Source organism: Lathamus discolor, chromosome W (assembly GCF_037157495.1).
Source record: "Lathamus discolor isolate bLatDis1 chromosome W, bLatDis1.hap1, whole genome shotgun sequence".
In the NCBI taxonomy this organism is placed as follows: domain Eukaryota; kingdom Metazoa; phylum Chordata; class Aves; order Psittaciformes; family Psittacidae; genus Lathamus; species Lathamus discolor.
The window spans coordinates 2,015,395-2,075,546 of record NC_088908.1 but is presented as its reverse complement, the minus strand read 5'-3'; the positions used below and the strand labels follow the sequence as shown (position 1 = coordinate 2,075,546).

Here is a 60,152-nt window from a genome sequence, read left to right as displayed (position 1 = left end):
GGCATTTGCTCTGCTTTGCTGCTTCCTTTAGCCCCAGTCTTGCCAGCCAGCCATACCGTCCGCCCATTGGAAGTCCTGTGTGACTATTAACTGACAGCAGTTCCATTAAGACACAAGTGACACATGCTCACGGCTTAGCCCTGTGCCTGTGGAACTGCATTTCTGGATAGCACTACCACAGAGTGTGAGTAGCAGAAAGCAGCTGCTGGGGCTCCCAAGCAGGTGCAAGAGGTTGTCCCAGCACTGCCTCATGTTTGCTGGTGTGATAAACACATAAATGTATTGGCTTTCACAAGTCATAGGTGTGGTTATGTGGATATAACTACGAGTTTACAATAACAGAAACAAAGCTCACTAAAGACACAAGATTAGACAACAAGTTAAAAAGGGCCAGAACTCTTGAGCAAAATGGAGTCACATAGCAAAAGAATCTGTAACGGTAAAAGAAAGAAGGGGGGGGGGGAGGGGGGGCTTGATATAAGAAAAAAGCTAGTGCCTGGAAAACAGAGTTAAAGTACTTTTTAGCTTAACTTAGGTTGTAGAAAGAGAACAATGTTTATGTTGTAAGTCTGTGGAATGTAGTGGCCCCACTAAACATGAGTTAATTGTTTCACACTAGTCTTCTAAAGTACCTTTAGCTTTAAAGAACAATGTTTGTTTTAGCCTTCTATGAGGAAGTGACTAGGTGGAGGGATGATGGTAGAGCGGTAGATGTAGTTTTTCTTGATTTCAGTAAGGCATTTGATACTGTCTCCCACAGCATCCTCATAGATAAGCTAAAGAAGTGTGGGCTTGACGATCAAGTAGTGAGGTGGATCGAGAACTGGTTGAAAGGAAGAAGGCAGAGAGTTGTGGTCAATGGCGCAGAATCTAGCTGGAGGTCTGTGACTAGTGGAGTTCCTCAGGGGTCGGTGCTGGGACCGGTGCTGTTTAATATTTTCATCAATGACCTGGATGAGGGAACTGAGTGTACCCTCAGCAAGTTTGCTGATGACACAAAACTGGGAGGAGTGGCTGACACACCAGAGGACTGTGCTGCCATTCAGCGAGACCTGGACAGGCTGGAGAGTTGGGCGGGGAGAAACTTGATGAAATTTAACAAGGGCAAGTGTAGAGTCTTGCATCTGGGGAAGAACAACCCCATGTACCAGTACAGGTTGGGGGTTGACCTGCTGGAAAGTAGCGAAGGGGAAAGGGACCTGGGGGTCCTAGTGGATAGGAGGATGACCATGAGCCAGCAATGTGCTCTTGTGGCCAAGAAGGCAAATGGCATCTTAGGGTGCATTAGAAAGGGAGTGGTTAGTAGGTCAAGAGAGGTTCTCCTCCCCCTCTACTCAGCCTTAGTGAGGCCGTATCTGGAATATTGCGTCCAGTTCTGGGCCCCTCTGTTCAAGAAGGACAGGGAATTGCTAGAAGGAGTCCAGCGCAGAGCCACAAAGATGATTAAGGGAGTGGAACATCTCCCTTATGAGGAGAGGCTGAGGGAGCTGGGTCTCTTTAGCTTGGAGAAGAGGAGACTGAGGGGTGACCTCATCAATGTTTACAAATATGTAAAGGGTAGGTGTCAGGATGATGGAGCTAGGCTTTTTTCAGTGATATCCAGTGATAGGACAAGGGGCAATGGGTGTAAACTGGAGCATAGGAAGTTCCACGTTAACATCAGGAAGAACTTCTTTACTGTAAGAGTGACAGAGCACTGGAACAGGTTGCCCAGGGGGGTTGTGGAGTCTCCTACACTGGAGATATTCAAGGCCCGCCTGGACAAGTTCCTGTGTGATGTACTGTAGGTTACCCTGCTCTTGCAGGGGGGTTGGACTAGATGATCTTTTGAGGTCCCTTCCAACCCTTGGGATTCTGTGATTCTGTGATTCTGTGATTTGTGTTGTAAGTCTGTGGTGAGATAACAGGATTTAGTGGCCCCACTAAACATGAATGAGTTATTTCACACCACCCTTCTACTTATCAGTTAGTTCAGAGACAGTGCCTCCCCAGCATCTGCTAGCTTTGAATACTCCTTGTCTGCCCATCCTGCAATAAATTTTGCAGGAAGGTCACACTGTTTTAAATCTTTGCTAGGTATCAAAAGAATTACAGATATGGCTGGTTTCAGCTAGTTGTGTGATTACTGGGGCATCCAACTGTGCCAAAGGTGAAAAGTACACTGTGAGGAAGACTGCTTACTTCATCTTGAAGACCCCTACTCACAAGAGGAAGACTGCTTACTTCATCCTCAAGACCCCTGCCCACAATCACCAGAGATCAGTGCGCAGACACCAAGAGGAGGAGACTTATGATAATAAGTTACTGGAGCTAGTTATAATATTCCCCACCTATATGCAGGAATTATGAATATGTACGTAACTAATGTAATAGTGAAAGTATATAAACCTGTAACAAATACTAATCACTTGCACCTCTGGCTACAGTCATGTGCCCAGCGCTGTTGCTTTTGCTTTATTGACTTTGTCCCTCAATAAAACCTTGTTATCTTGTTTAGAGGAGTGAGTTCGTATTTCACACTGGCACAATGGTGTTTCCTCAGCATTTCAGAACTGCTCCTGGGCTGCACCCCAGAGTGTGAACAGCAGGTCGAGGGAGGGGATTCTCCCCCTCTGCTGTGCTCTGGGAAGATCCCCCCTGCAGTCCTGATCCAGCTCTGGGGCAGCAACACAAGAGGGACATGGAGCTGTTGGAGTGAGTCCAGAGGAGGCCACGGAGATGCTGCGAGGGCTGGAGCAGCTCTGCTCTGGAGCCAGGCTGAGAGAGCTGGGCTGGGTCAGCCTGGAGAAGAGAAGGCTCCTGAAGGGGAGACCTGAGAGCAGCTCCAGTGCCTAAAGGGGCTGCAGGGAACCTGGAGAGGGGCTTGGGACAAGGGCCTGAGGGCCTTTAGACAACCTGCCAGAGGGGAGACTGAGATTAGATCTTACAATTTCTTCCCTGTGAGGGTGCTGAGGCGCTGGCACAGGGTGCCCAGAGAAGCTGTGGCTGCCCCATCCCTAGCAGTGTTCAAGGCCAGGTTGGGCACAGGGGCTTGGAGCAACCTGCTCTAGTGGAAGGTGTCCCTGCCTGTGGCAGGGGGCTGGAACTGAATGAGCTTTGAGGTACCTTCCAACCCAAACCAGTCTGGGATTCTGTGATCCTTTCTCTGGGTGTAATGTACAAGGACAGTGTTGGCAAATTCCCACCTGCACCACTTACGGGCTTCGTGGGAGGACTCACACTGCCAGGGCTGTGTGTGACCAGCACCGAGTGGTTCTGTGCCAGCAGGAGCACATGGCTCCTCTCACCCAAGCTCCCCTCCCTGGGATCAACAGCAGGGATCTCTTTGCCAGTCAAGAGGCTTGTCTCAGGGGTACCTTTAGCCTGGGCAGCTTCAGTGTAGGGGAAAACACACAAGCAGTGAAGGAGTGGGACAGGGGAAGAGAAATGACCATGTATAGTCATACAGAGTCCAGCTGGAGGTTTTAGATCAGAGTTTCATTAACATCTAAGAGCAGAGCACAGCTTGGACAGCCACCAGGATTGCAGCCAGGCTCTCCCAGAGCTGCTGGTGAAGCACCATGTCTGTGGGGGAGCTCCTGTGATGCAGAGGCCCATGAGCAGGAGCTCCAGGCTCAGTGCTTTGCAGTGATGGTGCTATGAAGGAGGAGGAGGTTAGTCTCAGCCCAGAAAGAGGAAGAGATGGGAGCTACTGGGGTGCAAACAGGCTGGGTAAAGCAGGCACCAGCATTAGCACTCAGGCACCTCCAGAAGAGTGTGGGGGCCTAAGGAGGGACACCCCAAAAGTGGCAAGTGGCTCCTTTGCCCATGGTGATCTTGTGTACAACTAGTTCCTCCTGCTCTCCTCACCCAGACTGTCCTAGCAGGGCCCGGCATTCCCCAGTGTGGCTGGTCCTGCCCCACAGCTCCCACCCCACTGAATGCTCCTCCTCATGTGCTTCTTTTAAAACTTTTATTGCACAATATAAAATTCTTTTAATTATAATCTAGGGGTGTGTCCATTGTGACACTACAGCCTCTGCCACCTCTGTGCCCTGGCAGGGACAGGAGCAACCTAGCTGACTGTGGTCCACCAGAGGTTGGGGGGAACAGACAGAATGGAGAAAGGAACAACTAACTGAAAACTGCTTTGCACACCCTTCATTCGCATTTCCACGCTTTCTAGGTCAGAAGAGCTCAACAAGGAACCACAGGCAGAACCTCTAGCATCACAGGGAGGGGCTGTGGTCAGAGGTGGGTGCCCGCTCTCAGCCCTGCCCACACTGTGCAGTCCACCCACCATCACTCTACGCACACTGACAGGACCTTTGGTTTGTTTCTCATTCTGCTATGGAAAACTGGGAAAAACAGCAGCAGACCTGAGGAGAGACGGGAGGAGGGAAGTGTGAGCATCTGGGGCACCACCAGCTTGACAAAGCTCCTCCAGCACTAGGGGATGAGGAGATGGCTGGGCACGCTGCCCCACATCCTGCCACCTGGCCACCCTTTGCATGTCCCTGTGGATGTGGTGACCATGAGGGATCCTTAGTTGCTTTGGAAGGGGTGATGGGGTAGAAGGGAAGGCAGGGCAAGGGGGAGACACAGTCCAGCAAAGCAGCACTTTCACAGGCAGACACATTTTTCTTCCCAACCTTCTGTGTTGTCTCCTGCTGCTGCCACAACCATCTCCTCTAGTCCCACTAAAAGCTTCCATTGTGCCATAGAACACTTGCAACAGGCACAGACAAGCTGGGGAAGGCATGGTCTTCTCCAGCTCCCAGCTGTCCCTTCAGGCAGGACAACACTTTGCTGAGGTCCAGAGGACAGCAGGGTTTCCTGCTCCAAGTGCTGGGTGTGAAGAGGAACCAGCCTGAACTGCAATCAAGTGTCCATACTGCCCTTGGGGTCCTCAGTCCCAGGCTACACCTGCTCAGCTCCTGTGTCTCCCTCCAGGATGGATCTGTTGAAGCTCATCCTACCCTAGAGCTGAGGTAGGATGTGGGGAGATATGGGGCAGGTTGTTCCAGCCTCTTTGGTTACTGCAACCAGGGAAAGCCATTTACCCATTCCACTGGCTGGAAAGAGCATCTCTTCCTCTGCTTGAGGGCACCATGAAAGATTTGCTTACTCAAGTTTACAGAACTGAGACTTCTTGAAGCACCACCACAAAACTCCACCATCAGGTTTGGACACTGTCAAGCACCTGTATACAATAATAAATGTTTTTCACCTATTCATAATTCCCACACTGAATCCCATGCCTCTTTTGCCTTGATTCTCCAGAAGCTGGGAATGCCAACACACAAGAACTGGAAAACAAGTTTTCCCCGCAGCAACTTGGACAGGCCATGAGAAACACCTGATCTTGCCTCTCTTCAATGGAGCAATTCAATACACATTTAAAATCAGTTCAGAAATTAATGTTAAAACCCCAAACCAACCCTGCTAGCATTAGTACAGCTTAAGGGCACTCCATGCCCTCAGGCCTAGTACCCTGTAAGGAGTGGGAGATGGAAGGACAGGGCTGGAAGCACCAAAGCCTCCAGCAGCATCTGCAGAATTCACATCAGTGAGGGTCCTGTAGGATGGCAGCACCAGAGCTGTTCCTCAGTCCAGACACTGACAACTGACTGAGCTCCTGCACCAGTCACAACCTGAGATGGAAGGAAAGAGCTACTCCCTGCTCACCACTTCTTCAGAAAGAGCCATCCACCCGGGCTGAGAGGAGACAAGCATGAGGCTCTGCACATGGAGAGGCCCCCAGCTTCCAGCCATGTGCCAGTGACTTCTCATCTGAGCAGCCATGGAACAGAGACCGAGAATGGGACCTCAGGCACTGGCTGCTGCAGTCCAACGTACCACAAGAGCTGACCCCAAACCCTTGCACCTCCTCTGTGGCCCCATACAAGGAGAGACAACCTGACAAAGTGAAAGCCTCAGAGCTGACAGCATGAAAAACTGCAACCAAAGACTAAGCGATCCCAAAATAGTCAGACAAGAGGGCCTGGAAGAGCCAACCTGACCTTCTCGAGGAGGCCATGCCTTCAGCTCTCACTCCTTCTGGCTATCCCATAGACTGGAGACTGCAGATGTTCAGACATATAGATATTTATTTGTTTTGGTGAATTATACAAATGGATTGACCTGCTATCGATGCCAATAGAACTTTATTGAAATATGGAATGTAAACAGTTGTGTGAAATAGAAACATTGCAACCTTATAGAAAAATCAACTCTTTCACCAATGCTGCAGAAGGAAATTCTGTGTTTAGGTGCTGGTAGGAAAACACTCTCCAGCTTCTAGGTTTGAGTGTCACCAGAACCACTTGATGAAGTCACAGAACAAGTAGAGGAGGCAACTGTGAACTGTGGAGCTGTAAAGCCATCGAGGGATCTGATTAAAGAACCCACAAGATGAACCCCCCACCCCCCGCAACAGGATTGGCACCCCAGAATTCAACAAATGGTTGGCTTGGTTAAAACAGGAGGTGGGATCCCAAGTCCTGGATCAGTAGCTGCACAACCCCCTCCCCAACAGACCATGCTGCTGCTTGCTGATCCTTCCCCCTCCCTGGCCTCCTCTCTCCACTCCTCCATCCTACAGCGCTGAACTGCTCCAGAACTGTGCTCTGGCATGAATTTTCATGGCAGCCACGTCATGAGGTACATGGTTGCACACCTAGCACAAGAAATCTTGCAACACTGATTTTCCTGAGCTCAGTGGGAATGTCTGGACAGTCCCTCCTCTCTCTGGCCTCAAGAGTAGCCCTCACATTCACAAGTTTCCAAAGCAGGTCTATTGAGTTTCCTCTCAGAGAGAGCCCTTGTCAAACATACCTGGAGAGGGGAATCTCATCTCTTCCCAGAAACATGGATCAGCACCTTTGTTTTAATGCTCCAAACCAATCCTGAGATGCTGCTGGGTTTGTGAGGCTGGTTTTTGTTGAACCTCTCCCCAACCACCCCAGTATTCAACAACTGAAACTGGAATTCAAGGGCCAAATTCAAGCCCAGAGTGAGCAGTAGGACTTGGACCACCAAACAAGAGTTGCACCTGCTGACCCCCAGCCTGAATTTGGTTCCAGTCTACAAGTCAGAAAGGCATGTTAAGAAAGAGGCATGTTAAGGGCTGATGGTGGAAGGACCAATTTGTCCCCACCAGTGTGCTAGGGAAGGCTGGACTGAGAAGGAGGAGAAGGATCCGTAGAGATGTGAACCAGAATCAGTTGTGTTGAGCCCTGGGGATATCACTACATGTTTAGCTCTTGCAAGACCATCTGCCCAGGGCTTTGGTACCACATGTTTAGAGTTACATTAGCCACAACCACCAGAGAGGAACTGAGGTTTATGACACCCCCCCCCCAGGTTAGATTTCTGCCAAGTATAAAGGGGAGGGGAAGGGGGGGGGGTGTCCTTGGTTCTTTTCCCTTCACTGTGTGACCGAAGGTTTTGCTTTTATTTGTAAACACCTTGAATTAAATGTTGTTTTCTAGACTTCATCGTGTTGTTGTCAGGCCACTGGAGAGCACAGCATTTTCTGAGCTGGGCTGGGACTGCTCCTTCACCACTGGATCTGCAGGAGACCAGGACCGGGCAGGAAGGGGAAACAGCATTTAATAAAGCGGAAGCTCCACCCTGGCAAACCCTTCCAGAGAACTGCCCTCAAAACCCACAGAGCTGCCAAGGCTTTCACAGAGCAGGGAGCTGGAATTTGCCCCACAGAGACCCCTCTCCATCCTGGCTTCTCCACACTCACAGAAATAGGGGTGGTCCATCGCCTCCTTGGCGGTCAGCCTCTGTTGATGGTCATATCTCAGGAGCTTGTCCAGGAGGTCTAGAACTTCAGGACTGATCAGGTGTCTGTTCTCACTGTGAATGAAGTTCTCCCAGCGCTTCCGGGAATGCCTACAAAGGGACCAGCAGTCACTGCCCAGATCCCACCAGCACAGCCCTGCCACTATCCACCTCTGAGAAGACAGGGCTACAACAGACTCTGCTACAGCTCTTCCCTGCACAAGCTACTGCTCAGCAAGCACTTGCCAAAGGGGGGGAGCCCTCTTCTTTATGTATACTGTTGTGTGGATGTCCTACACCTGGGAAAGGCCCAATATTGCATATTCCCTTCTGCCTACAGGGCCTAGACAACAGGATGCAGCAGGCAGGATGATACCCTTGGGAGCAGAAGTGCTCTGGCTTCCCAGCCAGCTTGCCGGGAGCTGTCCTTGCTATGCCACCCACCTCTTGTCCTTTCCAGAAACCTCATCTGGGAGATGTTTAGCCCCTCAGCCCGCACTCAACTCCAGTGTCTACATCTCCACTTCTAGAATGTCAATGAGCAAGAGAAGAAAGAAACGGGATAGCTCGTGGATCATGGGAGAGGCAAGAGCAAAAAGTCTGCATTTCAGTGACCTCCTAAGATGACATGAGCAGCCAGACAGAGGCCTGCAAACAGCACTATGACCCTGAAGATCAAAGCAGGCCTTTTCTGAGAGTCCTTCAAGGGGATGGACATCTGTTTACCTCTGTGTTACAAAGAAAAAAGGCAGCATTTTGCTTCTCCACTTACTGGCCCAGGATATCATTGAAGTGTGGGTCCAGTTCTATGTGGTATTTCTTGAGATACCCATACAGCTCATCTGTGCCCAGGACCTTTGCGATGCGAACCAGCTGGAACAAAAGGCATGTTGAGAGGGAGCAGGACAGGCCACCACTCTTTTGCAGAGGCAGAGCTACCCAAATCTAAGGAGCTCTCCTTCTGGAAACATCCCAGATGGAAGGAATATCTTCCTTGAAACTTGTTTTTGCAACACGTGCAGAAAACAAGTCTCCTACAGAAGCCAGTGAAGCATAATCCCAGATGGCTTAACTAAGCACATAGCAACATCCTCCCAGCCTGGTGGTCTGATCCCCAGAACCTCCCCACTGTACACACAGAGATGAGGTGGTGACAAACATCTCATGGAATAAGCCAGGTAGCAAAGTCTTTACTTGGTCATAATTGTCCTGGCCGTGGAAGAAAGGCTCCTTTCGGAAGATCATGCTTGCCAGCATACAACCTAAACTCCACATGTCTAAGCTGTAGTCATACATCTGAGGGAAAAAAGGAGAAGCTGTGAGAAGAGGCATGCTCACCACAGCCCGGTTCCCCAGCTGCACAGGCAACCTCAGCCTTTTCACTTCACAGCCAGCCTCTTTACAACCCAGGTAATGCCCTGGCAGACACAACCAGACACCCCAAATGTGGCCAAAGTGCAGCTGCAAGTGGTATCACTGGCTAGGAAGGAGGAGGCAGACTCTTACTTGGTAGTCCACAAGCAGCTCTGGTCCTTTGAAGTACCTAGAGGCCACACGGACATTGTATTCCTGAGCTGGGTGGTAGAATTCGGCCAAACCCCAGTCTATGAGCCGCAGCTGAACATGCAATAAAGAGACACAGAGTCAGGAGCCCCAGGACGAGCCTGTTAGGTGAAGCCGCACTGGCCAACCCTCTCAATGCTGTGATGCTCGTGTGGAGCCTGGGATGCAGGGAGGTGCTCTGAGGACAGGAGATGCTCTTAGAGCTCTGGTCAGTCTCTTCCCCCATCACCAGCTGCTGGGGCAAAGCCCAGCTTTGAGAGCTCCTCTGCCTGAGTCCAAGCACACTGGTACTGCCAGGCAACTGGATCCTCACCAGCACCAGCAGCCACAGCAGACAGGTCCTTGTGCACCAGGGAACAGGCAAAAGCCTATTCACAGTCTTATCCTGCTGTTGAGAGGCACTGGCCCAAAGGCAGAGTTGATCTTAACTGGGGACTGAAAGCAAGAAACAAGGTAGGAGGGGGCTCACTACATCCTGCAAGCCAGACCATCTCCTTCACAGTCCAGGGATGAACAACCTGCTGCATTACTGAAGGACAGCAGGTCTAGGAAGAGATTTCCCCCTCATAAACCTCACCTTGCCTGTACAGCCACCACAGTACTATAGGATGAGCTTATGTTCCCTAAGGAAAAACATTCACATGTATTTCAGACAAGGCCACCCTCCTTCTGCCCAGGGTCTCTGCAGCCTCCCCAGCTGGAGACTGATGGCCCAGACCTACTCCTCTCAGCAAAGAAACCCAGCGTGCTTGGCTGGGGTGAAGAACAACTTCTAAACTATGGACTCCCACTGTGGTGCCCCCCAGTGGGCCTTTGGCCATCTCCTGCAGCGGAACAGTGGAGGGGAGGTGGTAAAGAAAGGTTACAAGGGTAAGTCCAGCTGCCCAGGCTATAGGTACAGAGGTGGCAGAGTTTCCAGTTTCCCTGGAAACCCCCTGCTTGTAAGCCCTGGTGCCACAGTACCTTTTTCTGCTGGTGGTCTATCATGACGTTGTGGGGTTTGACGTCCCTGTGCATGATCCCCATGCTGTGACAGTAATCCAGGGCCTGGCACACACAAGCATATACATTAGACAAGTCTGTAACCATGGGCACAGCAGTAGAACGTTCAGTTCTCAGCCAGGGGCACGACTGCCCTGTGCACAGCAAGTGCTGCAACCTTGGCATGAGAAACTGGCATCTTCACCTCTTATGCTGTACATGAGTAATTGACAAGCTGGCAACAAGATGTGTCCTACTGCAGTCCCAGATCCTGGAACTGTGCTCCCTGCATAGTCTTTGAAGAACACGATGCAGAGAGGCATCACAGTGCTCCAGCCTGGTGAGCACTGTGCTTCCTAGGTTCCGCTCTATTCCCCAGGAAAGGATGATTCTTACATACATAGACTTTATGGCCTTCAAGTGCTGCTTTCCACCCATGTCCCAAAACACACTTAAGCTAGAAAATCACCTCTGCCCTGCTCATTTAAGCCAAACCTGCACTTACAAAAGGCAAGTGATGGCATGTGAGGGCGAGCAAAGCTACCTAAAGCTTGAAGGCAGGAGTATGCAAGCTCTCCAGCTCTATGACTTTGCACCATTCACCCTCCTTCAGCTGTTACATTGAGCAAAGGGGTGAGAATGTTGTTTTCCCATCTCCAAGGGGGAGGGACACTCATCCATCAACATCTATCAGATGCTCTGAGACCTCCAGCAGCACAGAAGGAGGGTACAGCCTGCAGTCATTCAATATCCAAGACATCAGTGCCAGGGATGTAATGTTGTCCTTGGGCCCCAGCTGCAGCAGGAAGCAGAGGAGGCAGCAGCTTCCATCACAGCAAGGCCTCAGGGATATCCCTGCACTGACACGTGGCCTCACAGCCAACAGGAGTCACAGCAAATGGCAGTCCTGGGATCTCCAGTACAGGAAATCTGTAACAGGTCAGACAGACTGTTTTCAGGGATGAAGCTGTTCTAGTGTCTTGCTTGTCTCAAGGCTGGATCATCTAAACCTCACCACCCTTCCCACTCTAATCCAGGGCTGCCCTCAGTAGGAAGGTCTTCCCCTTGCAGGCAGGTGCAGCAAGCTTAAGACTGCAGAGAAGAAAGCCTTCCTCAAGGCCACTAGATGTACTGCAGGAAATCTGCAGTCATGAAGCCCTGAAGCACAAAGGGCTTTCCCTAGCCTGTCCTACACATTTCCAGAGGCAGGGTGCCTGCAAAGTGCCAGCCCAAAGTCCTGAGGCCCTACTGGGACCTGACACAACCCAGCTGCTGCTCCAGCAGGTCAGCACAGAAGAGCCCTGGGATTAGCCAAAACCTGTAAGCTCTCCCTATATCCTGCTGTCTCCCATGGCCTGTGGCTGCAGACCCCAGAGGGGCAGTGCATCAGATCTCAGATCTGCCGTGTGACTCCATGAGCATTTCCATGGGGAGGTGCAAACCAGGCTAGTCAAGAGGAAGTATTTAGGGCACCCTAAATTCCTGCCCCCTTCATCAGAGGGGCAGGGAAAGCCTTGGCTGGGAGGCCTCAAAGGAAAAACACCAGTGTTATATCAACACATAACAGCTAGCAGAAACAGAAGCTTCATTCCCCAAGACCACATTCATGGGGGTTCTGTGACCACAACTTGGGCTTGAAGTGTCCTAGATCCCTTACCCAGAGATGTAGGGGTCTAAAGACCAAGTGGGCAGAAGACACCTATTTGAATACTGCAGCAGAAGCAAGCCTGGAGGTGGCAATCCCTCCTGCTCTCCTCAGCATGCTGAAGAGTCCCCAGTTCCCCAGCCCTGCAAATACCTCCCAATGTTTGTACTGGGTCTGGCTGGGAGGGAATTGATTTTCCTCATAGCAGCCCAACAGTGCTAGAAACACAGGGACCAAGCACAGCTCTACCTGGTATCTAATAATTACAAATGCTCCACAGGGAAAAAACAGACCCCAGAGAATCGGACACTTTTGGAAATGACCAAAGGTTCCCAGTTCAGCTGCAATACCTCATAGCAACAAGCTAGATAACCAGATCTCTTCCCAAACCTTCCCAGGTTATGAGACATGGATTCTGCACTGAACATGAGAGGCAACTGTTTAGTAGCAGTGCCCCATGTGCCCTGCTACTACCTCTCTCATTCCTGGTGTCCCCGTCCAGACTTCCACATGCAATGCCACTCACCTTCAGCAGCTCATACATATAAAACCGAATATCATAGTCTGTCAGGATCTGGTACAGTTGCTAAAACAAATTTGGGGAGGGAGGAAGAAAAAAAGGAGAAACAAAAATAAATACTTGACATTAATAAATACAAGAGATTTAGATTAATTTTATGTCCTGTACCCCACTTGCCTCTTATCACTGACCCCATTACAGATCCCTTGTGAATGCTGCTGCTCCCAAGGGCTTGTCCTGGTCTCAGACCTGCCAGGGCTACACACTAGGGAATCCAGACAGGGTGCGAGAGACCCCGTGAAATACTACTGGAATCATTCAGCCCTGCCATGACTTCTTTCCAGCAGGAGACAGGCAGGCTGCCTGTTCAAGGAGGAAAGAGCATGCCTTTCAGAGCACACTGGGTTGGCACAGATGATCTCAACTCTCAGTTCACATGCAAAGTCACCACAGTGACTTGACAACATCTGTAACTCCATTCAGAGGAGGCAGGTTGGGAACACACGGGCAAGGTTTCCAAGTGCTCAAGGTGGGGCAGGGAAGAGGAAAACTTTAACCTAAAGGAGCATAGGGTGGGGAAACACAAAAGGTAGAGACAGCCTCAGAGGCTCCCCTCTATCCCAGAATAAAGGCTAATGCAACTCAACAGTACAGGAATGCTTGTGGGGCCAAGGAGAGCTCAGCTCAGTCTCAGGGACATGTTTGTTGCCAGCACACATTTGCTACCCTCCTCTGCTCTGTGTCCTCCTGCAGCTACTCCTGCAATTTAACCTGCACTATGCCACCAGCACTGTCACTGGAGACCTCATCACCCTGCTGCTCCCACGCCAAGTCATAACTGGCTCCAGGTTTGCCATCCACTCTGTCACTGGCAGCAGTGCCAGCCTGACCCCTGGACTGTGCTCTCACACAGGTAGGGCAAGGTGAGAGAGTCACAGGGCTGCAGCAGGACCAGACCTCTCTGCCCTTCCCAACAGACAAAGATCATCCCACAGCTCAGTCAAATCACCAACTGCATCAGAACTGGAGCCAGCTGCCATCATGGCACCACTTGGAAGCTTCAGGAAAAATCCCAGAGCAGGGAACTGAAATTCACGTTCCAAGAAAGCAGCTCTAGACCTGGATCCCCCCCCCAGCCCATGCTGAGATCCTCAGGATCCTGCCTTACTTAGGGCCAGCTCCAAACAGCCCCCCACCCCCACCCAGTATTGCTCTGGGAAATCATTTGACAACACACAAGCATCACACACACAGAGCTTTACCAGCCTCCAGGCCACAAGCTGCACTGTATCCTCATGAGCTGGGATGATCCTAATGCTTCTGAGCAACCCACTGAAGCAAGTGAGCAGGGAGCATAAAAGACATAGCCACAAGCTACAGCAGGGATAGATTTCTTGACCTGGTTGTGCATGGCTGTGGTGCACGACCCACAGCCAGCAGATGACAACTAAGCCCTTCCAGGACTTTGTTTAAATGGCTTGCTTGGGTAACAAACACTACGGGAGGGACACATGCTTAAAACATGTCTTTTTGGGAATCAACACCCTGTTCAACTTCACCTGGCAACATCAATGCACCTGAGGAAGGAGGAGGGCTGGAGAGGCAGTGGCAGAACAAGGCCAGACCTCATTTTCCCCATTCCCTGTCTCCTCTGCCTCTCGCTACTTGCAAGCAGGGAGGGATGGAAGGGAGCTCACCAATGCCTTTCTTCCCAGGCCCACAATGCAGTTGCTTCTCTGACTCACAGCCTTTAGCAGAGGCAGCCGTTGAGGAACCAGCTTTAAACAGACCTCCATGGAAGAGCTGTCTGTGAAACCCAGCACCTCTGACCTGCACACTGTGCAGACAGTGTGATTAGCAACACCTAGGCTCCATGTGTTGCAGGATACAGTCCTGAATACACAAGGCTCTGAAGAACAGAACCAAGGTTTCCGCTGCAAGTAGGTCCCACACAGCAGCTGCCCCAAGGCTGACAGTGGGCTCCAAATCCCCTTTGCCCAGCCTAGCAGGGCAGAGCAGATACCTCCTTTACAGACGTGTCCCATGCTCTGCTCTATCAGAAAACTATCAGAAACATCACTGTGGACATCACTCAGACCCAGCTCAAACATCTGCCCAGGTAGTTTGCCAGCACACAAACACAAGGTATCGGGAGGTATGGGCTGGTCTCCTTTTGCTATACAGAGCAAGAGGAAAGGCCAAACTCACCCACAGGCAGCCTCTACTCTCCAGCTTTAGGTGATATTTTGGCACACACCATGTAACTTGGCAACTGGGTCAATTGCTGAGGTGAGTAGCTCGAAAGAGGATGCCTTCAACACCTGAACAGGGGGAAGCTCAGCGTCCAGGAGCCTTAACTCAGAGTGGCAAGAGCCACTGAGGGAGCCTCAAATCCTAAACAGGACTTGCCCAGGAGCCAGCAGCAAGCAGGGACTCACAGGGGGCAGCACCAGGAGGGACAACGGTAGATTTAAACAGGTTATCATAGACCATTGCCAGTCAAATGCTGAAGTGAGAAGCTGCAGGACACTGTCAATAGACTAAAAGATGCCAGGGAAGCTGAAAGGAAGCAGGACTGCTTGCTCCAGGCCCAAACTGTGCAGGGGCCTCAAGTTCATGCAGGAAAAGAGGTCATTAACCCAGGAAGCTGGGAACTAGTAACAAAAAAAGAAGGAAGAGGACAATTAAAACCAAGGGACTTCCTCCTAAATTTGATGTCCCCACCCAGAACAGCTTCACAGTTCTGCAGGGGACGAACAAGGTAACACACACCTGGGTCGGAGCAATCCCAGGCACAGCTACAGACTGGGCAAAGAAGAGATTCAGTGCGGCCCTGCAGAGAAGGACTTGGGGGTGCTGATCGATGAGAAAATGAACATGAGCCAGCAGTGTGTGCTCGCAGCCCAGAAAGCCAAACATATCCTGGGCTGCATCAAAAGGAGCGTGACCAGCAGGTCGAAGGAGGTGATCCTGCCCCTCTACTCTGCTCTCATGAGACCTCACCTGGAGTACTGTGTGCAGTTCTGGTGTCCTCAACATAAAAAGGACATGGAACTGTTGGAACAAGTCCAGAGGAGGGCCACGAGGATGATCAGGGGACTGGAGCACCTCCCGTATGAAGACAGGCTGAGGAAGTTGGGGCTGTTCAGCCTGGAGAAGAGAAGGCTGCGTGGGGACCTAATAGCAGCCTTCCAGTACCTGAAGGGGGGCTATAGGGATACTGGGGAGGGACTATTCATTAGGGATTGTAGTGACAGGACAAGGGGTAATGAGTTAAAACTTAAACAAGGGAAGTTTAGATTGGATATAAGGAGCAAGTTCTTTACTGTAAGGGTGGTGAGGCACTGGAATGGGTTGCCCAGGGAGGTTGTGAGTGCTCCATCCCTGGCGGTGTTCAAGGCCAGGTTGGACAGAGCCTTGGGTGACATGATTTAGTGTGAGGTGTCCGTGCCCATGGCAGGGGGGTTGGAACTAGATGATCTTAAGGTCCTTTCCAACCCTAACTATTCTATGATTCTATGATTCTAATTGTAGACTGATCCATTAGTGCCTGAGGAGGCAGAGACACGCTTCCCCTCTCTGTGGGGCTGACAGGAGTTAAACCCTTATTTTCTATGAGTGAGCAACACAGCTGGCTATATGCAGGGAGCAGCATCTGCAAAGCAACAGGGTGGCTGCAAGAAGCTGTCAGAGATACTACTTTGGGGTAAAGCATCCCAGCCACAGCAGCAACGCCAGCCACACAAGGGAGGAGAAACTCTCATACTTCTGCATCGCCTGTGCAGGGCAACAACTGTTTTTGGACTAACCTTGGATGTACAAGAATAAAGCACATACTTCCCTCACAGGAACCTGGCCTGAGGTGCAGGGAGCGTGGAAGACTTGAGTCAAAAACCTGCTGTCCTCACAACTCCCAACAGGCTGAACATCCTGAAACAACCTTTCATTACTCACCTTTTTTGCCCATCTCTTCTTCAGCTGCAAACTTGCTAGTGTGTTTTAAGATCAAAACAGCAAACCCAACCCGAAATTGCTGAAGACCTGGTTCTGTCCCTTTCTTTCCCAAGGGAATTTCCCTTTTGGAGCAACGGAAGGTGCAGTACCAGGTACACTCACAGACTACACAAAACAAGAGAGTTGGTAGTGGTTGAAGGACAGTCATCTCATTGCTAGTTTGAAACCAATTAGCAAAACCCATTTAATTTCACTGATTTAATTTCACTCAATTGACTGCAAAGCCCTGCAGTGCAGCTCTCATTTAAAGCAGATGACTGTGGGATAGCTTGAGTGCTACCAGATGACAATTAATACAGCAGGTCTGAAGAGACGCACTAGCCCTGTACACAAGCTGCGGTCCTCATGCAGCAGGATACATATGTAGTCTAGTTCCAAGGATGGAACTGATCATCCCTAGAACTAGTTTAGTTCTAAGGATGATCAGCATCATCCCTGCAAGTACAGAGCCATCACTTTCAGACAGGACTGTCCTGGGTTCAGCTGTAACAGTTATTTTTCTCCATCCTAGTAGCTGGTGCAGTGCTGTGGTTTTGACTTTAGCCTGAGAACAATGCTGATAGCAACAACTAAAAACATCAGTGTGTTAAGTAATGCTTACTCTGATCAAGGGCTTTTCAGTCTCATGCTCTGCCAGGGAGGAGGGGCATGGGAAGCCAGGAGGAAGCAGAGACAGGACACCTGACCCAAACTAGCCAAAGGGGTATTCCATACCACAGCACTTCATGCCCAGCATATAAACTAGGGGGAGTCACCCAGAAGGCCCAGGTTGCTGCTTGGGTTGGGCTAGGTATCAGTCAGTGCATGGTGAGCAATTGTATTGAGCATCACTCGGGTTTACTGGGGGTTTTCCCTTCCCTTTTTAGTTTTATGTTCTCTCCCCTTGTTATTTCCTTTATCATTATTATTACTGGTGGTAGCAGTAGTGGTTTTGTGTTATACCTTAGTTACTGGACTGATCTTATCTCAACCCATGGGAGTTACATTCTTTCCATTCTCCTCCCCATCCCTCCAGGAGCAGGGGGGAAGAAGGGGGCGAGCGAGTGAAGGGGAAGAGCAAGCGGCTGCGGGGTTCTGAGTTACTGGCTGGGCTTAAAGCTTAAATCATGACAAGGACCCAGCCAGGCAACTTAAGAAAATGTAATCAGCTCTGGGGAGATATCTCATAAATCTGCTATTTATACTGCCATTTAAAAATAGCCAAACCATGTGTAATACAAGCTGGTGCTTCTGATCCAGAATCATCCACAGCCATTGCTTAGGCCCCACAGAGCCACAGCTTCCGGAGAACTGAGGAAACCCAGCAGTTGTTTTCCCAGGTGTCCAGACATGAACAATGTCCTGCCATCTGAATGGGCAAAGGGGTGAAGGTATTAACAGTAAGCAAAAAATAGTAACATTGAAGGAAAGAAACTGCTGGACAGGAGACAACTAAGCTTGTGAGCAACTACTGCCAACAGGACAGAGGAAACCACAATCCTGTAAAGCAGTCAGCAACCTGCTGTATACAAGCTGTCCTGGTAAACCCTCATGCACCCTGAAGGCGATCTGCCAGTGAGAGGCACAGGCACTTAACTCCAGCAGAATTTGGCTGCTCAGGGAGATAAGGACTGTGGAGTAGAGGGGACAATGACTGGAGCTGGGTGCTCTCCGGCTGCTTCACGTATAGAGGTATAGGGCAAGCCAAGACCTCCAACACAAGTCATCTCACCTACTCTGTTTTCTGCTTGGTAAGGGCACTTCAGAGCACAGGAAGAGACAGCTTGGGAGCCTCTATGGAAGATACCCACAGGTACCCTCTGTAATTTGCAATTACACTCAATAATCTGCCAGTTAGCTATAGCCCCAATAACCTACCCAAAAGAGGCAGCAGAGCCCATGGGAATGTAGCTCAAATAACCCACACATCCCATATGTAGCTAGTGAAACTAAGGTTACAAATAAGCTCTGAGCATGAACAGCCATACTGTCTGCCCTGGGGGACATGTCTGCATTCCCAAGACAAGTTATTCCTGCTTTGTACCAATCAGCATCAGAAGCATCAATACTTTCTGTCTTGGACTTGCACAGCTGTGAATCTGGGATTCCTTGAGGAGCCAGGCTCTCTCCTAAAAGCCTAGAAATGATCTGCTGCAAACTCATAGAGCTGTTTCTAATGCAACAGCATGTCTGGGACAGCTGACTTACCATGGACACCCAGCCCTGCATTTTGCAGTTCAGAGTCCCTGTTGGCCATCAGCCTCAAGTTACTACTTAACACTGCACTTACATGGGGGAAGCAAAGATACCATTGAAATAGGTGTAGCTGCTAATTAGATATTTCTTGTGTTGTTCAGCTCACTGCTGTCAGCCAGAAGCATTTCAGTCACACAGGCAGTGGTAGCTACACTCAGAGAAGGACCCACTTCATTTTGGGAAGGAATAATACCCCTTAGAGCTCCCCAGAAATCTGAAGAGCCATGGAATATGCTGCAGGCTCAGGCAAGCAGAAAAGCTCTTCAGATGTATTCAAGGCTGCTCAGTCCCCTGCTACCAGGCCCATGGGCAGTGGGAGATGTTCTCTCCAGCCTCTGCACCCCACAGTCCCCAGGTCTGAAGGATTCCAGCACAAACTGGTGTCACCTACTCCATCAACTGCACTGCTGTAAATAGAGAACCACAGCACAGGGATTAATTTGGGCTGAATATATAGCACAACAGTAATTACTAAATTGAGAGGGGAGTAAAAATATCTAACTTGTTGAACTTACTCCAAGTTGAGAGGAGATTCAGCTTTTTATTCCTTCTCATCTAGAGCCTGTTTACAGATTTCTAATTTACAGGGAGGAAGGTGAAGCTGACATAGGTGAAAACTCCAAACTCCCCCCACAGTCCTCAAGGAGTAACTGGCAGCCCAAGATCACAGCACTCAACAGAAACGGGAAGCCTCCGCTCTCCACACTCAGGCAGACTCACCTTAAAATCTGTGTTATTGATGTACTCAAACACCAGAGCAGGGGTCTTTGACTGCAAAAGAGAAAGAGAGTCATGGTTTAAAACACCCTCTTGACCTTCGTTTGCTCCAAGAGACCCAAGAAAGCTTTTGCTTCCTGCCCAACCCTCGCTTCAGAGAGTGAGACAGGAGCAGGACAGTGAGAGAAACACAGCCCTGCTCCTGCAGCAAACAGAGGCAAGCTCCAGAGACCCCCCACACCAAGCATGAACATGGCATTTTGGTCAGTGCTACTCTTCCTCATGCCCCAGAGCAGAGACAGCACCGGACAAGGCAAAGTGTGTTGCAAGCCATCACAAAAGGAAGGTCACCAGGACTGCCATGTTACAGCAGTGTCATTTCCTCTCTGTGGCTGCCAGCAGGCTGGAGTCACAGACCTCAGCCAGCTGCTACTCAGATAAACTTCCCAGGAATGGGGTAATTGTGACAATGCAGACAAAGGCCAACCGTATCCTGGGCTGCATCAAAAGGAGTGTGACCAGCAGGTTGAAGGAGGTGATCCTGCCCCTTTATTCTGCTCTCGTGAGACCTCACCTGGAGTATTGTGTGCAATTCTGGTGTCCTCAACATAAAAAGGACATGGAACTGTTGGAACAAGTCCAGAGGAGGGCCACGAGGATGATCAGGGGACTGGAACACCTCCCGTATGAAGACAGGCTGAGGAAGTTGGGGCCTCATAGCAGCCTTCCAGTATCTGAAGGGGGGCTATAGGGATGCTGGGGAGGGACTCTTCATCAGGGACTGTAGTGGTAGGACAAGGGGCAATGGGTTCAAACTTAAATAGGGGAAGTTCAGGTTGGATGTAAGGAGGAAGTTCTTTACTGTGACGGTGGTGAGGCACTGGATTGGATTGCCCAAGGAAGTTGTGAATGCTCCATCCCTGGCAGTGTTCAAGGTCAGGTTGGACAGAGCCTTGGGTGACATGGTTTAGTGTGAGGTGTCCCTGCCCATGGCAGAGGGGTTGGCACTAGATGATCTTAAGGTCCTTTCCAACCCTAACTGTTCTATGATTCTATGATCCACTAGTCACTAGGCAGGACAGCAACCAGAAGGATGAAAAGTGCTTAATATCCAATTGCCCAAGGAGATACTTCCAGATGCCAGACAGAAGTCAGAAGGCCACAGGCTCTGCTTTCTTACACAACATTTGTAGGGCTACAAAACTTCTTCCCTCATGGAAAACTCACAGAAGGGGTGTAAAAGAGTCTGGGGAACATGGAGAGGAACATGAGCCCATGCAAAGCAACCCACCTCAGGATACCCTGATGAGCTGGACACCGCTCACCCCCAGCTGCACAAAGGCACAAGCAGCACATAACCCAAGCTGAGAGCAGAAGCCAAGGGGCAGCTTCTCATGCCTGCAGCTGGTGGGAAGGAAACACATGGGCACCTACCACTGGATCCTTGACAGTGTCAACCAGATTAATGATGTTGGTGCCACCACGTAGATTCTCCAGAATCTTAACCTCGCGTTTTATCTTCTTTTTTTTCACTGGCTTAAATAGACAAAAGAAATTAGAAGTGAGAGTTCTTTCAGAAATTAACATCGATTTCTGCCACCATTTTTGACTGGATCATATCACCTCCCTCCTCTCTCTGCTCCCACCCTCACCATGGGACATCTTTAGCATGAACTAGGACTTCCCTCTAATCAGTGAAAGTTTTCCACTCATCAGGGGAAAATCAAACCACTCCAGACAAACATAATTGTGACTCCAGTAACTGTGGTTAAAAGCATCCTAGACTCCTCTGTGGAAATCTCAGCACACTCATTCTGTGTTATGCATCTAGAGCCACAGGACAAGCATGGTATACCTCATATCTCAACTTTTGTTTACCAGCACAAACCAGTTCTTTACTCCTTAATCCCAAACCATTTCCCAACAAGTACTTTAATCTAATGGAACAACAACCTGAAAGTCTCCAACACTAAGATTTCTCATAAGCTCAGACACTGCTACACCTAACTGCATGCAACCACCCCAAGAGCACACACCCAATCTGCACAGACCCAGGAACTCCCTCTGCAAAGTAAGCTTTTTTCTGGCCATCACCCTACACAGAGTGACAAAGACCAGCTGCTCCCAAGGCAGGGCATCCACTCCCAGGACAGCACTAGCTCTGTGCCTGCTTGGAAGAAAAGGCAGCTTAGAGCAGCTAGAAGGTGAGCCTTGGTTAGTGACCGGTGTGGGCATCACTGGTTGCAAGTGACGGGGTCTAGCAGCCCTTCACTGCAGAGCTGGAACGTCCCCTCCTGCACCACTGGTACCACTGCAGAGCCATCCTACAGGGACTGGTAAAGCCATTGCTCTACCTCTGAGGTTTGCTGATGAAAACCTTCCTCTCCAGACATTTTGCTTTCTACAACATTCACTATTCAGCATGGAGTCTGCTGTATGAGGAGGGGAGCAACAGGGAAGAGCAAAGAGGTACAAGGCACCTTACCAAAGTGACATATGTTATCAGATGTGAAGGACAAGGAGCCACAAGAACTCAACAGGTTGTGCTCACCACCTTGCCTCTGCTGCAGCCTCCCACTTCAATGAAGGCTGCAGAGTGCCAATGGGGCAACTCACAGTCCCGTCACAGGCAAATCCAAGGCAATCCCTGTTTTCAGACCCCTCACAGGAATGTACAAGCAGATGGGAAAAGGAAGAGAAGCTTTTTATATAGTGGGAAATATGGTGTTTAAATGATAAAATATGCTTTCTAGGCTCTTTCAGGTGGCTGAAACCTTCAGATTTGAATCCTGCCCTTCTCCTCTTCCAAGTTAAAAGGCAGGAGCTAGACTTTCAAGCCAAAATATGAGAATCTCAGCCTGAAGCAGAGTGCCAAAAATAACACCAATGCCGACACAGGGAGCATCAGCACCTCGTAACACCACCGTGGAAAATGGTAGCAAGACCACCAGCTGTCAGTTAGAGCTGGGGAAGGGGTGACCAACAGCCTGGGGCAGGACCCAGACACAGCTGGAGCTGGTAGGAGGTTGCACAGACAGGGAGAAGCAGCAGGGGGATAGAAACTAGAAGTGACAGGCCAAGGGGAATGGCTTTAACCTGCCAGAGAGGAGACTGAGACGAACTCTTAGGCAGAAGCTCTTCCCTGTGAGGGTGCTGAGGCACTGGCACAGGGTGCCCAGAGAAGCTGTGGCTGCCCCATCCCTGGCAGTGCTCAAGGCCAGACTGGACAGGGCTTGGAGCACCCTGCTCTAGTGGAAGGTGTCCCTGCCTGTGGCAGGGGGTTGGAACTGGATGAGCTTTAAGGTCCCTTCCAACACAAACCAGTCGAGGATTCTATGATTTCTGAATGATGCTTCATTAGTGACTAATTTCATTTACATCAGCACAGGGACAGACACCACCCTTGCATCACCCACATGCACTCATCTTATCAGAAGGCCAAGATGGAATTAGAAGATGTAATTTGGTTACTCTGCTTACCCAGCCTCTCTGCTGCAGCACCTGCACTGTACTGGGAGCTCAAACCATGCCTAGGACAGCCAGGAGGACCCAAAGCTCACTCTGAAATACCTTCTCCATTGTACTTCAAGTTATCTCATGGGCCTTTTGCATGAGGTGGGTAGGGGAGGATATCCTTCTGAGATTTCCCTTTCTCCTTTCATAGCAACCAACACTCCCACTGGGGCAGAAGATGCTGTCTTCGAGTCACTTCCCCATGTTTCCACCTTTTTCAGGACAGGAAAATGATACCTTGCATGATCTCCAAGAATCTATCCCTACCCACAATTCGCTTATTAAAAGACACAAGCAGACAGAATCATCACTTTTTGGAAAAAAAGGAGAAAAGTTTTGTTGGGGTTGTTTGTTTTTTTTTCCAATGAAATGCCTGCAGATCATCCCCAACATCACTGAGGGAAAACACTCCAGCAAACACTGTCTCAGCAAGAGGGCAAGTTCAAAGCTTCTCGCTGTTTGCATGTTTTCCTGCTTAGCTGCAGTAGCACAGAGCTCAGGCTGGGTTGTCTGCACGAGGCTATAGTGCCTCCATGCTGGTATGAGCCCTGGACAGGGTGGGAGCACGGGAAGCCTTACTCATGGCAGGGGGAAGAAGTACATCCTCACAGTGCTCTCCCCGCCTGCAGCCAGTGCTCAGGATGAGGTGTTCTGCCACTAGGTAAATAGGGAAGAGGTGGGGATGGATAAATGTCACAGGCTGAATGTCAGCTTAGAGGAAAAGCTATTGCCTGGAAGTTTCCTCAGGAGCAATGCAGGGGAATGGAGGATTTTCCCATTTTAGACCTGCAGGAGGAAACAGTGGTGACTGCTGACCTTCCCCTGCCCCAGCTTTCACCCACCAGCCTACCCAGCCACAGGCCACCTCCTACCCACGTGCTGTCCCACACCATTGCTCCAGCCATAACTGCAAATGCTGTCTACTACCCAAAACCACATCACTGGGGCTCAGTTTTTGCCTGGCAACTGATTCCAAGGCCAAGCTCTTGCATCTGGCAAGTCAAACGCCACTCCAGCACACAGCCAGTACTGCACTGGAGCTAACTGTTCACAACCAGAGAAACTCTGCTGACTCCCTTCCTGTCCCCAGACCCCAGCACTGCTGAAGCCACAGGCAATCAGCAGCATATCCTCCAAGCACCAGGATTAAGCCTGTGTTGCTACAACTATCTCCCAGTCACCTGATCTGTCTCTCCAAGGATGTTGACTCCAAACATGCATGGATTAAATGTGAACTGAAGCTATTATGGCCTCCAACCATCTGCCTCTCCCAGCAGGGGTAGCTTCTGAAACACCAGCCCTTGCAACCAGAGTATTTTTAACAGTACTCATTTAAGACTGTTTTATTAAACCAGGCTACGAAAAGCAGTGTTTCAGGTTGTTTCTCCTACCACAGCTCAGTCCCCCTGCCCTGGGAGGACTTCCAGCAGAGGAATGGAGCAGGCACATAGACAAAATAAACTACTCCTGAGTTTGATCTGCCTGTGTTTGCAAAGCAGCGTTTTATACTGGTACAGACTCCAACTCCATCTGTTCCCATGGCAGAGGCATTTCAAAGCTTTCCTCCATGCTGGGATTCTCTAATGACCAGTATGAGTCAAACCCTCACTGTAGCCCTTCCCTGTGAGACAGGCTCCAGCAGAGTCCCTCTGCTCCATGCAAACACCTATTTCCATGAAATCTGTAGAAACTTGACAGCCTGGAGACTTCTGTCGCATCTGGTTGAAATTGGCCAACCAGTGCAAAAACTACTAGGGGGGAAGAGGGGGAGAAAAGATGACAGACAGCAGGATTGCATAAGGCTTGTTTCCATAGGAAACGAGGCTAAAAGACATACCTCAGTTTAACAATGTCTACACTGGGAGCAGTTTAATTACTTCAACCACAGTGGTACCCTTAGAACAACAACACTGTCCTAGCACAAGCCAGTTCCCCAGGAAACTGCTTCCTTCCTCAGGCAAACTTGAAGTGAGGTGGCTGTGGATGGTTGTCCTGGGTTTATCAGGAGCCATTTTGCTCCTTCTTAGTAGCTGGTGCAAGCTCTGTGTTTTGACTTCCAGCCTGGGCAGAGAGCTGATAACACCGATTGCTTTTAATTGTTGCTAAGTAATGTTTATTCTGACCAAGGACTCTGCGAGTCTCATGCTCTGCCAGGGACGAGGGGAGGCCGGGACGAAGCAGAGACAGGACACGTGACCCAAACTAGCCAAAGAGGTATTCCATACCACAGCACATCATGCCCAGGGAGGTAACTGGGAGTTACCCGGAAGGGCACACTCTCTCTTCGGGGGGGGGGGGGGGGGGGGTCGAACTCATTCGGCAGTGGTATCATATTCTCTTGTTATTTTCTCTTATCACTATTATCATTGGCGGTAGCAGCAGTGATTTGTGTTATACCTTAGTTACTGGGTTGTTCTTATCTCAACCCGTGTGAGTTACATTCTCCTGATTCTCCTCCCCATCCCTCTGGGAGTGGGGAAGGTCGGGGGGGGGGGGGGGGGGGCGAGTGGACGACCTGTGTGGATTGGTTTAAACCACAACAGTTCTTTTTGGTGCCCAACGTGGGGCACGAAGGGTCTCCTCTACACACTATGCAACTGATGCTACATGGAGTAAATGGGCTGCACTAATTACACAACGAGCTCGAATAGGAAATCCCAGTCGTCCAGGCATTCTAGAAGTCTTCAGGGACAGGCCAGAGGGCGAAGATTTTGGAATGTCACCAGAGGAGGAGGTGATGCGTGCTGAAGAGGCTCCACTATATAACGAACTGTCAGAAAGTGAAAAACAGTATGCCTTGTTTACTGATGGGTCCTGCCATATTGTGGGAAAGCATCAGAGATGGAAGGCAGCCGTATGGAGTCCTCGGCAACAAGTTGCAGAAACTGCTGAAGGAGAGGGCGAATCAAGTCAGTTTGCCGAGGTGAAAGCCATCCAGCTGGCCCTGGACATTGCTGAACGAGAGAAGTGGACAGTACTTTATCTCTACAGTGACTCATGGATGGTGGCAAATGCCCTGTGGGGGTGGTTGCAGCAATGGAAGCGAAGCAACTGGCAACGCAGAGGTAAACCCATCTGGGCTGCTGCACTGTGGCAAGATATCGCTGCCCGGGTGCAGAACCTGGTGGTGAAGGTACGCCATGTAGATGCACATGTACCCAAGAGTCGGGCCACTGAGGAACACCAGAACAACCAACAAGTGGATCAAGCTGCTAAGATTGAAGTGGCTCAGATGGACTTAGACTGGCAACATAAAGGAGAATTATTTTTGGCCCGGTGGGCCCATGACACTTCAGGCCATCAGGGCAGAGATGCAACATACAGATGGGCCCGTGACTGAGGGGTGGACTTAACAATGGACACTATTGCCCAGGTTATTCATGACTGTGAAACATGTGCTGCAATTAAACAAGCCAAACGGTTAAAGCCTCTCTGGTATGGAGGACGATGGCTGAAGTACAAATATGGGGAGGCCTGGCAGATTGACTATATCACACTCCCACCAACCTGCCAAGGAAAGCGCCATGTGCTTACCATGGTGGAAGCAACCACTGGATGGCTTGAAACATACGCTGTGCCCCACGCCACTGCCCGGAACACTATCCTGGGCCTTGAGAAACAGATTTTGTGGCGACACGGCACCCCAGAGAGAATTGAGTCAGACAATGGGACTCATTTCCAGAATAACCTTATAGACACTTGGTCCAAAGAGCATGGCAGTGAGTGGGTATATCACATCCCATACCATGCACCAGCCTCTGGGAAAATCGAACGGTACAATGGGCTGTTAAAAACCACACTGAGAGCAATGGGTGGGGGAACTTTCAAGCATTGGGATACACACTTACCAAAGGCCACCTGGTTAGTCAACACTAGAGGATTGGTCAGTAGAGCTGGCCCAGCCCAGTCAGAACTTTTACATATTGTAGAGGGGGACAAAGTTCCTGTGGTGCACATGAAGAATTTGCTAGGGAAGACAGTCTGGGTTATTCCTGCTTCAGGTAAAGGCAAACCCACTCGTGGGATTGCTTTTGCTCAGGGACCCAGATATACTTGGTGGGTAATGCGGGAAAATGGGGAAGTCAGATGTATACCTCAAGGGGATTTGATTTTAGGGGAAAACAGCCAATGAACTTAATTGTGTGCTGTTGCCTGCTGTGTAATACTTTTATAGCCCATCAATTAGATGTCTTCAGGTCACCAGCGACTGGCTCTGACTTCCCTCCAACCATTATCCCAACAGAGAATGGATTCTGATAGAACCAGACAAGTTCTGCAGTGAAGGAACAATCAGCATCAGCAGGCAACGATTCAACACTGCACACAGCCTTTCCTGCCCTGAAAGACTGTTACAAGGGATGCAACCTGACATCATGGACCGAATGGACTCAGCAGCTTTATAGGGACTGGTCCATGCACTAAGAGTGTACTGAGATAAGAGTGATGGTATACTGAAAATGTGGGATCTGAGCATGATGTGAACGGTATGAAATAAGGGGTGGGTACTGTCCTGGGTTTACCAGTAGCCGTTTTGCTCCTTCTTAGTAACTGGTGCAAACACTGTGTTTTGACTTCCAGCCTGGGCAGAGAACTGATAACACCGATTGTTTTTAATTGTTGCTATCATTCGGCAGTGGTATCATATTCTCTTGTTATTTTCTCTTATCACTATTATCATTGGCGGTAGCAGCAGTGATTTGTGTTATACCTTAGTTACTGGGTTGTTCTTATCTCAACCCGTGGGAGTTACATTCTCCTGATTCTCCTCCCCATCCCTCTGGGAGTGGGGAGGGTCGGGGGGGGTGAGTGGACCACCTGTGTAGATTGGTTTAAACCACGACAATGGTGAAGACAAACATGCAGCTCATGGCTGTCCACTGTGCAGAGGGACAAGGTGGCCTCCAGCCACAGTGTAGGCTTAAATTTTAAACTAACAATAGTGTGTGCACCTTTAACATAGAATAGACTAAACTGTTCTAACTTACTAACACGTAAAGAGAACGGAATGTTCAGCTGATGGGGGAAGGAAAATCATGGGACTGATAAGAACTAGGAAGACAGTAAATAAGACCAAGAATGCTAGCCTTCGAGATAGCAGAGTGGCACCCAATGTGGAGCAAGAGTGGAACAGAACAGAAGCAAGGACATGCCAGCTGCTAACGCAGCACTAGGCACCTTGCGAGCGTGTGCAAGCACTGAGGTAATTCAGTAAACACAGTGAGGAAAACTATCGGTGCCCACCAGAGACCCCCACTCAGCAAGAAAGCACATGCTTAATTAGGATGTAAATAGTATTAGCTTCTGGAAAAGCTATGAATATGCATGAGTATGCTAAATATAGAGCTGCTGTCGGCAAGTATCACCTTTGCAAAGCTATTTGCATGTGCACCCAGCACTGCAATAAAGAATGCTGCTTTCTGAAACTCAAAATTGAGTCTTAGAGAGGTTCTCTGACTGACTTTTATAGTAACAACAGGAGGATGGTTTCTACTGGACCCAGCAGCTCTCATTCAACCGTCCCCTGCCAGCCACCCTTTGCTGCAGGTTTCCTACTGTACCAGCCCAAAGGATCCCATGAAGGGGCCTCAACCTACTTGAAAGTCAGGCAGAGGAGGCAGTGACAGTGGCCAGTGCTATCCCAGCTGCCTTTGCCCAAAGCCTGGGAAGCACCACATGATGCCATCCCTCTGCAGTAAATGAGAAATGGATTAAGTCGTTGCTTTGCAGTCAGGTAGATGCAAAACACCCCTCTGACTGAGAGATCAGATCCCTGGTCATTTTCTATGAGATCATGTAAACTTGTAAGAAGGGAAGGAGTCCAGCTGCAGCAAACACCAGATGGGAGAATTAACACCGTTTGCTAAAATAAACCTTCAAATACAAGGCTGCAACCATCACTTCCTGTCTCCAAGTAATAAATACCTGCCCAGTTAATAATCTTTTTTAATTTTTACCAGCCTTCTCCAGCATTTCGAACTGAGAGAGAAAAGTAGTGACCAGGAAGGCATGTGAAATATGAGTTAAATCCAAAGCATAAAAATCATTTTACATTAGCCAAAGGCACAGCTGAGGAGCACACTGTTCTGAAGAAGTCACTGAAGGCACTGGGTTCTGCCCAGCAAGTGATCTGAAACAGAACTGGGGTTACCACAGCAGGGAAGAAGGCTTAGCAGCCTAAAGATACAAATCCATGACAAGCTAAAGTAATTTATTCCACCATCCCATAAAGATCTACTCTTTACTCATCAAAAATGAATTGCCCGGAAACATCATGATGCTTCCAGTGAACGAGCAGGGAAATCACAACACACAATGTCCAAGAATAGCAAAAGACTGGAGCAGTATCCTTATGACAGGATTTAAACATTTAAAAGCTGGCACTAGAAGCTTGTTTGTCTCTAGCAAGTATTACTGAAAGAATCACAATAATCAGCCTATAAAGCCTGATGCCAATTGCTCAATAGGAAAACTGGCTTCAGAGCTGCAGTACTTTTGCCAGCCATCAGCTGGGAAACCAAATAATTGTAGTCAGAAGAGCTACAAAACAAGGAGCCTACTTGTGTTAATACTGTCAGTTGTTTGCATCTTACAACTTCCATTATGGGAACTCAAACTTGGGAGGCATCAGGAGAGACAGACAGCTGTGGGAACAGGTCTGGTGCAGGAAGAGTTCTCCCACCACTACGAGGCACTTCCGGAGGTGCCATTTCCCAGGTCCTCACCTGCAGAGCTCACCTGCAGCCCCTCTGTGACATTCTGGGCTGCCACAGGCCCATCTGTCCTGAGCAGCCCCCTCCATGGCTGCCTGCCTCCTCCCTGTTGCAGGAGCCAGCAGCTGCAGCTCCCAGCCCTGCTGAGCTGCTCCTATGACAGCCCCTTCCCAGAGCCAAACCAGGCTTTAAAGACCCATCAGCAGAACAGTCAAATGATTGAGTGACTGGCTGTGTTCAGCAAGCTGACAGGCATGAGGCAGAGCAGAGACAGCAGGGTCTCTCCTCAGAGGCCAGAGTCAGGCACATTCTCAAAGGTACCCATCCCAATGGAGCAAAGTTGATCACTCTTACCCTCCCTGGGAGAGCAGGATAATGCCATTTCCAAGAGCTGGCTTTTCTGGCTGTGAGCTGCTGTGATGGTTTAAGGAGAAGGTGACATTGTGGAAAGACTTGATTTTTCTCAAAGATTCCACAATTCACCCATCACCAGCAGCTGTGTTTGGGGTCACAGGAGCAGGATGTACCTCTCCACTGGCTGGTTATGTACAGCTTGGCTGGGAAGTGGGCCCCACTCCTGCTGGGGTACCAGGGAGTCTCACCAGCACATATCAAGGTTGCCTCCTGATGAAATTTAGTGGAAGACTGAGATGAGATCTTAGGAAGAAGCTCCTCCCTGTGAGGGTGTTGAGGCGCTGGCACAGGTTGCCCAGAGAAGCTGTGGCTGACCCATCCTTGGCAGTGTTCAAGGCCAGGTTGGATGGGGCTTGGAGCAACCTGCTCTAATGGAAGGTGTCCCTGCCTGTGGCAGGGGGCTGTAACTGGATAAGCTTCAAGGTCCCTTCCAACCCAAACCAGTCTGGGATTCTGTGATTATCATGACCAGGACATGCCAGCAGCTGACAGCACTTGGGTCCCACTTACCCATGGGCATGGAGGCCTGTGGGCTGGCAGGGCAGATTTTTTTAAAGCAGATTATATTTTGCTTCTAACATTGGCAAGAAGCACACCCAGGTGATCCCAGCAATACTCCTGATGAGACAGCATGATGATCCTGGCACAAGGCCAGATATGGGTTTTCCCCTCTGTGCTCAAACTGCAGGGAGCCTTGGTGGGATGGGCACCCACCACCTCTCCCTGAAGGGTGGCAGATGCCCATTGCATTCAGTGGACAGGTCAGCAGGCTGCCCATAGAAATAAGCTGCAGAAATATTCCAGGCAAGCTGAGACTATTCAGTCTATGCTGCCCAAACTCCCAGGACCTCCTCAGCACATCTGAGACAGAGCCAGGCTGGGGCCTTGGTGGTGGAGCTAAAGAGGGGCTGTCACACAGGAGGGACAGCAAAGCCTTGGGCAAAACCAGCCAGGGAGTAAATTACCCCAAGGGAACTGAAAAGTCATGAAAAGAGAGGAGCCTGGAGCACAGGGAACACATCAGGGGTTTCCAGGTACCAGCTTCTCTGTGGGGTGCCTGGGTCAGGAGGAGGATGCAGTGGGGCAGAGCAACACATGGAGAAAGGGCTCCAGCACAGCCAGTCCTTGCCTGGGCAGGAGAAGGCATCTGAAGGGGCCCAAACAGCCACCCACAGTTCTTCCTTCTTCCTCACCCTGAAAGCCTTCAGTGAGGAAGCAAATACCAGCCAAATACCCAGCTCCCCTTGCCTGCACCCCTCCAGCTCTGCCCCTGACCTCCTTGGCCCACAGCTGATCAATACCTCTAGCTCTGGGGGGATCCATCAACACTAAGGATTTCATCTCACTTCTTACTAATACACTCCCTTGTTGTGCTGCATTTGAGCCATGGACCTGGCAGATGCTGGGAGAGAGGCAGATGGCTGGCCAAAGGCACCATCACATGCTGTCCCAGGACAGCAGGTTAACTCTTAGCATCCCCCCTTTTGCCACATAACCCTCTCCACCACAGAGGCAGGTCTTCAGCCCTTCCTCCCACAATTCATGGCTCACTGGAAGACCATAAACCCTCAGCTCTCCAGCTCCTTGGAAAGGTACATTCAGCATGTCTGAGTGCCTCAGCCAGGATTTTGGTGCTCTTAGCCAAAACACGACAATGTGTCTTCACAATCCTTCACTGCCTTATCACACAGCAACTGCTCCTCTCCGGAGAGCCCCCATAAAACTCCTTGTGCCTGTCTGGAGATGGGGGGACTTGAGGACACCCTAACCCACCAGTGATGGGAAGCAGGAGCCAACATTTGGAGTCCTTCTCTTGAGTAACCCAACTTTTAGCCAGGATGAAAAAGCAGGCACTTGTTTAACAGTGGGGAGCTGAAGGTGCCCCCTTGCCCTGCACACAGCCTCCCATCCATCCTGCAGGTCCAGCCCCTTGAGGTAGCCAACCTGCTGTCCTTTTGCCCCTGCCATTCCTGCCTGAGCTGGAGCACTGAATTGCAGCAGCTTCCCAGTTAAGGAGCTTCCCTCAGGAGCACTTCTGGAGCTGCGTGTGGGAGCACCAACCCAGCCATGCAGCACACACCTCCCTTCCCACTCATCTTCTCCTTCCTTTTTTATCCCTGTCCCTTTTAGGAGAAACACAAAACAAAACTAAGATGAAGTCACCAAACTGATTGGGGAGGGCTGGATACCAGTGCTGTCCAGGCATCCTCCCAGCTTGGGGGGAAGGGGGTGCTGTTAAATCCAGTCCTTGTCTAAAGCAGCCCTGGAAGGAGTGGCTTTCACCAGTGGGTGCCAGACACCCATTCAAACCCACTTCTCTTCTAGACTCCACATCCTCTGCAGCAGGGTGTCACACATCCCTGGGGTAAAGTCATCCTTGACGTGCTGCTGGCTGTGTGACAGTACCACTAGTTTACAGCTGGTTCTGGCAGAGCTTCTGGAGCCCCATCCCACAACCTGGGGTACACCAAACAGGGGCCTCTTGGCCAGCCTGGCACTGACCTTCACTGTGAATCCAATCACATGCACCCTGTCAATAACTAAACACAAGATAACAAAATGAGCTGTCACAGCCAATTAACATGCTGGGCTTAATCTGCTTGTGGGCTTCCAGGGTGGAGGTGAGGGGTCGGCTCCAGAGCAGTGGGGTTGGGGAGAGGCAGGGTGAGGGCTGTGGATCACAGCCACCCTGTCCGCTGGCTTCCTCGGCCAAGAGCCAGGGGCAGAAGGCTCCTGTGGGTGCTTCCCTGGCAGCACACAGATGTGGCATCATCTCCCTAGCATGTGGACATCCCAGACCATCAAAACAGCAGAGGGATGGACAGCCACAGGGTAGCTGGTGCTGAGACACCACACACAGGGCTTTAGCCCCAAGGAAGACCCACTTGTTAGGAGAGCAGACAGCTACAACTGCCAAACCCAAAAGGTCCCACTATAAAGCCAAGAGGGATCTCAATGTCTGTTGTTGAGTGCCTCTCAATTAATTAGCAGCCTGCTGATTCTACAATTGAGGCTCCTGCTAAGGAGATTAAATTGGTCTCTGCCACAAAGCAGATGCTGTTCCCAAGGCCTGATTTGTAGTATTTTCCTTTCCCTGTTCCATCCTGCCCTGTTAACTCAGCTGAAGGCCCAGGGTGGGGACAGTCTTTCCAGCCAGGACTTGGAGGGCTTTGGGGCTGAGGGTGGAATTGCTTTGCAGAGATGCTCAGGGGTTAGATGCCACCATGGCCTGCCCAGGGAAGGCCTCACTTGGAGGATGCTGGTGTAAATCCAGAGCAGTGCTCATGAGAGGCCAGGAGGAGGCGATGGTCGGCTCACCTCATTCTGCCTGTGTCAGCATGGGGCAGCTTCACAGCTGGGCAGCTAAAGCTGGTAGAAGGAAGGTCACCAATGCAGTCAAAAGCTCCAGCCTGAGGGACCAACACCATCCAATCCTATTTCCCTGTGCAATCCCTTCTGCACACCAGTACAGGAGCCATTTCAACCCCCATCTAGAACATGCTGATGTATGTGCACTCTAAAGCTTTTAGAGACAGAACATCATTTACCAGAGCCTACCTCCCCCAAATAGTTCCTTAGCTATTAGAGCAACAATTTGAGTTCAGTGCTGGAAGGACCTTGCAGCAGTGCCTGGTATGAGCAGCAGCTCTGGAGGGTTCACACAGCCCAAAAGAGGGAACAGGGGAAAAACAAAGCCAAACAAACAAGAATGCACTTGTGAAACCACGTACATGGCTGAAAGTTCCTGCACATGGACTCAGCACAGAGGGACAAAAGCCACCAAAGGAGAAAGGGGCTATTTCATCATGCTGCAGAGCTTCCATTTCACTGGTCCCTCTCCTTGTAACTGCATTCTTGCCCTTAGCTCCACCTGGGTGTTGTACCTATGCAGACAATAACCATACAAGTAGGCAAAACAGTCTCTATGGGTTTAATGCTTTGCAAGCAGTGTACATAGACACATGTGTACACCAGGAAAGCAGGATGACTCCTGCACAGAGGGGACAATATGGATGCTGTCATCTCCGCCTTAAATGGACACTTGGATCCCAGAATCAGAGAATTGTTTAGGTTGGAAAACACCTTTAAGATCATCAAGTGCAACTGTTAACCCAGCACTGCCAAGTCCACTACTACCTCATGTCACTAAGTGCCACATCTACATGTTTTCTAGAGATGGTGGTAATCAGTACAAGAAGGTTGTGAAGGATGCTGAGGTATGGCTGAAGCTCACCAACAGTCACAGCTGTAGGTAACTTGAACAGCAGTGTTCTTACCACAGCTAATCACCCATAAAAGTCGCAAGCAGTGTGGAAAGTTTATCTTTGGCTTTTAGAGTGGCAGCTTGCAATGCTGTTCACATCTCCCAAGAACACTGTTACTCCAGAACAGGCGATTCACCTTTAAGGCATATGAGGAGCCTGGCAGACACTTTGGAGCTGCATTAGCAGAAAAACAAAATGGGAAGTTCAGAGACAGCCCAAAGGTTACAGACTGACCTCAGATTTAGAATTTTGGTGGACTCCTAAGTGGTTAGATATGAATGAACAGAGCTGTGCTTTAGATACCTGCTAAAGCACTGAACCTGCTTTAGCAGGGGGTTGTACTAATGATCTCCAGAGGTCCCTTCCAACCATAACCATTCTGTAACTGGATGTAGATGATACATGGCTCACTGGAAACAAATACAGCTTGAACCTCCTTCATACATGTCAAGGAACGTCAGACCTCATCCTGGGAATCAAACCTTAGTGTCAAATTTAAGCAAGACACAAAAGTACGTACAGGACATGTTCACACATTCCCTCTTCCCGGCTTGGCCCACCCCTAAGCATGCAGGAAGCATGCCTACAGCTGAACCCAGGCCAGACAGATCAAAAAACCCACAAGGGCCTCCTATACTAGTCAGGGACTGGGGGAGCACTGCTGCTGGCTAATACTACCTGTGAGGGGTAGGAAGGTCTGTACAGTGCAGATTCCTCCACTATCTTCTAAGATGACTTCAGCCCCACAGCTTTTTTTGCTGAGTCTTTGCTCCCCAAACAGGTTGCAAAGCTGCTCTCTGCCTTACTTCTCAAGACCAAAGCTTTTTTGAGGATGCTTAGCAGGGGTGTCTGTGTGGCAAACCAGGGCTCCTACCTTGCTGCTTTGCGCTCACTGTCCTACATGGTGTGTCCTGATGTGCTGCTGCAGTGGAGCGAGAAGCAACCTGCATGCTTGGTTTGCCTTCTTTTAAAAGGGCTGCAGAATTTTCTGGAAAAAAAGTGACACCAGGAGCACCCTATGGGCAAGGAAAGGCACTTGGGCCAGGAACTGGTAATGTTAGGGTCATCTACATGATCTCCATTCTGCTCCTTTGCTGACACATTATGACCACAACTAGCTGCATGAGCACATACCATTTTCCCGCAGAATTAGGCCTGGTCCTGCACTTGGGGTAGCAGAACTTAAAGGCAGTGCTGGGTACTGGCAGGGAAATGGGGCACCTTGCTTTGTGTAAGCCCAAAAGGCCTGAGGCACTGTGATACCAGAGCCATTAGCTCCCTGTCCTTATTCAGTACTAAAGTTTTCATAGGGCACTTAAACAAGGCAAGTGGCTGCCAGAAGAGGAAGATTTATCTCCTTCATGCAGCACTAGAACTAGGACCTATGCTGTAGTCTGTTTTGCTGAGGCTAAGGGACTTGTCCAAAGTCACACAGGAAATCTCTGTGGCTCAGTTCTGCATCAGAAAAAGATAAGATTTCCTGACCTCTCTGGAGGATGGTACAAGATGTTCAGGCAGCACAACATCAAAGAAGGGGGAAAAAGCAGGGGAAGTACTTGTTACATGCTAACTTGAGCTTGGCAAGGATAAGCTGCTTCAAAGAGCAAGGCTGGCAAGAGACCAGTCACCTCCCATGAGGCACAGATATTAAAACGGTGACTCTTGCTAAAAAAAAAAAAAAAAAAAAAAAAACACTCATAAATTGTCCTCTCAAAAAACCTTAAAGAGAAAGAAGCAACTGTACTAAACAGTCACATCCATCACCAAACAAGTCTTCCCCTTTGTCCCTGCCCTAGAGCCACACAAAACCTCAAAGGCTTCTGGTTGCATTTCCTACCTCAGAGGATCCAGCCTGAATTAGGAGGAAGAGAGACCCAGCCTCTTCGCTAAGGCTTCACTATAGATACATGCAATTACATTCACAATTAAGTTTGAGTCTAGCTACAGGAAACCAGAGGCACTTTCCACAGATCAGAGCAATGTTACTGCCGCACTTCAGTCTTTTGTAACATACGCACCACAGTGCTCCGAAACTCACTTTCCACTGACAAGGAAGTTCATCCTATTTATCTGGACTTTCTACTTATTCACTCTCAGGAATGCTGTCTGCATGTTAATGCAAGTGGGGGGAGCCAGGGAAACTGTTGGCAACACCATCCACTTCAGATCTGGGACAATCCAATCCCCTGCTTGCAGGGTATTAAGACAACACATTCAGGCCCCAAGGAGAAGGAGCACCCAGCCACCCTCAGATGACTCTTGCCAGCTGACTCACAGTCCAATGCTGAAGAGCTCCCTAGACATGACAGAGTTTGGCTGCTGCAGGGAGAGGAGCATTGCTCTAGGAGAGGCTCTTTAAGTTGGGAAGAGGCAAGGAGGAAGATTCCTGACAACTTCCTCCACAGTCCCTTCCCAGTCCTGTAGTGCCTTTCTATGTGGGACAAGACCCAGGATCTCAACAAACCACAGCAATCCTAAAGAGACCACCAGGGGCTCCAGAGCAGCGTGCAGAAGAGCAGTTTCTTCAGCCTAGCCACAAGCCATCTTGGCATAAAACCCAGCTCTACCTTTAACTACTCTCTCATAGAAGAAACTCCTACCTGCCCCTACTTTAAACAAACAAACAAACCTTCAAACCATATAAAGCATCCAAAGGAGGGGGAGGACCCAACAGCATGCCAGAGGAACTCAGCTCAGCAAGAAGACATGAGCCTCACCACTGCCCTCAGCCACAGGGGCTCTCACAAAAAGCTCACCTGGCCATCACCCTGACCACAGCCAAAGCAGGAATGTGTGCACCTCCTCCCAGAGGCAGACAGGAGGTCACTCCTTGCCTAGGACAGCCCATGACAAGTTCTCTGGGAAGCCAAGATCCCAAGGAAGCAGCAGGCACTGTGAGTGAGTGGGATATCAGCAGAGACAGACAGCCACACTATGTGGTGGATCTAACAAGTGCCTTAAGGCTACAGACCTGCAGAGATGTGTGTCCCAGGTAGCTAACTAGTCTTGGTGGCTGCAAAGGCAGGTTAAGCTCAGCCCTCCCTGCACACTGTGGATCAACATGTGCCCAAATTCATAGGACACCTATGGTCAGGCACCAGCTCCCACATGCTCTTGGGAAAAAAGTGACAAGTGCTGCTGGTCCAACAAGTGACAGCCACAAGTGCCAGCCAAGCCAAGACCAAAAGCATCTCCACTCTAACCTTTCATTTCTGTGTCTTTAACACCCCTGTCCATCCCCAGATCACCAACACAGACTGCTGCTAGGACAATTACCACAGCTCACTGTGAGCTTGCTGCTTCAGGTAAGGCATGCCCTGCGGTGCCTGAGCCATGCATTCAGCCATCCTAAACTACAACCTGTTACTGCTGCATGAAGGTCCCCACAGCTTAACACACCAGAACACAGGTCACCAACACTGCCAAACTTAACATGGCCTCTTTCAGTCTCCTCAAGTGTCCGTGGTGATTCTGGCCTGTCTAGTGAAGTTATTTTCCATCTCGGATCCTCTGAAGAACTCAACATTGCCTGCTTTTTCGGCTGCTGAGCATCCCACACACTGGCTCTGAAAAGTCTCCATGCCAGCTGTCTAGAGGTTAACAGAAGGAATCCATGTTCTACACTTCACATTCCTGTTGACACAGCAGTCCCTGGGCTGTTTTAGACAAGCATTGTCTAAAATTTGTCTAAAATTGACACAGTTTACCAAACACAGGCAGCATTTGCAATGCTGTTCAAATGTCAGGACTCGCAGCTCTCCTCCTCCAGAGGAGCTCTCAGCCCGCAGCTATGCTGGACAGGAGAGGTGGAGACATCAAAACATCACTACAGCATGCGGGACACCAAACCTATTTCCAAGCCCACCATCCCAACATCTTTAATGCAAAAACAAGAGACTTGGCATGAAGGAAGAGACACAGCAGTCCTGGAGCCCTGCCAACCGTGCTCCTCTCCCCCTCACTTCCAGTCACCTTTAGTCCAAACACAACCAATGGGACACTCACCTTGAGGATTTTCACGACCACCCTCTCATTGTTGGTGATATTGATGGCCTCAAATACCTCACTGTACTTGCCTCGCCCGAGCTTTCGAACCAGCTGGTAGTCGTCCTGATTGCTGTGGGTACCAAGAAGAGAGAGAGGTGCACACACAATAACCTACAAGGCAGCAAGTCAAAGCGGGGGGGGAGGGAGCTCTCACAGCTCCCCCCGCAGCCCCCCGGAAAAAACCCAAAACGGGGAGTGGTGAATCGGTCACGGAACCCTCCCGGTGGGCTCAGGCCCGGAGGGTGGAGGGCCGCCGGGGAAAAGGATTGGGGGGTGGGGGGTGTCCCCGCGGGGCGCTTTACCCCCAGCTTGGGACGTGCGCCTCATAGTCCCAGTACTCGCGGCTCCTCAGGCTGTTCACCTCGGCGTATACCCGCGCCCGGCTGCCGGCAGCCGGGCCGGGCATGGCGGCGCCGAGCGACGGTCGCAGGAGGAGGGCACGGGGCCGGCGCAGGAGGCCGGGGAGGCGGGGCGATGCGCACAGGAAGGCGACTGCGGGCGGCAGCAAGTCCAGACCGGAGCGGGGCGGCAGGGGTGGGGCCAGCCCAGGGGCGGTACGCGCGGGGCCCGTACAGAACGTGCCAAGGCCCGGACCCGGTGCTGGCGGCTGCAGCCTGGGCCGGCCACGAGCGCCACGCGACGAAGCCGGAAAATGCGCCCTCGAAAGAGGCGCCCGCACAAAAGCCCGCCACGCAGCGACCCCTGGCGGTGCGGAGGTCCAGCCCGCCCAGCCGCTCGCCGTCACACACCCACCCACCCCACCCTATCCTGCCCTATCCTGCCCCCGCCATGGCAGCCGCCACTCACCCGTCAGGCCCCCATCACCCTCCTGTCACCCCCTGTCAGCCTCCTACGGTCCCCACCACTGCTCCGTCACCCCCTGCCCTGGTCAGCCCACCTCAGCGTCACCATACCCCTGCTCAGCCCCTCATCACTTCCTGTCATCCCCAGGGTGCGACCTGGGGCAGAAGGGAGCACCATGTTCTTCTGGAGGGGCTGCACAGAGCCACAGGGCTCTTCATAATAAAACAATTTAAAACCCCATTAATGCTGAAATCTTACCAGGCTAGCACAGGAAGGAGAAAGAAAGGGTCTTTCCCTTCCCACAGAGCCAAGAGCTGCCAAGTTTATTCCATCATGGGAATGGAAAGAGTTTGAAATTATTTTAAAGGCTGGAAGAGATTAGATGGGAAGAATTTCAGATGGCCACAGGTTTTGCACTCAGAAATCACTGCTGTTTGATTGTTACACTGAGGAAATCTGCCCCCTGATAATGCTAAAAAGCTTCCTGCAGCAGCCTTGGAGAAGTTGCCACCTACAGTAGGGACTTGGGGTCTAAATGAACAGAGAACCTTGAATGGGTCCCAGCCCTATTAGAGGGACATAGAAGAACATCTTTATAGGGCAGAGCCCACTGCCAGGATGGAAAGTTACTGTTAACCCTGCACTAGGGGAGCAGGAGGTGGCTGGGGGGGTTGGCAGCTTGCTGGCTCCAGCTTTGTGTTGGAGGGCACAGCACATCCCTGTAAGAGCAGCAACACACCCCATCCTAGGCTGTGTTGCAGGGAGAGGATGCTGAGCTCCCTGCAGGATTGCATCTTCCCAGGCAACTTCTTCATCCCAGCTGGAGAGTGGTGTAGCTGGCTCCTGCCTTTTGCCTGCCTGCAGCCCATGCCCTGAGCTCATGCCACGCTGTGAACTTGTTCTGCGTGAAGCCCAGTGGTTCTGGGGGGACTGAGCTGTCCCTGAGGGCTCTAGCCAGGGTTTGAGGGATCTATTTGGGGTGTCCAAGGTCCTGTTCTGCTGACAGTATATGCCACAAAATGACCCACACTAGCTGTATAATATTGTCCTGGGTTCAGCGGAGGCAGTCATTTTTATCCTTCTTGGTAGCTGGTGCAGTGCTGTGTTTTTTACTTCAGTCTGAGAACAATGCTGATAACACCAACGTTTTCAGTTGTTGCTAAGTAATGCTTACTCTGATCAAGGACTTTTCCGTTCCATGCTCTGCCAGTGAGGAGGGGCAGGAGAAGCTGGGAGGAAGCAGAGACAGGACACCTGACCCAAACTAGCCAAAGAGGTATTCCATACCACAGCATGTCATGCCCCCTATATAAACTGGGGAGGGTTACCTAGAAGGCTCAGATTGCTGCTCGGGTCAGGCTGGGTATCAGTCGGCAGGTGGTGAGCAATTGTATTCTCTCTCCTTATTATTTCCCTTATCATTATTATAATTGGTGGTAGCAGTACTCAGAAAAGTCCTTGGTCAGACCAAACATTTGAGCAGCAACTAAAAACATCGGCGTTATCAACACTGTTCCCAGGCCAGAAAATGAAAACATAGCACTGCACTAGCTACTAAGAAGGAGAAAAAATGACTGCTACTGCTGAACCCAGGACAGTATCCACCCCTTACTCCATACCATTCACATCATTCTCAGATCCCACATTTTCAATATACCATCACTCTTATCTCAGTGCACTCTTAGTGCATGGACCAGTCCCTGTAAAGCTGCTGAATCCATCTGGTCCATGATGTCAGGCTCCATCTCTTGTTACAGTCTCTCAGAGCAGGAGAGGCTGTGTGCAGTGTTCACACTCGTGAATAACCTGGGCAATAGCGTCCATTGCTAAGTCCACCCCTCGATCATGAGTCCATCTCTGTGTTGCCTCTCTGCCCTGATGGCCTCAAGTGTCATGGGCCCACCAGGCTCAAAATAATTCACTGTCCCCTTCAGCAGTTTCTGCAGCTTGTCACTGAGAACTCCATATAGCTGCCTTCCATCTCCGATGCTTCCAAAGCACTGGAGGGGCCCAGTCGAATAGATACTCACACATACTTTCCCACACACCCTGCCACTCATGACTGTCCAGCCCTGGGGAAAATCTTCTGCTCCTCCTATATCATTGTCTAACTCTAGACAAGACCCAAACCCGACTCTGCTTAACTTTTGAGATCAGATAAAATGGTCATGGGTAGAACACACTGTGTATGTGCCAACATGCTGATCCCCATCACAATCAGCAGGCAGGTCCCAAGGGTACCCAAAGGCCATTCAAAACCTTCAGAACTCTCAAATGATGCTGCTGTACTTGTCCCTGGGGATGGTGTAGCTGCTGTGCTTGCCGGCTCTCCCACCACCAGCTTCTCTTTCCCTGAGTGCAGCTCTTCCTCCTCTGCCTTGCTGGGAAATGCTGCGTGCACTCCTGCATCTGCCTGGGGCTCGGCGGGCGGCTTCCGGGGGATGCTCTCGGCTCGGCCGCGGGGCTCGGCTCCTCCGACACCTCCTCCCGCTGCTCAGCAGCCTCCTCCTTCCCGGTCTCCGGCCCTGCTCCCGCCCCCGCCTGGTCCCCGGGGCCGCTCTCCCGGGACGCTTCAGCCGCCGCCGGCTCCCGGGGCCGCTCCCCCTCGGCTCCCCGCAGCCTCACGAAGATGGAGGCGAGGACAAGGGCCAGGACGGTGAAGAGCAGTGGGGCGGCCAGGTACAAGTCCACAGCCACGTCCATCCCGCGCTGCTGCCGGAGCCTGCCTGTATTACAAGTCATTGCCATAAAGTACAGTGAAACAAGAACCTTAGCCCAAGCCCCACACTTGATAAACACTAACACCGCAAATACCAGCCCTAAGTAATGTACTACATTCTGAAACTGTGAGATCAAGAGAAACAACTTTGAGAGCCAATAAATCAGCATTGTGATGACTATCAATCCGATCATCTCTGTCGTTATCTCAACCCTTCATGCCCCACGTTGGGTGCCAAAAAGAACTGTCATGGTTTAAACAAAAGTCATCCATAAATCACACAGTTGCTCTCTCACTCCCCCCCTTCTTGCCCTCCCCCTATCCCAGATGGATGGAGAGGAGAATCGAAAAGAATGCAACTCCCACAGGTTGAGATAAGAACAGTTTAGTAACTAAAGTATAACACAAATCACTACTGCTACCACCAATAATAATAACGATAAAGGAAATAACAAGAGGAAAGAATACAACACCTCAACACCAGCCGACCAGTAACTCATCCCACTCCCCCCAGCCAAGCACCGACCGATACCTCGTCCAACCCTACAGTCCCCCAGCCCTTCCGGGTAACTCCCTGTTACATTCTGTGTATGACGTGCTGTGGTATGGAATACCTCTTTGGCTAGTTTGGGTCAGGTGTCCTGTCTCTGCTTCCTCCCAGCTTTCCCTCCTCCCTGGCAGAGCATGAGGCTCAGAAAGTCCTTGGCCAGACCAAACATTTGAGCAGCAACTGAAAACATCAGCGTTATCAACACTGTTCCCAGGCCAAAAAATGAAAACATAGCACTGCACTAGCTACTAAGAAGGAGAAAATTGACTGCTACTGCTGAACCCAGGACACAGATATATGTATATAAGTACAAAGTTAGCAGTGCATCAAATCATTACTGTATAGAGGGAACAGATATTAAGAAGACATACGTTACTAATTGCCACTGAATCATCATCCAGGCCCACATGTCCAGCTGGGAAGCCCCATTGAAGCTGATGCCAGGAGTCTCAGGTAATTGGGAAAATTCCTGTGCAGTGCTTCCACCCATAGGTGAGGCTTCTGCCATGGCCACAAGAGGGTCCTGCTTTTATACCCTTATCAAAACAACCGGCTTTATGCCAGATCTCTAATTGCTTACTCGTGGGACCGTGCAGTTTCTCATGATCTCACTGTTGTCCACTCTGAGAGCATTGGCCAGGTGCCCCAGTGCAGCCAAGTATGAAGGTCATGGAACAGCTGCACACTTGTGTTTTCCTGCCTCTTTACAACAGTCATGATGAGCACAAACATATATACTCTGCTGAATACAGTGTGGCAAACAACATCCTTTGTTATGGTTCTCAGTCATGAGAGGGAATCAACTCCCAGCCAGGTTCCCATCCATTACAGATCCAATTGCTCTTCTGTTATTCTGGCCCTGTTTGTTTTGGAGCCAGCAAGCTGTGGGGCTTTTGCTGCCCTGTGAATGCAAGGCTGGGGCAAATCATGCCTGCCCTAGGGTGGGCAGTCAATGAGATGCAGAATTGGGCCCGTCACCAATAGACAGTGCTCCAGCACCAGTGCCCCGAACCCAAGCCAGCCCGATAACCCCTTGCTCTGTCCATGGATCCACAGCACATGTTCCCACACCTGTGGAGCAGCTCTGCCTGGCAGACATCTTTGCCTCAGCACAAGGACATCTCCATGGCCACCAAGGTCACCCTTTCATTGCTTTCTATGCACTGCTGGTTTCTGAGAGATGGCTCCTGGGCATTTTTGGAAATAGGCCCTTAGGATTATGTCTCATCAACTGCTAATGCTCCTTGTTTCTCCCCTTTTTGAACAGCTTGACCATCAAAGGTCCAGGGCTGAACGAGGCAGGGCAAGCAGCCACATGCTCCAAACAATGTCTTTAAGGGCACCAATACAAACATCATGTGCATAACCAAGGCTAAATCTAGCTCTGGCTTCTCTGCACATCATCACTGGAGCAAATGGGCCTCGGGTGGAACCTATTGCACTGCTCAACTGAGGGAAGAAACGGAATTATGCCTGATCCAATGTGAATCCAGCATAAGACCCTTTATTGTGTGACAAGCACATATATATATCATTCTACTTCTTTTACATGCGATCACGCATTCTTTGATTGGTCGCCTCGCATCCCTTTTATAGTCTACTAAGTGCTAAGCAGTAACTTTCCACTCTTTTACTCCCTTATCATCCCGATTTAGCAACACTACTAAGGGTTACAAATATTCACACTGTTTGGTCTGTCTTTGAGATGCACATCCTGCTTTATCTTGCAAAACCGCCTGCTTTGTTTTGCTAACCAATCTTTACCCTTCATATTTCTCTTTACAGTTCCCAAGGCTTAGGCCCGAGCAAGGTATTAACACCTGGTGTTTTCTTCCCAGTTCCCAAGGCTTGAGCCTGTCCAGGGCAACAGCACCTGGTATTTTCTTTACCGTTCCCAAGGCTTAAGCCGGGCCAGGGCGATAACTCCTGGATCCATTTCGTTAACTATTTCTATCCATCACCCACGTCTCCCCCTTTTTGTTTTACTAAAAGACAGCCTCTATAGATGTATCAATAAGTTGTTGTAAGCACAGCACACAAATTAAAAATACCTAAAAAGACTAACAGAATGATTAATCCAAACAAGGCACACAGGTTAGAATACCTGAAAAGAGTAAGGCACACAGATTAGAATATCTAAAAAGGCAAACAACATGATTAAAATAAAGCCATTCTGTAATGCTCAAGCCAGAAAACACTTTGTTCAACCAAATCAGTCCTTCATTTTCCTGAAGGCATGCTGTCCTTTTATTAAGTCCGGAATGCTTTTATGGATGGTCTGATAAATTCATGCAGCTCATACCATCAAAATCATCACACCCATGGTCTTGAACTAACAATAAAAATCAACAGCCATTCTGTTCTGTAGTGAGATTCCTCACAGAATCAACGTCTAAAAGCGACCCTGTTGTCCAGTGGTACCCTTTCCAGGCTTAAATGTTCCTAGTCTGTTACTAGTGGCTGGAAAGTCCAGTTGCAATATGCTCCCACACAGATATGCTCTCCATTGACTGGTTCTCCAAAAAGAGACCGGTTAACTTTGTACAGTTCCCATGGGTTAACTTCAAATCAGCGATGAATTGGCATCTATCTTCATTGGCAGCCGTCACTTGTATAAACGGACAGGTACATCATGCAGGGATCCATCAGAGTCCTCGTTCTGTGGAGACACAAGCATAGCCTCTTCCCCAAGTTATTAACCTAAAAAGACCTTCCCAGTTATGATTTTCCAAAGACTTTACCATTGCCATAATGGGTTCTTTCCCTGGTATCGGGTCTGAGCCTACATGGATCAGTACAGAAAAATGCCTAGTCACTGGGGGGACATTCCTGCCTGTGTGTAAATCAGAACTGAATAATGTTAGAAAATTTAAGACAAACATTGCTTTATTGATTTGCGCATTTGGGATCTCCCCTATCATTCCCCCTTTATTGTTTTACTAAAAGCTTTTTTGCGTTTTTTTTTTTTACGATTTGGTGTGTCTGCTCTATCACGGCTTGACTCATGTAATTAACATAGCCACCCACTACTCCAGGCAGCATTATTTCAGTAAGATTAGTCTGATTTGTATTCACTTGAACCTTTATAACATGTGGCATACCAGTGAATCCTACACACCATGTAACAGGTCGGAATAATGGGGGATTTAACAAATGCACCCAGTATAGTTGTCCATTACCCATGGTCACACATAATAGAATAGATATTACAAAGATTTCTGTCATTACCATTTCTTTATGTTGTTGAGTTCTGGGGCTTTATACATTTCACTGGCAGCCAGTATGGTCACAGAATCACAGAATCCCAAGGGTTGGAAGGGACCTCAAAAGATCATCTAGTCCAACCCCCCTGCAAGAGCAGGGTAACCTACAGTACATCACACAGGAACTTGTCCAGACGGGCCTTGAATATCTCCAGTGTAGGAGACTCCACAACCCCCCTGGGCAACCTGTTCCAGGTCCTGTCAATAGCTGTACACAGCCATATCCTTGACCCCATGTCAGCAATGGCACTGGACCTTTTCCACTTGTTATCATGTAGGTCTTTATATAGACCCAGTGGTTTGGGCAAGGAATTGTTCGTCATGTGGAGAAAATCCTTGCATTCCTCCTTTTTTTTGTTTTATATATCTTTTAGGTGACCCTACTTGAGCAGGGGATTTGGACTAGATCATAGCTCCAACATATGCCAACCACAGGCTGCTGGGCCTGCCCTTCCCTCCTGGATGACTCTCTGATAACAGGGGAGGCCATCCCTCACGTCAAGGTCTGGCATGGCATGTGTCCCCACTACTCCACGCCTGCTGGGTTGCAGCCAACAGTGGAGCTAAAGGTTCTTCTTGGTGGCAAACACAGAGGCCAACCCAGTCTTGCCCTTGACTATGGTAGCGGGCATTTGGCCAACCTCAGTCCTTTCACCTTGTCAATGCAGAGTTTCACCTGCCTCATCCAGTAACAAGTCACTACTATGGCAAAGCACACACAGATTTACATTAGCAGAGTAACTATTACAGGGTGCAGCAGCATGTTGAAGATGCTGATGGCAGCGAGGGACTACACAAAGAAACTTCTTACCAGTGGAGTTCTCCCACCCTCTTAATTTGTTCCATTACCTGCTTTATAACACTACCACTGTATTAGAATCTTTCTAGCTTTTGCCTTAGCATTTTCTAGCAGCTGCTGCAAATTTGCATGCTCTAACATCTCTTTTACAAGTGACAAATCCATACAATACAAGGTGTAGTTTCTTATTAGCAACTGGCTAAATACAGGTGCTTTTATACACAAAATCACAGCCTCTAATAATAGCTATATTACAAGCACACTTACTCAAGTTGTTACTTTTCAGTTGCCTCCAAGTGATGTTTTGCAATCATTCCTTTTTCTCTTACTCTATCTCATTCTGCTTGGGGTATTCATGGTCAGGTCCTGTAGCTGAGGCATCAGGTTCTTCCACTCGTCTGTCCGACTCATGGCAAGGCTTGACAAACTTTGCAGGCAGCTGCCATGGACCTGTAGGTAGGAGGACACAAATATACCCTCCTCTAGGTTATCAGTTCTTGAGAAGTAGACAGGTTAAAATGTTTCCTTAAAGCAGAGGCATTCTGATGCAAAAGAAATGTAAAGCAGCTGCAGAAGTAAACTGCACATTTTTAACAGTCAAGGAGTTTGCTGCATCATTACCTTTTTTTGTTTGTTTTTTTTTTTTTTTCTCTTCTTTCTCTGCCACCCTGATGCTGCTTAGGTGATGGCTGATAAAGCTTGTGGTTGCACTACCCTTCTCGCTTTTTCAGTTAGCAGTTCTTGTTTCAACAGATCCATCTGTTCCTCCAAGTCTTGGATTCACCCCCAGGTTACTTTAAACACACTAAGCAAGGCTCCTACTGATACGTGGATAGACTCCACAACTTGTTAAAGTTGTAAAGTAGGTATGTTTTATTCAGCTGAGACGCATGGGGGATAGCTCCTCCAAAGGCATGTGTGCCTCAGCATCGTTTCCCTTTACATTTATCCTCTGAAGTTATATATGTGCGTGAGGTTGCACAACACGCCTATACATATTCATGTCCTATCCCTGCTTCGTATTATAATGAGCTAAGAAGTCCTTTGCGCCTGCGCAGTGCCTCCTGGTGGTCGTGGGCAAGGGTCTCAAGATGAAGTAAATGAGTCTTCCTCTTGTGAGTAGGGGTCTTCAATATGAAGTAAATGAGTCTTCCTCGAGCCTGAACTTCTCACCTCTAGCCGTCACACATGCTCTTTAGGAGTCTGGTCAAAGTCCAAACTGCAAAGCTGTCTTTTTTCCCCCTTATCAGTAGCTTATTGTCCTGGTACTGCATGGCAAGCATGATAGGTATTTGCAAACAATACTTTCTGTTAAACAAGCAAAATTCCTTTAACCCCCTTGCACAACCCCCTTCACAACCCCCTTGTACACCCCCCCTGTATATTGATCAACCCTCTGCACCACTACCATGCACCCAGCTTGTTTCAGGCACTCTTTAGGCTTTGTTTGTGGTGTCTCTACAAACTGCCTCAATGATTCAATAGATCAAGAGGTTTTTTTGTTAGGGTTTTTTTTTTTTTTTTTCACTCCTCAGCTTTGGCGTCCATCCTGGATGTTCCACCAGTGGAGGCACCGGGAGCTGAGTCAGAGGACAGCTTCTTTTGAACATGGGTACCGAACTCTTATTGCTCACCCTTCTTTGCATGGCTACAAACGCCGGCCTGCTCAGCAGAGGTACAAATGCCTGCCTGCTCGGCAGCAGCTACAGCTGCCTGTCAGCTTCAGCAGCAACCATAAATAACTTCCAGCAACCGCAATTTTCATTAACCCTTTATTGCCCGAAATGTTAATCTGCTACCTGTTAAAAACTTTTACATGAACCCGACAAGAAAAAATACACAGAACACTGTCTGCCCTCATCAGACACACACACACACTTATGGGATCCCACAAGCGCACTCCACACAACTACAATATTTGAAACACAAAATCCAGACAAGCATTACTCCCACTATACGGTCCCACGTACAGAACGTGGCACAAGGACCCTGTGAAGACTATCAGGAAACCAGTTTTGAAAAGCATCACCACAGTGCGAAGTGGCAGACTCAGTCTTAGCGGGTGTCCCCGCAGAGGCTCTGCCTCCCCCACATCGCATGAGGCTTGGGCTTTCATACTGACCAAAATGCACACTCGTTCCAACGCAGGTGGCCAGCCTATGTTGGAAGAAGTGGCCAGCAATATTTATAAAAGTCTCCAAGTGTCAATAGAAACATGGACATACTTATATTTGCCAACTTCTAGTACATGAGTATCAGAGAGACTGTATCAAATGAGTTGTATATGGGGTCTGAGACAAGGAGGCACAAAAGCACAAAATGCAATCAGTTCTAAGAAATGTTAAGTTTGATGGCTTTGTAGTGGAAAATAACTGTGGTGCTTGAAAGTAGTTGACATAGTTTCAGGTCCTTAGGACCTTAGTACAAAAGGTGTGAGAAAAGCAGAATAGAAAAACAGGACCTGGGGATGCAGAGTATCTGGGACTAGCAGATGTCCAGGATAGGCACAGTTAAACTAACTGATAAGTAGAAGGACAGGATGATTGCTATGTTTGTGGTGTTAATAAATCCATTAAGCTGGTGTAAACATCTACTGGGGAGTATCCTGGACTAGCTGATGTCCAGGATGGGAGCAGTTAAACTAACTGATAAGTAGAAGATTGCTATGCCTCTAATATTAATTAAGCTGGTTATGAAGATTGTTGGAAAAAGTAAATGACCCTTAAAGACCACCATCACATTTTTGTATGCATTCGAAACTTTCTGGAAAATGATGCAATGTGCCCAGTGACCATATAAGGATGGCCTGTATAGCAATACGGGGACACACGTTAGGAGGAGCTATCCCCTGTGTCTCCTGGCACCGCAATAAAGAATACCTGCTTGTTAACTTGAAACTCTGTTGGCGAGTTTGTTCCTGGAGTTTTCTCCGAATCAATTTGGCACCCCAGATGGGACCCTCTCTGCTCGGCTGCAGGACCCACTGAGGACAGGGCTGCCTAGGGCCCTCAGGAGTTTTTCCCGGAAGGACACCTCCACTCATTCGGATCACTGCAGGAGCAGACAAGGACCATCGCATAAAAGGCATTCTTTTCTTTTATATAGTCTGTAAGATGCAGGGGGCATCTCGGTTTGGTAAATTGCTTTGGTAAGCGTACGCATGATTTGGAAGCCTTCCGTAAATCAGGGTAGGAAAACTTGTGGGTAAAGGCGTATACCCGGCTGCTGGCATCTGTTTGGTATATACCCACAAGAAGCAGAGGGCATCTTGTGGTTTGGGTCCTGCAAGACACAGTGGGTGTCTTGTAGAAAAGGTTTTGGTTTGACCGGTATACAATCACAAGAAGCAGAGTGCATCTTGTGGTTTGGGTCCTGCAAGACGCAGTGGGCGTCTTGTAGAAAAGGTTTTGGATTTTACTGATATTTGACTTATGTTGTGGCTTGTTATAGTTATGATTTTGGCCTTATGATTTTGGCATTGGTGACAGGTTGTTATAACTGTTAACAGTTTGATACAATTTTAGTCTCTGTCTCGAGTGTTGTAACTGTGGATTGTGTTTGTGGGATCCCGTGTGTGTGTGCGAATGCGAGATTGATAATGGGAAATCAGCAGAGTGGAGAGATCTTGAAAAAGAGTCCTTTAGGGTGCATTTTGGCACATTGGAAAGAACTGGGAGGGTTTCCTGGGGGCTTGGTAAATGAGAAAACATTGATAAAATATTGTAACCAATGGTGGCCTTTGTATACTTTGGAAGATCAGGAAAAAATGGCCTAAAAATGGAACTTTGAACTATGATACATTGCTACAATTAATGTTGGCTTTGAGGTGGCAAGGAAAATGGGATGAAGTAATGTATGCAGATGTTTTTCACTTTAAGAAACCGCCCCAAGTGACAGACGGAATGCAAAATTAGTATACCTCCGCCAGATCCCTTAACTTTGGCTTTGGAAAAGGACAGGGAAAAACTGAAAGCTAAGCTGGAGAGATGTTGTTCAGATTGTGATACTGGGGAAAGATGTTTAAAGTTAAGGAAAACCAAGGGGGAAAGGAGGGGAGCTCAGGCAGCTCCTGTGTTTGAGCGTGGGATGAGTGCTGGGGAGGCAGAGGTGGAAGGGATGTCGAGTGGAGGGGGAATGGGTTCTTCTCCTATGGGACCAGATCGGTGTGTGTGCTATGGGGAGTTTGGACGTTGGAAGTGAGACTGCCCTGGGGGAGTGCCATGGGGTTGCTCCAGTGGCTGAATTGGAACTAAACTGACAGGGACCTGGGGAATATACTGATCCACTGGTTAAATTAAAACTAGGGACTAGAGGAAATAAAGTGGAATTTTAGTGGATACAGGAGCAACTTACTCGGCATTAAATCAGAGGGAAAAGAATTCATTACAGATGTGGGAGCTACTGGCCACCAAGAAAAAAAGAAAAAAAAGTCGTTCTTTCTGAAACCCTTAAAGGACAAACTGGGAAAACAAATAGGAATGCATAAATTTTTATGCACGCCAAATTCTTCAAAATCTTTATTAGGGCGAGAAGCAACATTTAAAGAAGGCAAAATGGAATTAAGAGTTAAAAATGATCAATTAATTGCGGTTTTGAGTTTATCTTTAATTAAACAGAAAAGCAAACAGGAGGACCTCCCTGAAATAGAAGAAATCCCTAATCAGGTATATCTGGGAGTATGGGAATCTGAAGTTCCAGGTGAGGAGAAAAATGCTTTGCCCTTTAAAGTAGAAATAAAAAGGGGGGCATGCCCAATTAGAATAGAACAATATCCCCTAAGATTGCAGGGAAAGGGAATTAAAAATCATAGAATCATAGAATAGTTAGGGTTGGAAAGGACCTCAAGATCATCTAGTTCCAAACCCCCTGCCATGGGCAGGGACACCTCACACTAAAACATCTCACCCAAGGCTTCATCCAACCTGGCCTTGAACACTGCCAGGGATGGAGCACACGCAACCTCCCTGGGCAACCGATTCCAGTGTCTCACCACCCTAACAGGAAAAAATTTCCTCCTTATATCCAATCTAAACTTCCCCTGTTTAAGTTTTAACCCGTTACTCCTTGTCCTGTCACTACAGTCCCCGATGAAGAGTCCCTCCCCAGCATCCCTATAGGCCCCCTTCAGATACTGGAAGGCTGTTATGAGGTCTCCATGCAGCCTTCTCTTCTCCAGGCTGAACAGCCCCAACTTCCTCAGCCTGTCTTCATACGGGAGGTGCTCCAATCCCCTGATCATCCTCGTGGCCCTCCTCTGGACTTGTTCCAGCAGTTCCATGTCCTTTTTATGTTGAGGACACCAGAACTGCACACAATGCTCCATGTGAGGTATCACAAGAGCAGAGTAGAGGGGCAGGATCACCTCCTTTGACCTGCTGGTCACACTCCTTTTGATGCAGCCCAGGATACGGTTGGCTTTCTGGGCTGTGAGAGTACACTGCCGGCTCATGTTTGTTTTCTCATAGACCAGCACCCCCAAGTCCTTCTCTGCAGGGCCGCTCTGAATCTCTTCTGTTCGCAATCTGTAGCTGTGCCTGGGATTGCTCCGACCCAGGTGTAGGACCTTGCACTTCTCATGGTTGAAATCATTGATAAATTTTAAAATATAAATTATTAATTGAATGTGAATTGAAATATAGTACTCCTATCTTGCCAGTAAAGAAATAAAGTTGCAGATTGGTTCAAGATCTCAGAGCAATCAACAAATTTGTAGAGGATATTAATCCAGTTAAAGCTAATCCATATACCTTATTGATTAAATTGAATAATAATCTGAAATGGTTTGCCGTCCTGGATTTAAAGGACTCTTTATTTGACATTGGCCAAAGAAAACCAGAATGTATTTGCTTTTGAATGGGAAAATCCTGACACAGTAAGGAAAACCCAATTAACTCATACGGTATTACCTCAAGGGTATAAAAACTGTCCAACAATTTCTGGAAATCAGTTAGCACTGGAACTAGAATCGCGGAAACCACCCACTCAGACAGGGACTCTGTTACAATATGTGGATGACCTATTAATTGCCACAGAAACAAAGGAAGAATGTGTCTAGTGAATGTTGGGATTATTGAATTTTCTGGACTGAATGTTTATCGGGTATCCAAACAAAAGGCCCAACTAATTCAAACCCAAGTTTCCTACCTAGGATATGAAATAACAGAACAGAGATAACTTGGAACTGCTAGAGAAGAAGCCATTTGTCAAACTCTACAACCGTCAACCATCAAGGAGCTCTGGACATTCCTGGGAATGACTGGATGATGCAGACTTTGGATGCATGATTATGGTGTTCTGGTAAAACCACTATATGAACTGTTAAAAGAAACCACTCTCTCTCTTTGGAATGGACAGATTCAGCAGAGGAGGGCTTGAGAAATTTAAAAAACAGAGCTAATGAGAACTGCAGCTCTGTGACTTCCGGATGTGACTAAATCCTTTAGGCCATATTCCTGTGAAGAACAGGGAATAGCTTTGGTGGTCCTTGCTCAGAAACTAGGACCCTATAAGAGGGCAGTGGTGTATTTTCAAAACAGCTGGATGAAGCAAGGAAAGGATGGCCCAGATGCCTAAGGGCTGTGGCAGCAGTTGCCATGAATATTGAAGAGGCTCACAAATTTACCTTGGGACAAAAGATTACTGTACTAGTGTCTTATGTTGTATCAGCAGTCCTGGACCAGAAAGGAGCCCACTGGTTATCTCCTTCATGTTTTTTAAATACCAGGCCACCCTTGTGGAACACAATGGTATAGAAATTGTGGTCACTAATGTTGTGAATACAGCATCCTTTTTGCAGGAACAACCAACAGAAATATTAATGCACGACTGCTTGGCCACTATAAAGACTGCGTATTCAAGCTGACAGATTTGAAAGAAAAACCTCTGGAACATGCTGAACAAGAGCCCTGGAATTAGCTAAAGACAAAAGGATAAATATTTGGACTGATTCTAAATACACATTTGGTATGGTCCATGCACATGCTGCTATCTGGAAAGAACGAGGACTTTTGAACACACAGGGGAAACAGATTAAACGTGCTACAGAAATTCTATGGCTACTGGAAGCTGTTCAGCTACCCGAGGAAGTAGCTATTATGTATTGTCGAGGGCATCAACAAGGTGACTCTGATCAGGAAATTGGAAATAATTTGACCAATTTTGAAGCCAAACAAGAAGCTGAACAATCTAAAATCATTCCCTTAATCCCTGATGGCAAACTAACAATAGACAAATCTAAACCTAGATATTCAAAGGAGGATAGAAAATTGATTGAAGATCTCAAAAGGACAGGAAAACAAAGAGGGTTGGGTTCAGATACCTGATACGGGCGAATTGTAATTCCCTATAATCAATTCTGGAAGCTAGTTCAGGAGGAACATAATAAAACTCATTGGGGGAGCAACTCTTTGTATAAATACCTAGATGAACAAATTGTAGGAAGGAATCTATATACCATAGTTCAATTAGTGACAATGTCAGCTCTGTCTCAAGAATAATCCTAAAATTGAAAATAGAAATCAAATTGGTACAACTGGGGAGGAAGTTATCCGGGACAGCATTGGCAAATAAATTTTTCTGAATTACAGAGAACAGGAGGTTACCAATATTTGTTGGCTTTAACGAATACCTTTTCAGGGTGGCCAGAAGCATTCCCTTGTAGAATAAATAATGCAAGACAAGTAATTGGAACATTGTTAAACGATATAATACCTTGTTTTGGAGTACCAGAGGCAATTTCTTCTGACCAAGGCTTGCACTTTAGGGCAAAATAGTTACAAGAAATTAGCAAAAAATTAGAAACTGATTGGCAACTACATGTTCCATACAGGCCTCAGGCCAGTGGGCAAGTAGAAAAGATGAACCATTTGATCAAACAACAGATTAATAAAATATGTCAGGTTATATTGGTACCAAGCCTTACCACTGGCTCTATTAAGAATTTGAACTAAACCTCGGTCGAAAGAAGAGGCTGACCCATGTAAAATTTTATATGGAAGACCATATCAGTCCCAGTTTAAAGAAGAAAGTCTTCAGGAAGTGGGAGAAGGGTATCTCCAGCAGTTTCTGATCAATCTGGGAAAACAATTAGAAAAAATAAGAGAATATTGGGGACAAGAGCGAGAGGTTTGGATTATCCAACTCACCCTTTCAGATCCAGAGACTGGGTTTATGTTAAGAATTTTTCAGGAGATCCTCTACAGGAGAAGTGGAGCGGACCGTACCAGATAATATTGACCACCTTTACAGCAGTGAAGATAAAGGAACAACCTGCTTGGATACATTATTCAAGAATAAAGAAAGCACCAGAACCAGAGAAGACATGGCAGATCGAACCCTTATGTATGAAATTGTATCGGTCATAATTTGGACTTATGTGATAACTGGCGTACCAGCTTGGGACCAATACTTATACCTGAAATTAATGCAGAATGTTACTAAAGTTGTTAATTGTAGTGACTGTTGAGTGCGTGCACAGTTGCCTGAATCAGGAGAAGATCAGGGCCTTCCATTAATTGGCGTTCTAATTTCCAGCACTATCTCATGCACAAATTTGTGGGTGGATACTAGCAATCTACATCCGAAGAAAAGGTTCTTTGAGAGTAAGTGAATTAGAGAAGGCAATCGTATATATCTCAGCAACCATAGAGGAAATAGAGATAACTAGCCTATCTAAAATGGTATTACAAAACTGAAAGGCTCTAGACATGTTATTGGCTTCACAAGGAGGGGTTTGTTCCATAATCAATGAAAGTTGCTGTTCCTGAAACAGATCTGGAGGAAATTTGGAAACAAACTAAAATATTTCATAAAATGGCCAAGGATGATACCTCCTGGGGGTTTGAAGAAATATGGAAAAAGTTAACTTCATGGTTACCTGATCTCTCCTGGTTAAGGCAACTGGTTGCAGGAATATTAATATTAATTGTTTTAATATTGATTACTTGTGGTATAACACAATTTTCTTTATGGTATTGTAAATGATCTATGATAAGTTATGAAGATTGGAAAAAGAAATGAAATTTAAGCATCAAGTGTGGAGGATTGGCTTGTTGAAAAAGGTCAAAAGGTCACGTTCCCATCAACGAGCTGAAACAAGACATCTGTGTAGAACATGGTGCAAACCTCTCACGCCAGATAATGAGGAAATGAAGGACACCGGCAAACAGCAACAAACTATGACCAATCACAGCCAAGGCCACTAAGTGATAAGTGCATGAGAAGGAGGATGGTGGGGGGGGTGCACGGTGTAGCTGCAAAAATGTAGAAGCTATAAACCAATGATCTTGTAACATGTAAAAGCTATAAGCCAATGATCTCTCTGTAACCAAACTATAAACATGCAAGCAAGGTATATAAGTATCCATCTGCTTAGCAATAAACGAGACTTGTCAGTCATCATCTGATGAGCTCGTCTCCCGGCGATTCCCACAATCAAGTATAAACAGGAAACTATTTCAAAAAGACTAGATGGTAATGGTAGTATATAAAATGTTGCAAAAGAATTTGAAAAAGGACAGAAAAAGGAGAATGTAAGACAAGGAGGCACAAAAGCACAAAATGTAATCAGTTCTAAGTAACGTTAAGTTTGATGGCTTTGTAATGGTGATGCAGAGGGTTGACCAATGTACAGGGGGGTCCAACTAATGTACAAGGAGGTTAGAGGATTTTGCTTGCTTAAACAAAAGTATTGTCTGTTGTAAACACCTATCATGCCTACTAAGCAGAACAAAGGCACTAACTACTTGTTCTATTGATAAGGAAAAGCAGACGCCTGAGTCTACTTATAAGGGGGAGAAGATGGTTTATGGCTGGGATACCGACCAAACCCTAAGGCCATGCGTGAAGATTAAAAGGTGAAAAGTTTAAGAAGAGGAAGACTCATTTACTTCATCTTGAAGACCCCTACTCACAGGAGGAAGACTCATTTACTTCATCTTGAGACCCCTGCCCATGACCAGAGGGGTCACTGCACAGGTGCAAAGGCCATTCTAGCTCATTATAATAGCGGGGATAGATACTAAATACTTATAGGCGTATCAGTAATCTAATGCATATGTATACCTTAAGAGAATAAATGTAGAGGGAAAAACGACCCTGGGTGTGCATACTTTGGAGGAGCTATTGATTCGGAGAAAACTCCAGGAACAAACTTGCCAACAAAGTTTTCAAGCTGACAAGCAGGTATTCTTTATTGCGGCACCGGGAGACACGGGAGATAGCTCCCCCTAACGTGTGTCTCCTCAGTTGCCACACACGCTGTCCTTTTATAGTCACTGGGCATACATACATATTCATGAGGCTACGTATTGATTACATCATTTTCCAGAAAGCTCCCCGCATGCATACAGAATTGTGGTGGTGGTCTCTGAGGGTCGTTTACTTCTTCCAACAATCTTCATCACTTCTGGCAGCCTTTGAAGCATGCGCAGTAGATGTTTATGCCAGTTTAATTGGTTCGTTAGCACCAGAGACTCCTATCCTCCTACTTATCAGTTAGTTTAGCTGTAGCCCATCCTGGACACCTGCCGTTCCCAGATACTCCTTATCCCTATGTCCAGTTTTTCTAGACTGTTTTTCTTTAAACTATGCCAACTATAGCAATTTATCTCGTGTGAAAATTCTCAGTATGTTCTCTAGCTGTACTCTATTTTTTTCTCCATGTATCCTGCACCTCAGTAATTTTCCACTGCTACTGTTACAAAGCCATCAAACTTAACATTACTCAAAACTAATTCTAAAGGTTTATATATTCCATTTTGTAATTTTGTGCCCCTCTTGTCTCAAACTCCCCCCTTTTTCTGTCCTTTTGCAAATTCTTTTGCAACATTTTATATGTTACCATTACCATCAAAAGTCTTTTTGAAATAATTTCCTGTTTCTACTTGGTGCTTAATTTCATTTCTTTTCCAATCTTCATAATTTATCATAGATCGTTTGCAACACCAGAGGGAACATTGTATCATACCACAAGTAATTAATATTAAAGTAATTAACATCAATATTCCTGCAACCAGTTGCCTTAACCAGGAGAGATTGGGTAACCATGAAGTTAACCTTTTCCATATCTCTTCAAAACCCCAGGAGGTGTCATCCATGGCCATTTCATGAAATATCTTTGTTTCCAAATTTCCTCCAGATCTGTTTCAATTCTGCCACTTTGGTCTATATAGGAACAACAGCTTTCATTGATTATGGAACAAACCCCTCCTTGTGATGCCAATAACATGTCTAGAGCCATTCGGTTTTGTAATATCACTTTAGACAGGCTGGTTATCTCTTGTTGTTCTGCCTGGATTATATCAGTGTTTTTATTTTCCATTTCCTCTATAGTTGCCGAGATATTTACAATTGCTTTTTCTAATTAACTTACTCCTAAAGATGGAATTAGCCCTCTTATAAAACTATGAAATGCAGCGTGCCGTTCAATAATAGGGTTAAATCCTCGCTTAATCCGTTTAGAAAAACTTCTAATCCAGGTCCTGGAAGTATACCTGTTGATAATAGTAAAATTGGGTATTACAGCACCTAAGGTGCATGCTCCTTTCCAGTTGGGGGGTAGAATCTTGTAAGCATTTCCTCCACATAACCAATACCATCCTTTTCCTTTAGGAACAGGCCACCACTGAACTATGATACCATCTATATTAATAGTATGATTGCATTTTGAATGGTGACCTACATCTGTGGCATTTGAACAAGCATGATTTCCTACCCTGGTTCCTGGTGTAATACATCTTTGCGCACAGGTGTAATATTTATTACTTGGATTAAGATTAACTATTCCAAATTTTAACCTTTCCTTCGGATACAGATTACTAGTGTTCACCCACAAATTTGCCCATGAGACAGTGTTATGAATTGGAATTCCAATCAATGGGAGATCCATGCTTTCTCCTGATTTAGGCAACTGTGCACATACCCAACAGTCACTACGATTAAAAATATTAGTAACATTCTGCACTAATTTCAGGTACAAATTCTGGTCCCAAGCTTGTGCGCCAGTTATCACATAAATCCAAATCATGATTGACGCAATTTCATATGTAAGGGTCCTGAAGGTTCGATCTGCCATGTTTTCCGTGGCTCTGGTGCTTTCTTTATTCTTGAGTAATGTATTCAAGCAGGTTGTTCCTTTATCTTCACTGCTGTAAAGGTGGTCAGTAATCTCTGGTACGGCCCGCTCCACTTCTCCTGTAGAGGATGTCCTGAAAAATTCTTAACATAAACCCAGTCTCCAGATCTGAAAGGGTGGATCGGATAATCCAGACCTCTTGCTCTTGTCCCTGCTATTCTCTTATTTATCTCTTCCAATTGTTTTCCTAAATTAATCAAAAACTGTCGGAGATAGCCTTCTCCCACTTCCTGAAGACTTTCCCCTTTAAACTGGGACTGATATGGTCTTCCATACAAAATCTCATATGGGCTAACCTCTTCTTTCGACCGAGGTTTAGTTCGAATTCTTAATAGAGCCAGTGGTAACGCCTGGTACCAATATAAATTTGTTTCTTGACATATTTTACTAATCTGTTGTTTAACCAGATGGTTCATTTCTTCTACTTGCCCACTGGCCTGAGGCCTGTATGGAACACGTAGTTGCCAATCAATTTCTAATTTTTTGCTAATTTCTTGTAACAATTTTGCACTAAAGTGTGAACCCCGGTCGGAAGATATTGTCGCTGGTACTCCAAAACGAGGTATTATTTCATTTAATAATGTCTTAATCACCTGTCTTGCATTATTTATCCTACAAGGGAATGCTTCTGGCCAGCCTGAAAAAGTATCCTTTAACACCAACAAATATCGATAGCCCCCTTTTCTTGGTAATTCAGAAAAACCTATTTGCCACTGCTGTCCCGGATAACTTCCTTTCCCAGTTGTCCCAATTTGACTTCTATTTTTAGTTTTAGGATTATTCTTAAGACATAGCTGACATTGTTTTGTTACTAATTGAACTGTGGTGTATAGATTCCTTCCTACAATTTGTTTGTCTAAATATTCATGTAAAGAGTTGCTACCCCAATGAGTTTGATTATGTTCATCCTGAACTAACTTCCAGAGTTGGTTATAGGGGATTACAAATCGCCCATCAGGTATTTGAACCCAACCCTCTTTATTTTCCTGTCCCTTTAGATCCTCAATCAATTTTCTATCCTCTTTTGAATATCTAGGTTTAGATTTTTCAATTATTAATTTGCCGTCAGGGATTAAGGACATGATTTGAGATTGTTCAGCTGCTTGTTTGGCTTCAAAATCAGCCAAATTATTTCCAATTTCCTGATCAGAGTCACCTTGATGTCCTTTACAGTACACAATAGCTACTTCTTCAGGTAGATGAACAGCTTCTAGTAATTGTAGAATTTCTGTAGCATGTTTAATCTGTTTCCCTTGTGTGTTCAAAAGTCCTCGTTCTTTCCAGATAGCCCCATGTGCATGTACCACGCCAAATGCATACTTAGAATCAGTCCAAATATTTATCCTTTGATTTTTAGCCAATTCCAGGGCTCTCGTTAATGTTATTATTTCTGCCTTCTGGGCAGAGGTGTTTGCAGGTAAAGGTTTAGCTTCTATTGCCTGTGAAGTGGTGGTAACGGCATATCCTGCCTTTCGTTCACCATTTTT

At 48.0% G+C, this 60,152-nt stretch overlaps 1 protein-coding gene across 3 annotated transcripts; it reads right to left on the bottom strand.

Moving 5' to 3' along the window:
- Positions 1-6,071: 6,071 nt before the first annotated feature.
- Positions 6,072-39,026, bottom strand: LOC136004282 (casein kinase II subunit alpha'-like). Of its 3 annotated transcripts, XM_065660638.1 has the most exons (11): positions 38,700-39,022; positions 38,356-38,467; positions 20,883-20,984; positions 19,452-19,502; positions 12,489-12,548; positions 10,300-10,383; positions 9,280-9,390; positions 8,968-9,069; positions 8,546-8,646; positions 7,736-7,884; positions 6,072-7,552 (listed from the first exon to the last, which is right to left on the bottom strand). In XM_065660638.1, the coding sequence occupies exons 1-11, from the start codon at positions 38,801-38,803 to the stop codon at positions 7,476-7,478; spliced, it is 1,053 nt and encodes a 350-aa protein (XP_065516710.1). In that variant the 5' UTR covers positions 38,804-39,022; the 3' UTR covers positions 6,072-7,475. The 3 variants fall into 3 exon arrangements, with proteins under 3 accessions (XP_065516710.1, XP_065516711.1, XP_065516713.1); XM_065660639.1 differs by lacking the exon at positions 8,968-9,069 and having other exon boundaries at positions 38,700-39,026; XM_065660641.1 differs by lacking the exon at positions 9,280-9,390 and having other exon boundaries at positions 38,700-39,024.
- Positions 39,027-60,152: the final 21,126 nt, after the last annotated feature.

Bases quoted from the DNA above. Each gene is read 5' to 3' on its own strand.
- LOC136004282 (XM_065660638.1), bottom strand. From the start codon at position 38,803: ATGCCCGGCCCGGCTGCCGGCAGCCGGGCGCGGGTATACGCCGAGGTG. The intron at 38,468-38,699 runs GTAAAGCGCCCC...TGGTACCCACAG, and splicing joins GCGCACGTCCCAAGCTGGGG to CAATCAGGACGACTACCAGC. The intron at 7,553-7,735 runs GTGAGTGTGGAG...GGTCTCCTGCAG, and splicing joins GATGGACCACCCCTATTTCT to ATCCAGTGGTGAAGGAGCAG.